This window comes from Quercus lobata, chromosome 7, assembly GCF_001633185.2.
Source record: "Quercus lobata isolate SW786 chromosome 7, ValleyOak3.0 Primary Assembly, whole genome shotgun sequence".
Classification (NCBI taxonomy): Eukaryota; Viridiplantae; Streptophyta; class Magnoliopsida; order Fagales; family Fagaceae; genus Quercus; species Quercus lobata.
This window is the reverse complement of record NC_044910.1, coordinates 5,185,569-5,246,516: the sequence shown is the minus strand read 5'-3', so window position 1 is coordinate 5,246,516 and position 60,948 is coordinate 5,185,569. Positions and strand designations below refer to the sequence as shown.

Genomic DNA, 60,948 nt, shown 5'->3' with positions numbered 1-60,948 from the left:
TATCGGATAAATTTGATATATCAAGGATTTAAAAAATTAAAATTTACCTATCTGAGATTGATTTTTTTAAAAATGGTTAAAAACTTTTGTATTTAAAGTTTAATTATGTTTGAAAAAGTAAACACATAAAGCAACATATCAAACTTATTATCATTTGAATATATTATAATCCTAAATCAAAAAAGAAATTAATTAAATTTCAAGTGAGTAATGTATAAATACCAGTTTTTAAACCACAAATTAATATATTCTCAAAAAAAAAAAAAAACCCACAAATTAATAAATTGGATTTTGAATCAAACCTTAGATGGATAGAGTATAGGAAACTTTTTACCTCCAAACCGATTTGGAGACCAACTCATTGCGTGTGGATTGATAAAACTATCCATGTATACTTTTAGTTACATAATCTATTTAATGAATCTTGTAAATTTTTTAAATAATACACGTAAATGATTTTATGACTCATTATATAATAAGTTAAAAGAGATTCCTTTAAATTGGTTTGGAGATTTTTTATATTATAAAGTATAATAATCCTATCTATAATTACTTGATTTTTCTATAAAAACGCAAATTCTTTGGTGCTGCAACATGAATGACAACTCAGAAACTGATTCTCATCCCTTATTATTACTATTTTTTAAAATATCCTAAACATTTGGTATTTAAATAAAGAAGTTAAAAATTGATTAAAATGTTCTATTCTTAAAGAATAATTGTAAAATTAGAAGTGTATTACCTGTTTTCCTTTTAAACTGAAGACATATCGATTCATCATCTAGATTTAGAACACATTGAATATATTATTAGATTAAAATATTATGATGAATTATTTTCTAATGATTTAATCCTATAAGAGTATTAGATGACAACTTCTTGAAAAACCTCTTTATTATCGTACTTTGTTTTTAATAGGTAAATAATAGGGAGAGCGAAGGAGAATTGGAACTACATACATACATACAAGACACCATAAATAATGACATTAATGTTGGGCAATCGCATGAAAACCATATTTAGAATAATGCTAAAAATACAAACTATTTTACTAAAATTTTTAATAGGTAAATAATAGGGAGAGAGAAGGAGAATTGGAACTACATACATACATACAAGACACCATAAATAATGTCATTAACGTTGGGCAATCGCATGAAAACCATATTTAGAATAATGCTAAAAATACAAATTATTTTACTAAAATTTTTACAAACTGCTTATATGATGAGTGATTACTGGTAAATGAAAAAGTAATATTAATAGTGAGTTTAAATGAAAACCAATAAAAAGTTGGTCACATAAACATTTTGTAAAAATGTTGTAAAATAATTTGTAACATTACTCCCATATTTAATATCATACTACATTTCACAATTATAAATATTGTAGAATAATACTATAGAAACAAATTATTTTACAACAATTTTATAAACTGTTGTTGTGGCCAATTTTTATTGTTTCTCATCTGAACCTACTATTAATATCACTTTTTCATTTATCAATAACCACTCACCACATTAGCAGTTTGTACAAATTTTTGTAAAAAGTTTGTATCTTTAGCATTTTCCAATATTTTATAGACAAATATTTTCTCCAATTTGGTTATATAAAGATTCATAAAACCATCTATATGTATTAAATCACGTGACTCTTTAAATTATTTAAACAAATTACATGATTCATTGAATTATTCAAACAAATCATGTTGCTCATTAAATATGTTATGCAACTAAAAGTACACATGAATGGTTGTTAGAGTTGCAACATTGTGAGCTGGACAGATGGGGGAATTTTCCTCTAAACCAATTTAGATATAAACTCTATTTATATTTTATTTGGAAATGTTAAAAGTACTACAACTTTTACTACATAAACCTTACAAACTAATACAATAATGAATGTGATTGGTAGGTTTCAAGTTTCAACTACCTCGTAAATGAATGTTTTGAATTATTTTTTAATGATTAGTGTAAGGACTCAATTTGTAACAATCCCAAATTGGTGTATTAGGTTCGAACGTTTGAGGCCCAAACAATAAATTTGTAGAGAGTGGGCTAAAAAGCTAGGCCTTGATCACCAGACAGTTGTTAGTTATGGTGTTCATGATGGTTGCATAGAGGTGAACTGAGTTTGTCCAATAAGACTTTCTCTCTAGCACGGCCTGAGCGGCTTCGGTCATTGGACCTCGTTCGAGGAGCTTAATGTTCTTATTATTCATTTTCTCTTTGGTTACAATGGTTCAAGAGTCAATACCTAATGCACTCTTTTAGGCGCATGAATTCTTACGTTATATAGCCCCTCTCAGTTGATCCTGACCTTCCATCTGTTGATCAGGCAGGTAACTACTCGAGTGCTTGTCCCATCAGCCGCCTTCCCCCACTTTCTGTTAGTTGCAATAACCGAAGCCACACTGTACCCCCGTGCGAGTTCTATTGCACTCGTCTTTTCTTTCAGGAGCGCTTTGGGGGCTGCCTTTGATGGTGTGTCGTTCTTCCCTTCTAAGCCTTGGGATGCCGAGGACAAAATCGTCCTCGGCTGCATCCCTAGGCCATTTGGACTTTCGCTGCATGTCCTCGGCGTGGGCCTTGGGCCCTAATGTATAATGGGCTGGGGTCACAAATTCTCTGGCCCCACAATTAGTGACACATTAATTTGTAAGTTTTATGTAATCAAATTATTCTTAGTATTACTCATTTTATTACATCAAATAATTTATGCTCATATAAAAAAATTTCTATTATACAAAATCGATTAATAGGTTTCTAAAAATGCATGAGTGTAATAACCTCCAAACCAATTTGGACATTATTCTATATTTTTCACAATTTGCTCACTAGAAAAGTTGTGTTTGGTGAACAATTTTAACACGAATTCCAGTTGAATAGGATATTATCACCACTTTTATTAACCGCTAATTATAATTTGTCATCTTAGTAATTTATAAAATATGTTACGTCCATAAATATATTACTATTTATCATTATATACCATAATTTTTTAGTTTTATTTAAAGAAAAATCTAAAGAAGAAGATAGAATATTTGGACCGAAGATTATTTGAATAAATTTTTTCCCTTTGGCACCCAAACTTTACCTACTTCATCAACGGATTATAGATCTCCTGTTCGATTACTTTCCATTGTAATTTGTAATAGATTCTATCCTTTATTTTTCTCCCAAAAAAAAAAAAAAAAAAAAACCTCTATCCATTATGAGATTTGCACCCTAATTATTGGAAAATTTCATTAGTCCAAGAGGCCTTCCCAAGTAAATTAATAAATATGGTGAGACAATAATTTTCACATTTAATATCAATACATTATAATTGTTTTAATCTTAACAAACATTGTTTGGTGCTTGTTAACATTTGCCATAAAAACGATGCTAGTAATGATTTCATCTATAAATAGTAGTTATCAATTTATAAGATAGAATATACACGGTACATAAACACATGTTTCGTTTTGTTCAATATTTTAAAATTGTGGTAAAAAGGGTTTTGTGAGATTTTGTTTGGAAAATGGATTACGACAAAACAAAAACGAGAAAAGAAATTATAAATAAACGTATGAGTAAATATGTAATGAATTTGAAACACAAATTCGAGACTAAAAAATGGTTACATATGTTAATTTATTTCTTTAATTATAATTAGATTATTAGCATATTATGTTATCTTAAAAATAATTTTATAAGATTGTATAAAATACACACATATATATTCACTCAACTCAACTTGAAGGATATTGTTTTATTGTTCAATAAACATGAGTTTTTATTTATTATTTATTTTTAAATATGAATGTATATTCATACATATAATATACTTTACTATAATAACTATGGTAAAAATGATATTGTTTGGTTAAAAAATTCTTCATTTTTAGATTGGGTTTGGACCAAAACTTAACAACTTAGTAGATTACCCAAAAAAATAAAATGAAAACATGGTTAAAGAGTAAATAGACATTTGTTTTTTCTTTGGTAAATCTACCAAGTTGTGAGTAATTAGGCACATAAAGAGATCCTTGCGTGAGGTGAAAAACAGGTACACGCACTTATGGCGGCGTGGTGTTTCACCAATCAGTGGAAGTCCTTATCAAAAAAACAAAGCAAAGGATGGACCAGACCAGTATGGTAATTCTCTTTTCTTTTTCTTTTTTTAATAAAATTTTCATGAACAGTATAGTAATTCAAACTTCAAAGTTTCAAACCAAAAGCAATGAATATTGGAAACAATATAAATATAAATACCTACACCACACTTTTAAAACTAGGGGCTTTACTTCCAAGCAACACTCATAACGTATCTAATAAAAACCTCGGACCAGTTCTCGTATCTTTTATATAGATCATCACTTTTTATCCAACACCACCACCCCCAAAAAAAAAAAAAAAAAAAAAAAAACTCTTTGATTGATTAACCCTATCAGACCCTTCTGACAAATCTGCCAATCAAACTAAACACTCTTCTATTTTTTAGAGATTTTTGCAGATTTTGTTTGTTGCTCAAAAACCCATTTTCTGACACTGTTTTTTTCTTGGGGTTCTTTTGGTTTTTTGTTGTCTTTGGGGTTTCACTGTTTTTTTTTTTTCTTTTGAAAGTAATGGGTAGTTGGAGAAGACAATCAGGTGGAATTCATCAGAAGGAACCTCAGGGGACAAGATCAAACAACAGGAAACCACCTCTGGGTATGTTTCTTTTTCTGGGTTCTTATTTGTTTTGTTCCAAGATTCTAGTTTTACATGGGAAATTACTAAAATCAGGTTGTGATTTTTCTGTGTAAATAGTTTTTCTTTAATGGGTTCTTGTTTCAAGAAAGTGGGGTTTTCTTGGAATTTGATATAGCCGTCTCTGTATGCGTGTGGATTTGTTGTTATTATCCCTTTGGTCCTTATTCTAAGTTGTAAGGTTAGTTATAATCTGTGATCTTCTTAAATGTTTGTTGTTTATGGGTTCTAGGTAATGACAAAATGGGTTTGTTTAACAGTTTTGACGCGGTTTCTGTTTGATCTTAAGGTATTTGAACAAAGAGCAAATCTGTCTTGTAGGCAGGGTTTGTGTTTGTTTCTTGATTTCGGAGATTGGAGGGGTTGTTACATCCTAAAAGTGTTGTGATGTAGCAACCTAAATTTGGAATGTTATTTAGGTTTTTGGCTATGAGGCTGTATTTATTTATGTTTGATGGTTTTTATTTACAATGATCTGAGGCCATTTAAGATGGTACAACTTTGTTTAAGAGGAAGAGAGTAAATCTTCTGGAAATTTTCAATCAAACTGCTCAAGACTTAGGGGCGTTAGCTGAGATCATCTCCCCCCCCCCCCCCCCCAAAAAAAAAAAATTTCTAACCTTTTTTTTATAGTTTTTTCCAAGTAGATTTTGTTAGGAGGGGGATGGATGCTAGAGGGTGTAGTCTTGCTTGTCTTGTTCGGTTCATGTTTCTGGTGTTGGTTACTCGTGATGATTTGGGAAGAAAATTCACGTTCTGTAGTTTCATGTGGGGCTTCCTCTGTATTGTGAACTTTACTGGTTGAATTTACTGGAGAGTTGTAGGTTTGGGTGCTTGCTGATGTTTGTGACTTTCTGATGAATCATGAGTTAAGGTGAGTCTAAGAGATCTTAAGATTTGTATGCGTTACTTGGTACCTTGTTTGAGTTCTGGTTGTTTAACTCAATGTGGGTAACACAAGATAAACAAATGTGGAAAGATTGATGTTTTTGTTGGATGTGGTTCTTGAAAATGCGAGTTAATGATGTGAGAAGTTCTTCAGAAATGGAAAATGATGCTGATGAAGGATGGAATCCATGATGGAGTTATCCTATCTATTGTCATTTTCTGCTTGTTTCTTTTGTAGATTTGTTATATACCTGTATTCTGCATTTAGTTAAACTTATAAGATGCATTACCATGGTCCAAGGGGCTGAGCCCACCTGCAATGAATAATAGTGATGGCACTAGAAGGTTCCAATGATTGTAGGGGATCTTATCCCCATTTGTTGTGTCACTTTCTATTCCTGTCAACTCTGCTATTACCTTCTTCTAAGAGATAGATTTTAAGTATGATAGTGGATCCTTGCATGTGTAATTCAATTTACGTTTTTACTCATTTGGTTTCAGATAGTTGGCAGTCGTCCGTGCCTTCCTGGGAAAAGGAATTCTGCTTATTAATTGGTTCAGTTCCATGGCGAAAGCTCTTGGAAACCAAGAAATGTATGTATCTTTATGACAATGTTGTTCAATGGAATGACTCTGCTGGTGAGGAGGCATTTTGCAATGCAAAAAAACGATATTGGGCAGGGATTAATGGCCTTCCCTGCAACATATCATTGCCTGATCCCGATATCTATATTGACAAAGTAGATTGGAACTCCAGCATAGATCCAGAGTTGCTGTTGGACTTGGAACAGGAGCAAGAGACTCCTGATGAGGTAAATAAAGATGAGAAGGTTGTGATTCTTGGTGATTCGCTCTTGAATAAATCATTCTCTTGCACTGGATGGGGAGAAGATGAAGAGGAATTACAAAAAGCTGCTGACTTGTCCCGGCATCCTGGAAATGAGGGTTGGGACTGCAAAGTGGATAATGACAATAATCCTTGGGAAAATAGTAATGGTCAGAATAATGGAGCCATGAAAGATTATGGATGGGGAAGTCATCCAAATGATTCACAGGCTTGGAATAAGTGGAAAAATAGTTGTTATGAGTGGGAGAATAATTATAATGGGGCGGAGAATGTGGATGATAGAAGTGGTGGTAACTGGGGAGCATATGATGACAATAGCAGGAAGAAACAAGGCTCTCCTAGGTACATGTCAAGGTATAAAACCTCAAGGTTTGCAGGCAATGACTATCAAAGGGGTAGTAATGAATGGAGAAATGGCAGGGGAAGGAAGAAGACAAATTTTTCATATGTGGTAGATAATAAACCTGCCTCGAGGCAGTGGAACTCTTGCGGTTATGCCATTGTGGATTCAGGAGAGCAGCGATTCCAGTGAGTTGGGAGAAATCAGTTTTGTGAACGCTTTTGAGTATATAATATGTTGTCTACTTGAGTGAGTTCTATTCTTTTATTCTGCGGAAGGGATAAGTGTTAATAGTGTAATTGAAGCAGAGTCCTCCATGTTCAGTTTATGCTGCATTTTTTGCAGAATGCTTGGGATGATTCATTGCAGATTCTGAACATGGCTCAAGGCAATGGGATAGTAGGGTGCATTGTTACTATGTTTATTTTATATACTTTACTGTCATAAAATGCTTTGTTCTGTCTATGACAATCTAAATGTCAATTTCGGGGATGCTATTGCTAGGTTGAGAAAAATTTTAGTTTTGAATGTAAAGTTCATCAAGATTTTCATCCGAATTATGAAATTAAATGTTCATATAGAAAAATTTTCCCGTTTGTTTTTGTTTCCTTATTTGGTCTGGGAAGGAAAGTTAATATCTTCCACCTAAAAACCAGTAATGGGATTGGATCCAGTCTGTTCTGTTCCTTGATTTTTTTATTTGCTTAATTTTGTCACCAAACTTTTTTTTTTACTTACTAGTTACGACAAGTCGGAAAGGAGAAATTAAGTAGTGTCATATAGTAATAAGGCTCTAATGTCACGTATCACCTTTAAACTACAGTTGAGATGGATCCAATTGATCGGTACTATGATTTGAGCTACAAATGGTCTGGTTTGGTTAGGAATATTCAATGTTGATGAAGGCTATGTGAACAGGGAAAAACTCCAGCTTGAAATGCTCGCTAAACAAATCAAGGATCTCAAGATAAAATAAGGTCTTCTTGTTGCCTTGTTAGGTTTGTCCTCTCTTAGCCAAATCATCAAGAACAGTGCCCTTTCGGTACAATTTATTTTTTCCACTTTTGAAAATTACTAGTTGATTTAAATGAAAAATAAAAATAAAAATAAAGCAAGAAGTTGTATTTAAAAAAGGACATGGCTTGTGTCCATAGTATTAGTGCACTAAACATAGTGGGATATAGACACGTACTCGCATCCTAACGTGTCCGGTGCAATTGATGCACTTTCAAGTCTTTTAAAAAAATAAGTAATTTCCAAACAAGATTTTAAAAGTTGTACTTTGAAAAAATACGATTTTAGATATCTTAGGATGACATTATAATTTTTTTAGAGTAACACTACAAACACAATAATTTTTTACTACAATTGAATTGATATGTTTTTATTGTTTCTTCACAATTTGCCATCTTAATAGTTGTAAACTATTTTGTGAAAATCAATGTGACTTAGAAGCTTATTGATTTTATTAAGGCATACATTAATCATTCGTTTTAAAAAACTTTTTATGAGAAATTGAAAAAATTGTCAAAAAAATTAGTCATTTTTTCATTTTCTCATAAAAATTTTCCTAAAATAATTTACTAACGTATGTTATAAGAAAATATTTTATAAAAAATTGTAAAAAATAGTTTACAAAAAATGCTAGTAAAACCTTTTTTTTTTTTAATTTATTTAAATGACATCCAATTTGTATGATTGCACAATACACTTGTTCTATTTGAGTTAGTTTGATGGATCTTCCTAATTCTTGATGAGAAAATACATCATGTATTGGATGCATGTTTTCTTCCTTTCACATATAAGTGGACCCCAAATGCGTGTAGTCCAGTTCCATGTGAATGGGAAGAAACATGCATGGTGTACTACCTCATTCCTGACCGAATGCTGATCGCTTGATTTGATGGAATTTTGTACCTCTTAGTCATTGGAAAATGGATCGTTGACCGGTTAAGGTAATCTTTGAAAGTTTATTCCCTGCGATTTGTTTGCAGCTGGCCTAGTGTTGAAGAAAAATATCCATATCAAACCCAATAATAGTGGCTCTACACTGCTCATAATATGATTTCTTATACTACTATGTTTGATCCTCTTTATTCCATTATTGCAATTATTAAAAAGTTATAAAAACATGCAATAACTTGATAAAACATGCAATAACTTGATAGAACATTTTGATTTTTTTTTTTTTTACATTTAACTCAATCTCAAGTGTGGAAAACCTAAGCTAGGCTGCTACATACAAACTATTCCTTCGAGAACTAGCATTAATTTGTTCAAAAAAAAAAATGAGTATGCTTTAACACAAAAAAAAGAAGAAGTTATTTTATCTATTTTAATATAATATTTGACAATACACTTCACATCATATATTTTACTTTTACACACATCACCATTAAAAATCATTTTTTTATAATTAAAAAAAAAAAAAAAAACTCAGCCACAAAGTAGAACACTTGACCTTTAAAAAAAAAAAAAAAAAAATCTCAACCACAAAATGAGATACCTAACATGTGAGAGGAGGGAGAAAATGAAAAGAAAAATAATGACATGTGGTAATGTACACTTCTACTAATGCTAAAAAAATTCTAACATATAAAATATATACTCACTTTCTACTATTTGATGTGCTAATATGCTAAAATTTAACGTATTTAATGCTAGTGCTCTAATTGGTGCCTAAATTTCTGCTACATCCTAAAAAAAGAAAAGAAAAAAGATCTAAGTGTTGTGTCCTAGATGAGTACCTCCTATTGCTTGTAAATTTCTAATTTACCATTCCACTTTTGGTCTTCACCCATGTGTTTCTAGTTTTGTTATGGAAAAATAACACTATTCTCACAAAGTTTTTGACCCATTTGTGTTCACTGTTCAACTTACTATAATACCACTTCTAAATTAAGTAATTAACTACTTGGTTAAAGGGTTAATACTTAGTCTGAAATTTGGTCTTACCTAATGCTTTTGAACTAATCCAAAACAAGAAAAAGTTGAAGTCACATTAATCTGAATATTATAGTCCATAAAAATACATTGTTGTCCACAAAAGTGAGAGCAATGTTTTTTTTTTTTTTTTTGGAGAAACGAGAGCAATGTTAAATTGATAGAGATGCACATGACATGACAAGGAATTTAGGCAACCAGAGTTGCTTTAAAAAGTAGAAAGATCATATCACTTTGGTATAAACTATAAAGTATGATTCTAAATGGAAAGAGAAAAAAAGGGTTTTGCTTTATATTATTCATTCATTCATTGATAATAAGAAATATTCAGAAAATTACTTGTGCCGTCCATTGAGAATGTAGAGCATTGATCAAAAGTTACTCTTAATTCTTAAACTACACGTTGTGGATTCTTTTATAAAACTTAACCAAAAAAAAAAAAAAAAAAACACTTTTCGTTCTATACTATTCCAACTCTCTGCTTTTTTTGATTGGGCTGGGCTGGGCCTGGCCTAATCCTGGGCCCATTTGGATTAGTTGTATGAAAAAGTGCATTCTTTAAAATGTAAGTTTTGAAAACATTATTTTGAAAATCATAATTAAACATTTGGGAAAACTTGTAAAAATTGTTGTATGAAAACAGTCTTCAAGTTCTTCTACCAACTTTCTTCTCAAAAAAATAAAATTTCTGCTATTAAAATTATTATTTTGGACGTAAATTATCAAAGATGACTTAAAAAAATAAAAAAAATGACTTGACTGTGAAAATGTTAAGGTTATACGGTCATTTTAAACTTAGTCCATGCTAATGCTAATAATAATAATAATAATATAAGGGAGAAATTAACGGGTACATTTGGTTTATGAAATATTTTAAGAGACTTTTCATGAGAGTGATATTAAAATTTTTCTAAAATGAATCATTAAGTAGACATTCGTTAATTTGACCTAATAAAAAAAATTATAATAATAGCTTGCTTAGGATCTATTTAGATACCGCTTATTGCTGAAAACTGAAAACACTGTAGTAAAATAATTTTTAAATGTATAAATAGTATCGTGAACCCAATTTTAAAGAATTTTGCTGAAATCCGTACTTGTGGGTCCCGTGCACTATTCACGAGCATAAATGCAAACGAGCGTAAATGCAAACGAGTTTGTATCCAAACAGTGAGTATTCACATTTGAGTTTGTATAAAAATACCTATTTTAATACAAAAAAAGAGTTACTTTATTTATTTTACAATATAATTTTACAATTCACCCAAACCAACATCCCAGTTCTTATTTTTCACCTCAAATCCAACACTATTCAATTCAATTTCTTTTTTGTTCATTTCACTCTCTTCTCTCTCTTCCTCTTAGTTTGTTTCTCTGTTCATCAACCACAAGATAAAACCAGCTACCACCGTCAAATCCCACAACCAAAAAAAAAAAAAAAACCGGTGACATATATTGTGGCTGTAAACACAAGGGTAACTTCGACATTTCGCTCTCTCATAAAGGGTTTTCCGTCATTTCAAAAAACAAAAAACAGGTACCAGTGGATAACTTAAACACAGTTCATTCAGATAGCCTCTTCTTCTTCCCTACTTCATGAGATAACACTTAAAACCTTAGCTGATGCTTTAACAATGGCTTGCTCGCTCAACTCCTCTTTTCAAACCAGGTCAGTACCCAATACCCAAATCTTCCCTATTTCTATCTTATACTATTTTATTTATTTATTTATATGCACAGCTTCTTACATACTTGTGTTGCTTTAATGCGTTTCCGTTTTTGTGAGGTGTGGAGGTATATAACATTTGTTTGTAGTTGCAGGTGCACTTAAAATTCCATTTTAGGCTTCTGGGTATCTTTAATTTTATAAGAAATTTGAGAAATTTTGAATTTTGAACCTTTTGTTATTTGTCATTACATGGGGTTTCAGTTAAGCTACCTTAGGATAATGGCATTAATTTTTCCAAAATGGCATCGAATTTTTATGTTGATATGATGATAACTTGTTTTTATTTAGAGTCAGTTTGATGGGTCTTCTTTGATTGAAAGAAAGCCGAGTGCTTGATTTGATGGAGTTTTGTATGTCATTGTGTCTTTGGAAAATGGCTCCTCCTTAAGAAAGCTATCCTTTTCATACGCAATAATAATAGCTCTAGTCTGTTGATAGTATGATTGTTTACACATTATGGTGGATTTTTTTTTTTTTTGTCATAGACAATTGTACCTATTTTCCACTAAAAGTATGTATTCTTTAACTTTGGGATATTATATTTTTTCATGTGTTATTTCCCAACTAGAATTTGTTTAGATTTTGGAAGTTATTGATTTTCCCTTTTCTTTCTGTAAAATATGACATGCTTTTGTACCAGAAGTCAGTTTCTTTGTACAATAGCTTAAGATTTTGAGGGTTTAGAATTCTAGAAGTAGGTTGTTAACTTCTAAGGTAGCTTGTAGTATAGACTTGTATGAATAGGTTCAGTGGTTTAATAATAAGAGAATATGTTTTTTTTTTTTTTTTTTTTTTTTTTTTTTTTTTTTTTTTTTTTTTTTTTTTTTTTTTTGATGGTATTTTAAAATTTTCCTGTCAACATTGTTTTAGACACAAGCATAGTTTTTTTTTTTTTTTTTTTGATAAGTGGAAACAAGCATAGTTGATTGATTTATTGGTATAATTACTGGTTGTGATACTCCTGGAGAAAATATTGGAAAGGGGAAATTTCACTATGAGCCTTACGTTTTTTTGTTGTTTTGTTTTCAAAACTTATTGAGAAACTCAACTCAACTTCGCCAATAGCAATCTTTAGGCTTAGCAGAGTGCAGATATTGGTTTTCCTTGGTCTACGTATTCATTTCCTTCCTGCATTTTATCAACAATCAACCAGAGGATTATGCGTCATGTATAAGCTGGACAGTGTATTTTGGGAATCTTTATTATATCTGGACAAAAAGTTGATAATGATTTCTGTAATACTAGACTTACTTCACTTGATGGTAACTTATTACTCAAGCATGGAATATTTGAAATTTTGAGCCAATTCCTTTACTATCATGTTTCAGCAATTTGAGGACTGTATTTTTGGGCAAGAAAAATGAAGTATGTGTTTCTAGTGTTCCTGTAAATCGTGTTGGTTTCCTGAGGAAAACTGTGGTGTGTAAAGAATCAAGAATAGGAAAGCAACCAATTCAAGTGCCAAGCAATGTGACAATCACTTTGGAAGGTCAATTTTTAAAAGTAAAGGGTCCTTTAGGGGAACTTTCACAGTCCTATCCACGAGAAGTGAATGTTGAAAGGGAGGAGCCTGATACTCTCAAGGTCAAAAAAGCAATGGAAACTAGAAGGGCCAACCAAATGCATGGGCTTTTCAGGTAAATTCTTCTATCCTCTTGGAATTAACACTTTCCCTTTTCTTTTGATATTTTATAATATGATTATGTTTATCCCTTGAATCCTAATACTAATAGGCTTTTATATTTTTAATTTTCTTGGCTTTATTCTTAAATTCTTCATGGCTCTTTTCTAAATTTGTGTATTTGTGTAGAGAGGGAAGGTGGGGAGAGACTTTGCATTAGAAAAGTATTTGATCAAGGTTATTGCCCCACTATTTAATTTGAGAATCTAGAGATCATCATTCAATATCTGATGCTCTCTCTCTCTCTCATTGGTTGCAGTTTGTATTTTTGAGTTGTTTTTGGCACTTAACTTTGTTAGTCTTATTGTGTAGGAACTTGGCCTTCTATTGTTAATTGTTATGGAAAGTGTCCCATCATATATATTTTATCTCAAGGTTTAAAATTTAATTAGTTAAAAAAAAAAAACTTTTGATTTGAAATTTAAAGAATTTGACTATAAGGTAAGAAGTACACACTGTTTGAGGATCAAGTAGTGGTTTCTGGACCCACGTATAATTGCCAATAAAAAAAGAGAGTAAGAAGGATTCACGTAGGCATGCACACTAGCAGACTTTTGCATATATGCATGCAGCTACGCTCTAGCACTTGTGTATCTCTCCACTTAGAGAGCAAACTTAATTGTACCAATTATGATGTGGCTTGATGTTTATTCCATGAACCTAGTATGATTCATTTATTTTATGAACTACTTGCCTATCAGCACTAGGAATGCATATGAAATTTGATGAATTTATAAGGCAAAAATTAATGTCATAAAACTGATTTATATGTTTGAATTGGTGAAATTACCATTCATAGGATAGAAGCCAACTCACTATGGGCAAGAGGGATTGGAGTTGTGGCTTTATAGTTTATATGATCGTGTAGATATTAGGAGAATGAAAATTCTGGTTTTTTCTTTGGCTTGAATAAATGCTTGTGTATTTGTATATCCCCATTTTAGTTATTTATATATTACATGGACAGTCTTCTTTGTTGAGCAAAATTATGCATGAGTAGTCATTGATGTGTCTCACATGTACTGCTAAAGAAATCCAATAGACATGTTAATAGAGGAAGAGAAAAACATAGTGGGAATGAATGTTAGTTTCATAAATGTTTCTCTTGAATGAGCAAACTATTCATGGGCATTGCATAGAAACATCCAGTATGACTCATGATGATCGTTGTATAACATCACAAACAAGGTTTCAGACTCAGCAAATCCATGAAATCTAAAGTAGGGGGCATAAGCATCCATGAATTGCACACTTCGATGCATACCCACTCATGATGCTTGCCTATCCATGAGAAAATTAATTTAACAGACCATTCATACTAACCATTGCTATCAATGTAAATTGGTTTAAGTATTCATCACCCCTCTGCCCCTTCCTCTTTTTTTCTTTTTCCTTCGAATCTTTGTACACAAAACTGGGGTTGGCATTACTCCTGCAGTTTCCTTGTAGTATTCTTAATTAATCTTTTGATTCTTATACAACAATTTGGTTAGGACACTTACCGACAATATGGTGGTGGGAGTATCGAAAGGTTTCGAGAAGAAACTTCAACTGATTGGCGTTGGGTATCGTGCAATGTTAGAAGGAAAAGACTTGGTACTAAATCTTGGGTTCTCTCATCCAGTTAGGATGGCAATCCCAGATGGCATAAAAGTGAAAGTGGAAGACAACACCAGAATTACTGTCAGTGGATATGACAAAAGTGCTATTGGTCAATTTGCTGCTTCTGTTAGGAGATGGAGACCCCCAGAACCATATAAAGGTAAGGGTGTAAAATATGCTGATGAAATTATTAGACGAAAGGAAGGGAAAGCAGGAAAGAAGAAGTAATGAGAGGTTTTTGTTTACTTCTTTGTTTTTTGTTGTCTCATTGTTATTTTCAAATGTGCATTAGATTAACTGGATGTACTCACAGTTAAAGAAATTGATTACAATTTTCAAGTAGCTCACTTTTTTCTCCCCATTTTCTATTTGTTGTCTTGACAATTGAGTTTCCTTAGCATTGCAAAAAAGAATGGTCACTTCTGTGGGGTGTCAAAGAATTGTGTTGCTCTCATGCCGTTGATATTTATGGTCATAAAGGTGAGTGAAAGTTGTCATTTTCATGTTATGGAAAGCGTATGCAATACATCTGTTTAATAAAAAACAAAGGTGAATTCAAGACTAGTTTCAAAGACCCACCGGAAAGAGTGGAGATGAGAAGGTTCCATCAAAGACTAGTTCCATAGACACAAGGACTGATCAGTTTAGATTTAATGATTTATTGAGCATATCAGTGACGTTTCCTACATCAAACTGGATTGGCAAAGGCAATTTTTGAGCAATCTTCAGTGTTCTCTTCTCAAGTTCATCATCTAAAGCAGGTATCCCGTTCCTTGCATAATCATCATCAACAAAGATGGCAATCTCTTTTGATCCATAAAAGTTAACTAAAAATCAGCCATAGCAGCCATTTGGTAAGGAATCATTTTGTGTGATTGGAGAAAGAATGGGAATTGGAGGGCAGAAAGAGTTGGATCAGTGGCATTAAGTGAGACAAGCGGCACTTGGAGACCATTTTCAATCTCAGAAATTATATGAGCTATAGCAGAGGACTTCCTCAAATACTTGAAAATCTGCCCAAGAAAAAGTTGCAATCAAGACAAATTAGGTTGCAACTTGCAAGAACTCTATATCTGAATTTAGAATTTAAAATATCAACTTTCAATGGAAGAAAACACACAAAATATTACTACTGTAAAGTCTGTAATTTGTAATAGACAAAGTTAAGGCCTCAAAAGCGTGGGATGATGCATGATCAACAAGAATGCTACTAAGAAACGGAGAAGGGCTAATATCAGAAAAGACAACAGGAAAGAAATAAAAGAGCTCGGGAAGGGCTTATATCGAGGGAAATTGCATTATCAGATAAATGCAGAATCGAAATGTAAAATTATGCATATCAAAATTGGATATTTAGCTTTAAAAAAAGAAAATAAATTATAATTGAAGAGAATTCTAAAATTCAATATAAGTAATGAAAATAAAGCAGTAATAAAATTTTTTTTTGGAAGTCCAAATTCACAGTTTTAAAATTATGACGAATAAAATGAAAGAGAAAACTTCTGTTTGCAAAACGCTTCCACGAATGGAGAGAAAATCCCCATGGACCATAAGGAGAGAATGTTATTCAAGTAAGCTCTACATTACATATTAGTACGGAAGAACTAAATTATATTTCAAAGAAAATACAAAATGAACAATTCCAATCTTACCACCAACAGATCCCAAGAAGGCAAACAATTTGTATCCTCTGTGATTCAAAATGGACAATTTATATTCCAAGGCCACCTTTGCGGCTCTACCAAAGACCGACTTGAAACTAGAACTTTGGCAGTTCGCTCATGACTCAACCAGTAAGGAAAACCCAAATCAAAATTATTAGCCTATGAACCACCGAGTGTTTCAGTCAACTTAAAACAATACACTGATACACAGCCACCACACCAATTCTTTACTATAAAGACTCAAACTTGGCTCAAACTAAGGTTGCACAAGGTTCAAAATCTGGGCAAATATGGGTCAAAATTACAATTTGATAAGCAACCAAATAACTTTTAATGGAGAAGAGACTAGTAGGACTAATAAGTACAAGCAGGGGCGGGCCTACCCATGGACCGGGCAAAAATATTATTATATGTGTGTATTAATTTTAGTAATTTTGTTCTATAAAATTATATTTTATTTTCCTTTAACAATATCATTGATTTTTTTAAGAATAATGTTATATTCACAAACTTTTTTATAACATTTTTACAAACATTTTTGATAGCAAATTCTTATTGGTTCACATATGAGTACACCATTTACATCATTTTTTTACTTACCAGTAATCACTTATTACATAAATAATTTATAAAAAAAACTTGCAGTTCTAGTATTTTCCTCATTTTAGTGACCATAAAAAAATTTATAGATCTAAAATCTAAAATAAAATATACAAGCCAAAAAAAAAAAACCAAAAGAAGAAGCTCAACAACAAAAATTATCAATAAAACTAAAAACAAAATTAAGCTCAATTACCTAATTTTATCCAAAATAAATAGCCTTGCCCTTAAAAAAAATTCTAAACAAAAATAATCTTGTCCTTACCTACAAAAAAAGAAAAAGAAAAAAGTCTCAACAACTAAGTAACAGAATTAGAGGTTAAAATCATTGCACACAGCTAACAATAAAACCACTTCTCTAATTCAAAGTTCTGGCTTTGTCCATGATTACAAGAATGGGGACATAGACATGAAAGGGTGACCAACAAAGTAAGAGCACCTGACCAATTAAGATGTCCTAGAAATCCATCAAGCAAAGTAGGAAAAGCAAGTGAAAGGGAGGAATTATAGGAAACCAGTGAAATTGGAGGACTTGGAAAGAATGTTTCTACAATGAGTTCTTCTTTCCGATCATCCAATTCCGAAGAATTTCCATAACCCACTCTCCCTTTCACTCTTGCTCCATTATTCTGATCCTCTCCTCTCATCTCTTTGATTCCACAAAAGAAGCAACTTTAGTACTTATCCACAAACTACATGAAAGAAGGAGATGAACAACAAATTTTTTGCAGAATGGGTGATTGGGGGGACTGAGGCGTGTTGGCACTAGAAATAGTGCTAGAGGGTTGGTAAAAGCAAAACTCGCCTTGCATGATTGCATGACAAAACGTAAAAAAGATAATCAGCACTCCATACAACCAGGGCTGACAGGGCTTTTTTTCTTATTCTTTTTAATACTTTCTCATTTTTATTTTAATAATACATAGAAATTCCTAATAGTAAAATTTGTTTCGCTCATTAAATAGAATTAAAAAAAATACATATGTGTAAACATACAATATGGTACGCACATCTAACCAGATGATATGCTAATGTTAAGAACCAAGTTAAATCATTGTACATGGAATTTGCAAGTATAAGATATTTTTAAAATAATTATTTTTTTCATCAAACTTATTACCTTTGAAACTCTATGGACTCGATAAACCCTCACAAGTCACAACAAGAACAAGCAAGATGTCTACCCGCCATTACTCAAAATATAATGAATAGAAGGAAAAAAAAAAAGATTATACAAGGATTTACCATAATTCAAAATAAAGAATATTATTGTAAAAATATTGTGCAAATTTGTTGTATTACTAGACTTTTTTCTATTAAAATTATAAAAATAAAATAAAGGCCCAATATAATTTTTAAACTTTATATTTTAAAAGTAATAAAGTAGACTAAAAAAAAAAAAACAAAGCACTCATCTATGTTAATATCTAATATCTAATAATATCTAAATAGTAAAATTATGTCACATTCTCAGCATAATGTTGGTAGGTTATTAATAAAATTAAAATTTACTTATTTTATTAAAGTATTGTATTTTTTTATTGTTCCTAAAAAAATATTACATATTTTTTCCATTATAAGTGTGGATTTATTTATATTTATTTCTTCCTTAGGTTATTTAAGACATATAGAAGATGAATTGTTTGTAAAAATTATTAAAACAAATTTTAACCACATATTATATTATTTACAAAATATCTCACCTTGAAGGTAAAATGCATTTTTTTAATAAAAAAAATTACAAAATTACAAAATTAAAAAATATTTTCAAATAGAAAATGTAAATTACAAAATTCACCCCTAAAATTTATGGTATTTATGGTTAGTTGTTTTCTTCCATTAGTAAAAACAGCCTTCCATTAGTGGACTCACGGCCCAAATCACATACCCAAACAGCCGAACCTGTTTGAGCTCCCTTCTTCTCCTTCTTCTTCTTCTTCTTCTTCATCTTCAGTTTGAGTTTCAACAGGAAAACAAATACATCGTGCGACTAGTTTTTGATTGTAAGTTCATAACACTACAACTGTTTACTGTGCCCATCTGTTTTGTGAAAGCACAATCTTACGAGAGATAGAGGGGAAATCTTTCGCCACGGTCTGACCGTCTGAATCGCCACCGGTAACGTGTTTTTCCTTTTATATATACATATTTTGTGTGTAAAGTCTTGTTCGTTTTTGTGTGTGTGTGTGTGTGTGTGAGATTGCTCCCTGAATTTTCCAATTTATGCGTTTTACTAGTGCACACCACCTGTTTGTTGAATTGCCTGACTGAAAATGCATTAACTTTCAGTTCTGTTTGTTCAAAACCCTCTTCTGTTCCACAAACCCATTTTTGTTTCTGGTACTAAATATGCCTAATTCGGCTTGTTTCTTTTGTTAAGTTAGGTTCTTTGTAATGGTTTCTTTTGTTAAAATTACAAAAGTTGTTTTATTTTTAATTTTTTTCTCCCAACTTGTTAATTTCACTTACCCACAAAACATTTTTGAATGCTTAGCTTGATTAGATGTTTGGCTGTGTCTGGGTTTGGTTTTGTTTAAGCCAATAAGTAAATCTTTTGCTGTGCTTTGTAATTGTACATGGCAAATAACTGTAAAGCAGAGTTTGGAATCACTGTATAAGCTCTTTCTATTTAACATAAATGCTTTGGTCTGATTTTGATTTTGACTTGGTTAGGCTATCATGGAGGTGGATGAGGAAAACCCGGCATCAACTTCTCCTACAGAGGCATCTGATTTGGGTCCTGATAGTCAAACATTGGTTTCCAGTGTTCATGCTACTCCACTTCAGCCAATCCAACCTTTAGTTCCACCCGTTGTTGTGCCTCCTACTGCTCCTATTGTTCCTCCTATTGCTCCAATTCCTTCAATTCTTCCTCCCCCGGTTATTCGCCCATTGGCACCTCTCCCAGTCCGCCCTCCTGTTTTAAGGCCTCCCATTTTGCAAAATGGTGAGGTGAGAGAGAGTGACTCGGATTCAGACAATGAAGATACAGGTCCAACCCGTACTGCTCCAGGTACAACTGGGGAATATGAGATATCTGAGGAGAGCAGACTGGTGAGAGAGCGGCAGGAAAAAGCAATACAGGAGCTCATGATGAAGCGTCGTGCTAAGGCTCTTGCTGTGCCTACTAATGACATGGCTGTCCGGACTCGTCTTCGCAAGCTTGGTGAACCTATGACTCTTTTTGGAGAAAGAGAGATGGAAAGACGTGAGAGGCTGCGGATGATTATGGCAAAACTGGATGCTGAAGGGCAGTTGGAGAAACTGATGAAAGCTCATGAGGAGGAAGAGGCTGCAGCTGCTGCTGCAAAAGCAGATGTTGAGGAAGAAATTATTCAATATCCCTTTTATACAGAAGGGACGAAGACTCTTAAGGATGCCAGAGTTGATATTGCAAGGTACTCTCTTGTGCAGGCAGCTTTGCGTATTAGACGTGAGCAGAGGAAAAGGGATGATCCAGATGAAGATATGGATGCAGAGTTGGATTGGGCTCTGGGGCAGGCAGCGAATTTGGTGCTTGATTGCAGTGAGATTGGGGATGACCGGCCACTCTCTGGTTGTTCTTTCTCACGAGATGGAGAAAAGCTGGCTACCTGGTATTGCTCTCTCTCTCTCTCTGTATTTGCACCCACATGCATGCCTAGACATACGTGTTACTTTATTCATATGAGTTAATAGCCATTATGTCTTACCATTTACCGTGAACAAGTTCAATTTAAAGGACCTTGCTTGGGGGAACAGGGGAAGTGTATGGGTTTGAACTGTGGGGGCAGTATATTTAATATGTAACCATTTCTAATCATCTGAAAAAATTCGATAAGTTTTTTCTTATCAAAAAAATTTAAAGGATCTAAGCTCCCTCCTTCCATTCATTTTCCAACTAAAATTATATTTTACCATCTAGAGTACAACCTTTTTATTAGCATTCAAGTGCGGATTTAATGTTTATACTTTATTGCCCACCCACTATTTAACTGATTGTGATGGGTTTCCTACAATGATTTGAAAGAGTACATGATGTCAAGTCCTCTGAATTGGCTGTTGCACCCCTCCCTTTTCCTAGGGTAAAGGAATAAACACTTATAGAGGAATTCTAGGTAAATATTGAGTTTGCCCTGCTTCCCAACTTAAACTTCTAGGTGTATGATTGGTAATGAGGCTCTGATCTAAGGCTTTGCTCTTATTATGGTATTGAAAGACTTATATGCTGCTAAATTGCAATGGTAAATGAAACTGACCAGATTCCTTATATTGTCTGCTTCTATCAGTTCTTTAAGTGGCGTTACTAAGTTGTGGAAAATGCCTAATGTTGAAAAGGAATCTACACTGAAGGGACACACAGAGCGTGCTACTGATGTCGCATTTTCTCCTGTGCATGACCATCTAGCTACTGCCTCTGCTGACCGTACTGCAAGGTTGTGGGACACTAGAGGATCTTTGTTGAGGACATTTGAGGGCCATCTGGACCGCCTCGCACGCATTTCCTTCCATCCTTCAGGGAAGTACTTGGGCACTACTAGCTTTGACAAGACTTGGAGATTATGGGATGTAGAAAATGGGGAGGAGTTGCTTCTTCAGGAAGGTCACAGTAGGAGTGTCTATGGGCTAGACTTCCACCGTGATGGATCACTAGCTGCATCTTGTGGACTGGATGCACTTGCTCGTGTTTGGGACCTTCGAACTGGTAGAAGTATTCTTGCCTTGGAGGGCCATGTCAAGCCAGTGAGACTCAAAACTCATCTGCTTTTCTTTTTCCTTTTTTGGTGTTGGGGGAATAAAGTCATGTTTATATATTATATATATGTACATGTGCATGTGTGCTTTTTGGTTGTATGTTTAACTGATACATTTATGTTCTTCCAATCTCTTTTTTTAGGTTTTGGGAATCAGCTTCTCTCCCAATGGATATCATTTAGCCACCGGGGGTGAAGACAATACCTGTCGAGTCTGGGATCTAAGAAAGAGAAAAACTTTGTATACGATACCAGCACATTCTAACCTCATTTCAGCAGTAAAGTTTGAGCCTCAGGAAGGATATTTCTTGGTAACTGCTTCCTATGACATGACAGCTAAGGTGTGGGTCCTTTCTGAGCACCATGATTCCTACATAATAATTTGAAGTTTAACCTTCTGTTTTTATTTCCTTTTCTGATTCCTATGTTGTTTACATATCATTCTTCTTGGGTGTATTTTCAGATTTGGTCTGCCCGAGATTTTAAGCCTGTGAAGACACTTGCTGGACATGAAGCAAAAGTCACGTCCTTAGATGTTGCAGGAGGTAAGTACCTGACTGTAGATATGTTGAGCATATGGCAAGATTCTGATTTATTTCCTGGTTTCTTCATTTAAGCTTCTTAATAAATTGATGCATGGAGGAAGTGGAGATACACTACTCCAATTATCTTATATCTTCTAGGATTTAGTAACTTCATTTTTAACGTAAATACATTTTACCCTTACATATTTATATACATATGTTCTGTTGTTACCTCTTTTATTCCCTTATAGGATCCAAAATTCTAATAATCATATTATATAATTTAAAAAACTAGAGCTTCCACTTTCGAGCTTAAAGAGCATCAACATTGGTGGTGCCAAATATTTAGATTCTACAAACTGTAGGTTCTAAATAAATTAATACCATTTCAGCTTAATTTATTAGTCATTTCCCAGGTTTACCTGTTGCAATTAGGTAGGACATTTGCACTTGCCTGGGTATTAGATCTCTTAGGTGATGATACCCATCTATTAAAGGAAAAAAAATGCTCAAAGAGAGAGGTTTCAGTTGATATTTGGTTTTACTTTGTAGTAGATTTTTTGCAGTTCACAGTAATTGATGGTTTCATTACTTCTTTCAGTCTCAATAAAAAATATTTAGATAGCCATCCTCTAAATCATATGGAACTTGTTTGTTAAAAAGAGGATAATAATAAGCAGCTAAATTTTATTAAATTAAGTCGCTGCTGTCTCAAACTTAATTGTTTTTTAAACTTTATGTGAAATCTTGATACTGTGATATCGACTATTGAGTCCTCTACAAGTACAGTTTCTTGCTCGACCTTGAATACATTGTTACACAGTTGCATAAATAATTCTGCTTTCTGAGGTGGGATGTGCCTGCGATTTTACTGTAGTTATCATATTCATTTCTTTCCCCTAGTAAAAGAGTATTTGACTTTGTTTCATGCTCATAACGTGTTAGTGAGTGTATGTACACGTATAGTTGAGCTTATCTATATGTGAATGCCTATTTATCTGAGTAGTTCATTGGAATGGTAAAATTACACTAATCATATGAGCTGGTAGCAGTACTAAACTCATGGTTTTGTTACAGCACAGCATCAAGCTTTATTATCGTAGATAAGATTCTAAAGATGCCTTCCCACTCCCCAATTTTTTTTTAAAAAGATGCGTTCCCACCCCGACATTTTTTTAGTTCTCTTCCCTTCCCACCAAGGGGGTGGGGACCATGCCCCTCTTGCTCTCCTGTGACCTATCGCCTTCTCTTTCTCTTCTTTCTCTCTTATCATTTTCTTTCCTCTCACTATGAGTGATGTTTGGGAGAAACATTGCCTTTGATTCTGAAAATTTATTTATAACTTTCCTGTCACATCAGCCTTTCTAATTTTCTGTCCCTGCACCCCTGGGAGATGCAGTTGTGGTTTTCTTCTCCTCTTTCCTTATTCTTTTTGGTTAATGTTTTGAATTATATTCTTAAATGTGCTCCTTTTTTCCCCTTAATTTTAATGACATTGCTTGCAAAATGCAAATATCAGACACCCCTTCCAGATTACCAACCATTAGGTCTTGCATGGTTTTTTTTTTTACATTGACATGCAATCTACAGGCTGACATAAATTGGTGTCAAAAATCTAGATCAATAACGAGTAAATGAGTTCGAAGCTCCTTGAAACAGTGATGTGGTTTCTATTATCGCTAGCTCATCAATCCTTTTGTCTTGTGGCTTCTGATGCTTAGATGCTCTATGTTGTAAAATGTCATGGTATCATTTACTGCTTTAAATAAATGCTCTAGGGACATGCAACACCATTAGGGAATAGGAAAAAGAAGATAGGGGTAGAAAATAATTTAGAAATTGCTGTTTGGATGCTTTTGTTGAATTTTGATTTAGTCAGCAACTTTGAGATAAACTTTAGGTTTATTCCAGTGTTACTTCTTTGCTATATTGAATACTGTATTCTATGGTGCATTGAGAGGGAAAGAAATCAGTGGATATTTGAGGGGAAGGAGATTTTTATACCAAATCTCAAATTTTTTTTTCTTGAAAACTCTCTTTGAATGGGCGACACAATCTTTTACTATCTCAACCTTTTGTCTAATGGAGTTTTTAGACTCATTGTACTTGTATCTCTAATCTTATAGCTTCCTTTTCTTTCTCTTGTTTCTTTCTCTTTTTTTAAATCTCTGTATACTTCCTGTATATGCTTTTCCAAATTTAATAGATTTCAATTACTTATTAAAAAAAAAAACTGTTGTTGGTATATAGCTAACATGGTATGGAAGCCACCTTTGGAGTCTGGGGATGTTTAATTGGTAGATCCAATTTTTTAATGGTATGTGGAACTACATGTAGCAATCATGACTGGGTTCTATCATCTATGGCCTTGTCAAAAATATAAAATGACACAATTTATAATCTAAACTGCTAGAACCCTAATTTTATTAGGAATCAATAAATGTAATCAAGTTAAAATGTGAATTATCTGCAATCCCTTGATGGTTCCTCAAAAGGTTTGTGTTTGTGTGCACGTGTGTGCATGCACACAAAAATGTACAAACTGCATGCCCCCAAAAATGTACAAACTGCATGCACATGCACCAGTCAAACATGCTGCATGCATCAGCTCTGAAACTTTTGAATTGTCCTACCTTAGAAGTTGTATCATATGTGGCAACTTTTTGCTTGATGGTTTATTTTCTGCTTCTGACTTCTAAATGTTTCTTTCTATGACAGATGGGCGTTATATAGCAACTGTATCACACGATCGGAAAATTAAGCTTTGGTCCAGCAGTAGCAAGGAGAAGGCTATGGATGTGGACTAGGTTGCTAAATGCTGGAGATGATAAAATATTGGTGGATCCTATTTCCTGGATTTTTTGGTCTAGAAACCCTTTAGGGATGTGTGGATAACAAAGCACAGGTTGCTTCAAGTTCAAAATGTCTAATGTGGAGTTGCACTTCTAACTATGGGAGATATGGTTTATGGGTAAATGGAAGCTTTCATTATATATTGCATTTTCCTGACTTAGGTTTCATCGACCGTGTTATTTTTCTATTTCAAACTCTGAGCAGACTTAGATAATTTGTTGTAAGAGATTTTGAGAGGAACCATACTAACTGAAATGCTTGGTGTACCTAATCTTTACAGTGATAGTTGTGAAATCATCCAGCAAGAAAACAGGAGTGAGTCTACGCAGTGTTGAAAAACTGTGTTGTGTTTTCCTTTGTGAGTCTGCGCAGTGATAATTGTTGATTACTTGAACTTTCAGTCTATTGTTAATACCGATCATTACAGAAACTACAGCAAACTGTTTTTATGTCAGGGAGAAGAATAGCAGAGAAGATGCCACTGGCACAAGAATTAGTCAAGAACTACCAGACTCTCAGTATCTGATAGATGCAGTCTGATTTGATCAGCACTAGATTATTCAGGAATAAGAATAACCTAGAGAGTACAAGGAGCAAAAAATTTCAACTTGACTTGAACCCAATTCTGGAACACTTATTCTAGGCCTTGTCAACAGGCCTTCTTTTTTTTTTTTTTTTTTTTGAATTTTGAAAGATAGTTACAATATGCTACTAATTGCACAGCTCGAATTCTTTTTCCTTAGACTTTCAAACACTTTGTGCATAGGGAGATGTCAATTTAGCTACAAGTCCCTTGGTAACAGATCTATAGTTTCCTTGGTTTTTTTTTTCTTCTTGTTTTGTCTTTTTGTTTTTTATGTTTTGAACCAGAGATGCCTTGTTGGAGTTGTCACTCTGTTACATATAGATCAAAGTAGTCAGTCTTCGGCTTCAAAGTGGTATTTGATAAATTCAGTTACCATTTCAATCTCTGGGAAGCCATAACATGAGAATAGACTCAAACTTCTCTCCATCACAAGCTGTTCAATTAGCTTTGCTTTAACTTCCAAACATTATTAGTCACTGGCAATGGCGAAGCCTGGATTTGGCTCCAAAGTAGACAAAGTTCAAAACACTTACAATAGCTAACACATTAAATTCAACAATTATAAATTTATACAAACATAGAAGCAGTGAATTAAATTTTATTCTTTATACATCCAACAAAGAGTTTTAGCTCAATTGGCATCTCCTCTTATAAGTGTTAGGTTCAGCATGAGGTTGTCAGCTCCTATTGGAGGTGCATGTGTAACTTATCAATCAAAAAACTATTAACAATTGTTTATAAATAATACAGGAGAAAAAAAGGTTATAGCTATTGCAATGACGAGAGAGTCTATTCTAGTTTACAGAAAGAGTGTCTACGGGCTAGCCTTCCAGCATGATGGATTACTGGTAGTAAGTTGTGGACCGGATGCACTTAGAGAGAAATAATTGACTTTATCCATATGCTGATATGCATACCATTTGAGTTTAACTTTTTGAATTAGATGTGTATATTATGTGAGTTTAGATCATAATTTTCACCAAGTACTTATAATTCTTGCATACCCATTATATTTGGATTTCAGTCTATATGACTAAGCGTGCATTTGGAAATTGTTGAAAAAAGTTTTGCTTTTTTTTTTTTTTCAAACACTAATACAATTACACCTTTTCATTCTATAGCATTTGTTATTTATATCTTTCTAAATTGCAAGTCAATGGAAATTACAAAAACCTAAACCACATGCTTTTAACAGTTTAGCTCACATTTTCTTTTTAAGGGTAAAATTTTAAATTTCAAAAACAATTATGAAATGACAAAATATCCTCCGCACAACTTTTATCAATTTAAAAAATAATTTTACATTAAATTACACCATAAACAAAACTATCCAATTCATTCTTATTATCCAGTAAAGACATTCAGACTTTTTTTCAAATAACAAATTACATTTACCCTTGTTAATTATGGCGTAATTGTAATTTCCTCCTAAATTAGAATATTAAACAAAATAACATCTTTAATTGTTGTCACAGAGCACTTTGCACCTAGCCGTTAGGAATTTTGTCAACCTATTAATAGAAAATTAAACTTTTTATTATACATTTCCGAAAAATTTGACTCTATCATGTCATTAGATACCCCTTTTTCGTCAGTATTGTCTGACGGGTTGAGGAGAACATTAGACGATAGCTTTTGAAAAATATCTATATTGTTTAGAAGTGAGGTATTCAAGTGATAAGCTCCTGGTAATGTGCTTTTTTGTGTCTAATGTTGGTAGTTTGAATCCATCTCCTCCTCTTCCCTATTTGCCCATAAAAAGAAATGCTTGAAATTTACATTAATCCAAATTAAAAGCCAATGTTCCACTATTAGTGTTTCACTTTATACTTTATCAATTATAATATCATTTAAAAGAGGAAAAAAAAAATTTACAGTATGCCATGTGTTTGGGTTTTTTATTTTTTATTTCATTTTAATCTAGTACTCAATGAGATGGGCTCTGTCAAGAGTATTATAGTTCAACTAATACTTTTTGTGTTTCAAATGGAAGCATTTAGGATTCAAATGCTCACTCTCACATTGTAGGAGAAAGTATCTAGTGAGCCAGGTGCATACATCCTTTGTGAGATTGGCATGTGGGCCCACAAATAGTGGGGCCCACATCTCAGTCTCACAAAAGGCATAAAGGCCCGGCTCATATAAGATATTCTCTACACTGTAAGTATCGTGTTGGAAATTTAGACAATTGACAGTTAGATTTTATTGTATGTGCTAGGTGGTCTTTGTTGTGAGCACTTGCCAATTTCAGCTTTGTATTGTGTAAATTTTAGTGGTAAAACTTCAGCCCTTAGTGCCACCAAAGTGGTCCAATGATATTCCACTTGATTCAGTAAATATGTTAAAATCAAGTTAATCAACCGCATGCAAAAGACTATAAATAAGAGCATTGTTGTAAAGAAATAATAAATAACCTTTCAAGACAATACTCATTGTACTTTCGGCAATAAAAAAAGGAAGTAGATGACTACTTAAATAAAAAAATCCAATAACTCTTTAGTTTTATTTCTTGCAACTACTACCCCCCTTTTTATTTTATAACATATCGAATTTAAAAAAAAAAGCCAATTTTTGTAGATGGGCTGGGGTTTAATTCGAGAATTGATATCCTTAAACTTAAAAGCCCAATAACATGCCCAAAACCCAGTATAAGGGCTGATATGGCCTAGGTCGAGGCCCAAACCTAGACCGACTAAGTCGAGCTTTTTTTTGTGGTACAAAAAGGGAGCTAGGGTCTCACGCCCACACCATTTGGATTGCCATTGACGATTTTTTCGATCAAATCAAAAACAACTCCCAGTGCAATCTTTTGCTAAACCCAGGTACTCTTCGTTTCTTTACTATTTAATTTTTTTTTTAAAACAATTTTTATTTTTAATTTTATATGATTTTCTTGTTAAAATTTTAGGGTTTTGTTGTTGTTGTTGTTGATCGAAGCTAATATTTGTTTTTTGTTTTTAGCTTATGTTGATGATGATTATGTTTGCCATAGCTGGGTTTTCTGATTTTTTTTTTTTCCCCTAAAGTTGTAATTTTGGGGGAAAAAATATCTAGGGTTTTGTTATTGTGATTATTGTTGTTTTTCTATGTGATTAGGGTTTGTTCTGTTATTATCTTATCAGAAATTTTCATGCTTCATGTGGGTTTTGGGATTTATTGGGTTTTTGATTTTAATATGTTATTATGCCTCTCAAATTTTCAGGTTTATTTTATATATATATATATATATAGAGAAAAGAATATTTAATTTTTTTTTAAAATTTTAAAAAGTAAAGTTTTGGTGAACAAATTTTTGGTTGAGTTTGAATTATCTTGTCAGTGGTGGGTTCTGAGGTTGGTTGGTTGTTGGGGTTGGTTTGTTTTTTTTCCCTTATTATGTGGAATTATATTTTCCTTGAACCTTAAAATTGTGGCCCTATCTATGTGTTGTTTTGCTAAAAAAGCTGGAGTCTACGATTTCTTACATTTTTTACATTTTTATTTTGTATTTTTCCCCTTCTGAAGCCATTTTATTATGTGGGTTTTGACTAAATTATAAGTTTTTACTGCTAAATTCAAATGATTCATGAACTCCTACCTTTCACTGAACTATTGAGTTTGTACTTCTGTGCAAAGGTTGAATTCATGAACCTGTTTCATTTACTAGGGAGTTTGGACTGATAAGTAGTTTTGCTCTGGTGCAGTAACAGAGTCAGTAGCCAACTAGCCATGCCGAAGAATAAGGGAAAGGGAGGAAAGAACAGAAAGAGGGGTAAGAATGAAGCAGACGATGAAAAGCGTGAGCTTGTGTTCAAGGAAGATGGGCAGGAGTATGCCCAAGTGCTTCGCATGTTGGGAAATGGCCGGTGTGAAGCGATGTGCATTGATGGCTCCAAGCGCCTTTGCCATATCAGAGGGAAGATGCACAAGAAGGTCTGGATTGCGGCCGGTGATATCATACTCGTCGGTCTTCGTGACTATCAGGATGACAAGGCTGATGTGATCCTCAAGTATATGCCAGATGAAGCTAGGCTCCTCAAGGCATATGGAGAGCTTCCTGAGAACACTCGTCTCAATGAAGGCATCATAGATGACGAGGAGGAAGGTGGAGGTGATGATTATATTGAGTTTGAGGATGAAGATATTGATAAGATATAGGGTTTGGAATTGTGTGTAGATTTTATCTTTAATTTTGAAGAGTAATGGTTAAGCGATACTTATTAGTCGAAATTTCCAATCGCACTTTAATGAATTTGGATTTTCAGGTGGGGACTTGGTTGTATTCCATGTAACACCTTCTCTTACTAGTTAGTGTCTGTTATGTTTGCCCTTTGTTCTTTCTATGGATGTTGGTTGTCCTGACCCCCCACCCACCAAACCGTTGATGATGCTTGTATAACGTAAACTCGCTCTTGGTTATTTCCTCAATGGAGTATGATCTTTGAAGTTTCTTTAGATTCTTCTGTTCTAAATTTTGCATTGGCAGAGATGTGCAATTCTTTAGAATTTATTTTTGCTCTACACCGGTGGGTCATTTGATGATTGAGGGTCAACTATATGGATTCTCGCTTGAATGTTTGAAGTTGGGGTTTTGCACATTTGATCTACATTATGAATTGTATTATCTTCTATCGTAAATTTACCTCTTCGGGAGGATAGACTGATATTCAGTTCTATTGTCCTTAGTGTTGGTAAAAATATGGGATCATCTGGGATCCTTAAGCCTCTTTTTGTTGGTAGGCTTAAATCCATCCTTCTCTTTTGGTGCAGTTAGTTATTGTCAAATTGAACAGGGAACTCATTTGAGCCACAGCCTTCTTTTTCCATCTCCTACTGGACCAAAAAACCTTTTGCCCTAATATGAATCTATGATTTCTTTCAATTGCCTCAAGCTGCTTGTTTATGGTTCTCAACTGGAGAGTTTCTGGAAGGTGGGGTGCCATCCACCACTCTAGCGGTCTAGCCCTTGTCGGGTTCTCTGCCATAGGCTTTGGTTTGTTCTCTCTTTGAACAGATCTGAGGCTACTACTGATAGGATAAAGTAGATTTATAATTTATGTCAGAAAAATATTTCAGATGTTGCTGTAGCGATAAGCTTAGCGCTCCCTTGCACATAGTTGTTGCTTCTAGTTTGTTCTGAAACCTCATTTTTTGTGTTGCTACTCATTGTGCTATCACCCAGTCTTCCTGTAAATTTCACGTGGTAATATATATGAATACTGTACTTAAGCTTTGGCTCAATTGGTCTGGGATAGAGTTGAACAGGTAAGCTTTTGAATGTGACCTAGCAAAAAGTAGAAACATTGAATTGATCATAAATAGTGTTTGAAGTTTTGAGTGTTCCAAACTGTAAATCATAATCGAGTGAATCGTCAATTATGCTCCAACTTTCCATACATGCTTCAGATAACGGGTAAATTCGTGCAAAGATCTGTTTTGCAAGAACACATTCAGTGTTAAAAGTACACCAATAGCTATGCTCCAAGATTTGGAGCTAGTTATGATTGAATAGCAATAGCACTGCACATACTATAATCTTCAAGTCTGAAGTCATTTTTGTTCATTTGATTTATTCTTCAACAAGTTAACTTTTAAGCTATTTCTATTCCGACTGGTTTCCATCCTTTTGATTAAAGTTGTACCACTTATATTTAGTATACATTTAAGCTCTAAGAGCATAACATAACTCAAGGGGTTTAGTTTCACTTCCCTTCAATTGGTTTTGAGCACTGTAGGAGAGATAATACTAAGATATGTTTTAAAATGGCTACGTGTCAATCTCGTGTCTCGTTTTGTGCTCCTATCCACAAGAGGAAAGCCTCACCCGAACTCAAACTCTAAAGCTAAAAATCGAACAAAATCAATTCTAACTATTGTGCTTCAACTCTTAGAGCCACATGTATACTAAATAATTACTAAATATAAGGATTACAACTTTAATCATAGAATGGAAACTATCATTACTTTAGATACATGTTTGATGAATGAATGCCACTTCCATCCTTTGATTAAAGTTGTCCTAGTTTATACTACGTGTTAGTATAATATATTACATGCTTAAATATTATCACACTATACTCTATCTTAAAAAAATATTGTCAGAAAATATACTTAAAAGTGAGGAAAAAAATGTGTTTAAAGCACTTTGAGTATTTCATATAAAATATTTCAAGTATTTTATAAATAAAAAAAATTAAATTAATAAAAATCATTTTGAAAAAAAAAATCTGTGTAAAATATTTTATAAAAAATATATTAAATGCTTTTTTAAAAATAAAAAAAAGCACATTCTTATATGTAAAAAAATCATGTTTAAAATATAAGTATTTTATATATATTAAAAAAAAAAGTTCAAATTTTCTATGTAAACTGTAAAGTACTTCAAGTGTTTCATTGAAAATATAGTATTCCAAAGATATTTGAAAAAGACCAAAAAAATAAAAAATAAATAAAGCTGTGTCATATTTTATTATTATAAATAATCTGTTTAGGATCGGATCTGACTTGACACAGATCCAAACGGGTTGATACTGACCCGGGTTTTACCCAACGCGGCGGGTACCTTTTGAAAACAAACAGAAAAGTTTTCTTTCTCTTCCATTAGGGAGGGACTTATATAATTTGGGGGTTAGGGTTTCTGAAATTTTCGATTCAATTGCAAAAAAAAAAAATTGGAGCTTTTCTCAGATTCGTTGGAGATTCACTTAGATCTGCTTCCATAAGGTACTTGAAATCCACATTATTTTGACACTCATTAGATCTCTCATCAGATTTTAAGCTTTTGAAATTCCTGTGCTTTCAATTTCATATACTCGCATTTGAGAGCTAAATCAATTCAATGATATATATCTTTGATTTCTTTCTTTAATGTTTTTGAATTTCGACAATGGTCACACAAGTGATTTTGGTGCAGATCTGATGCAAGTAATTCAACAAAAACCAATGAATTTAGTATTTAAAAAGAAGAGTAAAATCTGAATTCTGTATTAGAAATAAAAAAAATATAAAGAGACCCATTTCACACATTCAATGGTGCTCCTCACTTAAGCACTAATCTTCATTTTTTTTTTTTTTTGGGGTAACTTCTAATGGATGGCATTTATCTTAAGTTGAAGTAATAATGAAAATTTCATGAATGTTATTAATACTTAATATCATTTGGAGTTGGAGTACTAAGCCCTTGCTCCTGATCATGTGCGTAAATTGCATAGCCCGTTAGGGGTTAATGCCATTGGATTACCTGACAACTGGTTTTGGCAGGTGGGGGCAGTTGCCAGTAAATATTACTAGCTAGAGGCAAGTCCAAAGGGCTCTTATTTAGAAAGGTTCCCTACATTATCAAAAATCAAAAAGAAAAAGAGTTGGAGTAGTAAATCTTTGGGTAAGTTATTGGAATAATACGAGATGGGCATAAATTTCCTGTGTATGGATTGTGTTGTTTATAAGCTGACCCTATAGAAGGGACTATTTGTGTGTTCGGATTAGCTTTATGCTTATTTTCTGAAAGTGGGCAAAAGTACAGTTTTACCTAGAAAAAAAAAAGGCTTTAAAAAGTTTGACATAAGCAAATAAACTACAAAGCTAATCCAAATGGATACTTTAGTTTTTAGCGCAATTTGGTTTTGTTATGCTTTGTATCATGCTAATTTGATTGTGGTCTCATTGAATGAAGCATCGGCAGGCTTAAAAATAGCATTATTTTCTGAAGCAAAGTTTACAACCAGCATAATTTTGTAGGAACTTTCACACTTGATAGCCTCTATGATCTCTGTGTTCACCGGGACAATTTAATTTTCTGTCTTTTCTTCATAGTAAGTCCATATTTTTTTATATCTAATGCAGGTCTAATGCAAGTTTGAAATTCAGGAAGAAAAATCAAATGGTGGTTTTGTCAGTGAAACCCTTGTTTATTATCCTGGTGGTGTTTCTCTCTCTCGTCCTTGCCATAGTTTTGCTTTTGCCTCCTTCTCCATTTTCCCAGACCGTGCTTTCTTCCAATTTAACACTGTAAGTGTCAAGTTTGGGGATGTTATTTTGTTTTTGGTTTTTTTCTGCTGTGTTTGGTTTCATGGAAAGTGAGGGAAAAAGGAGGAAAAGAAGATTTTCAATGCAGATATATAAATTTTTGTTGTAAACGTTTTTTATTATGCTTGGGTTGTTTAGGAAATAATTACTCCACAACTTTGTGTCTAAGTTTCAGTTTTTTTTATTTTCATTTTTATTTTTTTATATATAATTAATGTTTAATAAGTAACTTTATGCTAAGTCAGTTAATTGAATGGACATAATTCTTCCCTTGTTTCTCGGTAACAGATTATTGTCAATTCCTTTTCCTTTTTTTTTTTTTTTTTGGGTTCATCTCCTGAGAAAATATGGGGAAAGAAAAGAAATTGGAGTACTAGGATCTTAACATTTCCTTATTAGGTGAGGGAGGTTGTCAATGTTTAGAAATTGATAAGCATGGGTAGGGCATAAGATAAAATAAAAAAATTTAAATCTTTCCACAGTTTTTTTTTTTTTTTTCATCTGATATATGAATTTATGGATGCAGAGGGACATCGGACATATGGAGTGTCCGGAGGATGGTGGAGTGGAGGCCTTGCAAGTGGTGGCTACAAGGACACCTAAGTGGTAAGTGGAGCTTCAATTTTGAATTTCTCTGTCTTTGACAAAAATTTGTGGATCTATCGGATATATATAGGTTTTGGCAGATAGCCTACAAATGAATTTTTTGGGATATAATAATTGTTTGCCAAATATGGAGCATAGTCATTTAAAATTGAAGAGGAAGGAGAGCAGTTTACATGGAGAACTTAATAAGGGTTCTTGGGCCTTCTATAATTGTTTTGTCATGTATATCTTTGAGTTTGGAAAGTCACTGAGGAATGATTTGCAAAATCAAGAATTTTGAACTCTGTAATTATGTTTGGGATGGAAAGAGAATTATGGTTGGTATAGGGTTTCCATTTGGTTTGTGATATTCTGAGTCAATCTTAATTGACGTTCATTGCAGACAATTGCATTGGTTTTTGTTTAAAATGCTGCAGCTTTGCCACTTGAGAATAATGGATACATCCGAGTTGATTGCTATGGTGGGCTCAATCAGATGCGAAGAGATGTGAGTGCTTAAGAGAATTTCGTATTTGCAACTTTGAGATCTAATTTGAAAATTCTCAATTTTATTTCTTTGATAAAAGAAGGTTTATTATTTATAATGACTGCAGTTATGTGATGGTGTTGGTATTGCCCATTTGTTAAATGCAACCTTGGTTTTGCCAAAGTTTGAAGTGGCTGCATATTGGAATGAATCAAGGTAATTTATGGTTATATTTATCAAGGTTGATGGGATAGCTATGAAATCTGATAGAATTGTTATTTATGTTTCAAGAATTTGTTTGCTGTGAAATTGACTGTGTATGAATAAAATGTATTGTTTTATATAATCATATCATAGATAATTTATAGTTTGCCTTTTGTTTTGTTTTGTACAGTTGATAGAATGAATTTAGGGTAAATTATACTTTTGGTTCTTGAAATATGGCTTAAGTTGGATTTTGGTCACTCAAAATTTTAAAACGTAATAGGACAGTGAAGTAAGAGATGGTCAACTGATTCCCCATTGCATTTACTCATATAACACCAATCTAAAAGCCACTCATTCTTTTTCCATAAGTTGGAGTTTTTTGGGTGAGGATGAAATCTGTTGTTGAGTTGTTAGCTTGTTGGCCAAGTTGTTTTTTGTCGTCATCGGAATGGTCATTTGTGGATGGAATGGTCATTTGTGGATGGCTGCCCCGCATTGTTTGATTTGGTGTATATGGAGAGAGTAGAACAATCAGAGTTTTGAGGACGCAGAGAGAGCTATGCCTGGTCTGAAATTATTTTTCTTTAGAACTTTGTTGGATTTGGATGTCAGCTTTGCATAGTCAGCCTATATGTTATGTTTTTGACTTGATAGATTCTTGTGATTGGTGTGATTGATTGTTTGGCCCCCAGCTGTATACTCCCTGTATACTCGGGTGACTCTATTCTTTGATATCAATAAGAATTGCATTCCTTATATATATATATATATATATATATAAAACAATTGAAACGTAATAATTTAATATCTGCATCTAACTTTTGTCTATTTTTTACTTTAATGTGTCTCCGAGAGTCTGAATCTTGTCACAACCACCAGCCATAGCCACCTTAGAATGCCTCCAAACTAAAACACCGTTGCACACCCCATACCATTGGTGACTCAGACCCCACCCCTCTTGGCCTTTGCCTCCACCCACCCACAACAGAACACACCATCAGCACGTCCACAAGCTGAGACCCAAAACCACCTAGGCCCATTTTTCACCCAATCCACTCCTTTACACCTCCTTTCATTCACAAGGATTACTTTCCTCTCAAAATTTCTCCAACTTTGAGCTACCAAGACTATCACAAACAAGAACAGGGTAACTTAACAAATATAACAAACTATCTAATACCCACATGACCTTTTGAGCTCCAATTCCAAATTTCCCACTCTTAGATTGGTAATATTTGAAGCACATCCACCAAATCAACAGCCCTTGAAATTGGCGGTTTCCAACTCTTGTATCTTGCTAATTTGATTGTGGTCTCATTTTTTATGAGGCATGACAAATCTAAGTGGGTGTTGTTATTTTGGGGTGTTGATGAAGATGATGATGATGAAAGTGGCATAGTGAGAGAAGTGGTGGTGGTAAGGGGTGGCAACTTGGGCTTGCCAACTACGAATTTGGGTTTGGTGATTGGGATATTTGGTTTGTGTGAAGGAACTTTGAAGGGAGGTGAAGGAAAGCAAGTGAATGGTGCCACATCAGATAAATGAAAGCCATCTCAGTATACTGTTAGCCACGTATGCAAAAAATGGATGGGAAATAAATGAAAGAGACTAAATTGTTACCTTTTGAATATCTGAGAGATAAAATCAAGCTTTTTAAATTTAAGGAACTAAAATCAAAATTACCTCAATTTTCAGGGACCAAAAGTAATAATTTACCCAGTATTATATTGTGCATCCCTTTTTTTGGGTACCTAAATAATTTTACTTCTACTTTGACCTTCATAATCACATCAATTGGGCTTCAATTTTAATTTTTAATTAACTCTCAAAGGCTAACAAGATGGTTTGATAAGTTTTTTTCTCATCTATATTCTGATCGTGCTCTCATTTCAGCAGTTTAGTCTGATGAACTGTATAGAATAAGCCTTCTTTTATCTTTGATTTGATCTTATAAAATGCTTCTATTTGTATGATATTATGTGTCAATGGCCAAAAGGTTTCCTCAAGCAACAAGAATAATGTTGTTCTTCTTCTTTCATTTTTTATAATCCTTTAAAATTTATCTTCTTTTTACTAAGGCAGTATCCTTTCATAACCGTTTGGTTTCACCTCAGTGGTTTTGCAGATGTATTTGATGTTGAATACTTTATTCAACAGATGAATGGGTTTATTAAGGTTGTTAAAGAGTTGCCACCAGAAATTGCATCAAAAGAACCTTTTCGAGTAGACTGTAGCAAACGCAAAGGCCAATTTGATTACATTGAAACTGTTCTTCCATCCTTGCTGGAACATCATTATATTTCAATTACACCAGCAATGAGCCAAAGAAGAGATAGGTATTACCTTGTAGTTCTATATTTCCTGCTTAGTGATGGCACTGGAACCGTATTGTTGTGACTTGTGACTGAGAAATTGATCCCACTCAGAGAAGGTTGATTAATGAGATGTATAATGGCCATTAGTTTTTTTGATATAGAGTTGAAATGTCAAATGCAACATGTGGTCTGGTTTCAACATGTTAATATGAGGCGCTGGCCGCATATCTTAAGATTGGGTCTTGTGGATATACCTGTTTCTTATTTTAGGAAACTTTCATTTAGTGCTGAGAAAGATAAGGTGCTTTGAGGGCCAGAAGCTCAGATGAGTTGAAGTATGTGTTTTTGAAGTTTATATGAGTGGATGTTGTGCCGAATGTCCTCTTCAATTGAGGGGCTCCTAGATTTTATGGACTCCCTGGGCTTATAGCTGTTCTATGTTTTAACCTATGTTGTTTGTTTGATTTTTTTCCCCCATATACACCCTTGTACTTGATTTGCGTTATTAATTATTCACTTAAAAAAAAAAAAGATAAATTGAAAGTTGACTGAACATCTTTTTTATTCTCATATGAGTTTTGATGTCTAACAAGATTGGTTTAACTTCCATATTTATGTGCTTTAAAAAAATAATAATAGTAATTAAAAAAAAAATCCACCATATCTTTGATATTAATGGTATATTGCTGACTACTTTCTTTTTCTTGTAGGTATGCTCTGTATGCAAAAGCTTCCCTTTGTCAAGCTTGTTACAGTGCGTTGCGCCTCACTAGATCCTTGGAGAACAAGGCTTCTGAGCTCTTAGAAGCCATACCCAAACCCTTTCTTTCACTTCACCTTCGATTTGAACCTGACATGGTAGCATACAGCCAATGCGAATACTCAGGTCTTTCTCCATATTCTGTCAAAGCCATTGAAGCAGCACGAGGAGATAGAAAACCATGGACTGGAGAGTTAGCCCACGTCTGGAGAAAACGGGGAAAATGTCCTCTTACCCCTAATGAGACGGCCTTCATACTTCAATCACTTTCCATTCCAACAGACACAAATATATATTTGGCAGCTGGGGATGGTCTGATGGAAATTGAAGGCTTAACATCTGTCTACACCAATGTAGTTACCAAGTCTAGCCTCCTAAGTGATGAGGATTTCACAAGAATGCACGGGAACACAAAAGCTGCATTGGATTATTATGTGTCTATTAATAGTGATTCTTATGTGGCTACATATTTTGGAAATATGGATAAGATGGTTGCAGCAATGCGAGCTTTTAAGGGCTTGTATAAAACCCTTTTCTTAAGCAGAAGAGCTTTTGCAGAGTTCACTTCCCAAGGTTTTAGTGGGAAAGATCTGATGCAAGCCCTGTGGAAGGCTCATCTAGATGATTATGTCATGGGGAGAGGTTCTGCTTTGCCTGACTGCTTTTGTGAGTTCAAATTGTGATTTCAGTTTCATCTTTCTTGCCATATATTGTATTTCTTCATTTTTTGTATGTGATATGACTCTAGAAGCAGATTTTTTGTTAGGTGTTTCTATAATTTAGGGCTTGTAGAATAAAAAGTTTTCCCCTAATATCTTGTTTTTACAAGTTCTAACGTTATTGACTGACTTTAATTATGTATCTCTTGGCCAAAGTTTGGGCATTGCACCTAACCATTCTGTTTTCACTTCTACTAAATAAGTTTCCTTTTGCCACATTCGTAAATTCTTAATCCATCTCTTTACATTACCTATGCATGAATGTGTTTTATTTAAAAACTGCTTTTCAGAATAATCTATGATTAAGATTTCAATTGTGTATTCATTGGTTTTGATGGTTATCATACCCGCAGACCACACTAGAATTATTGAGATTGATTAGATGAATGTTACATTATAAGAATGTTTCTACAAGCAGGCAAAAAGGATTCATTCATCGATCAGTACTAGTATAATTGGTATGCTTGAAGCCTTGAGCATCTTGACTGCAGCTGTCATATGCTTTAGGTTACAAGATTTCCTAAGATCACATTCTCCTTCTTTGAGTGAAATTGCAGATAAAAAGGGACAGTGTAAGTCCATTTTAATGCTTTGGTTCACCTTTGAGCAAGCTTTGATCTGGGGTATACAGGAAAATTTCCACATGTATTCCCGGGAGACAGAATTTTCCTCTATTGCAAGCAGCATTTCTTCTATTGGTTATCACTTGAAATCTTGTATAACTGACTGGTTGATGGACCTTCAAATGTTAGTTTTAGTTTTTGTAATGCCATTCTTCATAAAATGACAAAGACCGCGACCAAAAAGCAGTATAGCATCATGGAGTTGATCCAACACAATTCTCTTCTGAAGTTCCTTGCAACTTGAAATTGAAGTATCATGATGGTATGGTTGAGTAAGTCTTGCTTGCTCAGTTGGTTGAGTGCTCGTCAGTGGGAGAAGGTTCACTAATCTAACATCAACTACATAAGCTCAAGTTTTGAATCCCATTTTGGCATAAGATTCAATATTTATTGAAATTATACTGTTCTATCAATGAAAAGGGTGGAATTTGTCAAAGAAAACTGTCAAGATAAACCAACTGTTTATTATTATTATCATTATTTCTTTTTAAAACTCAACAATTAAAAAGAAAAGAAAAAAAAGAAAAGAAAAAAAGAGCACCAACCAACCAGGCCCTTGGGGTTGATGTTGTTGTGTCTAGGAGAATGCTCACAGAGATACCTGCTAAAAATATGAAAATCTGTAGGTGTACTGTTCAGTCCACTACCAAAAGTAGAGAATAAGGTTAATATACTGCTCTCTTTTTCAGGGAGAAGTATGTGCTATGTTTTTATGGATGATAATTGAGAAAATTTCTTAGTAACTAGTGAAAACGTTTTTATAAAAGGTTTCTCTCCTGTAACCCTTTGTTCATATGATGACATTTTGAGCTAACCTGACGAAGAAAATTAAAAATATAATAGATTTTGGCTATTATCAAGAGAGGATGCTATAGGTTGAAACTCTCTCAAAAAAAAAAAAAAATTGACATCTCCATTGTTTTGCACATTGTTTTGGATCCATGTGTTTGCATAGTCTTGACTTGAAGCAGTGCTTTGAAGCTCTTCATGAGGGACACCAAGCATGAGCTCAATATTGGTGCCTCTAAAGGCTTGGAGAGAACCATACTTTTGGCCATAGAGTCGCATCCTTCTGATGTTATTGTTTGTACATATTTATAACTTCTCTTGGGACAGTAAGTTGTTGCCAAACATTCATAGCAAACACCTATCTTGGCAGCTGATTAAAATAGAACATGTCAAATTTTATGTCATGACCATATTTCCATCATATGCTCACAAAGTACATAATAAATTTACAGTCAATAAATACTTGATTCATGTAGTGTTGAAATTTAAGTTTATTTATTATAACATATTAAATTATTAATTCAAAATCAAATAAAGTACATTCTTCATTACATAATATAGCATGTCATTGAGTAAGTTAAAAAATAATCTTAATGAAGAAAAAAAGTAAGGAAAAAGTTTAGCTTTAAAATTGATTGTAACTTAAGGCTACAAACTCACTCAATAAAATAAATATTACAATATATTTTGAAAATCTAACCGTTGAATTGTATGTTCTTTACACTCACAATACACATGTTAAATTTTGTGTCAATCGGATATTATTTACTATATGATCTATAAGCCTATATTTTGTTCATAATTTTAATTTACAAAAACTTACAATTAAAAAAAAATTTTGATGACAAAGTTATTGATCTTTTAATTTTCTTGAAATTTTGCAAGTATGGAAGATATAAAAAAAAGATGTAATCCAATTGTGGATTTGTCAAAATTCACCTCCAATAAAAAGATATTGAGTAAGGTTGTAGCCTAAGGATACAACTAATTTTGTAGCTAAACTTTACAATTCATATGTGAGTAAAGTAAACAAAGGAAACACATTGTTAATGGAAAATAATAATAAAATGTCATATGTGAGTAAAGTAATAAAAAAGAAATAGGTTTAGTAATAAAAATAATGACTCGTTTATTTACTGAATGCAATTTATTGAAATGTATCGAAATGGATAGAATGAGCCAGAATTTAGGATGGGATTGAATAGAGTGATGATTCATATTAGTTAACTAACTGGAATGAAATTAATAACATTAGTTTAGAGAAATACAATTCTAATAAAAGTTATCATTGTGAAGCTAGTTAGTTTTTACTTTGTCATATATACACTTATGGTTAAATATACATGTCCAGTTAGACTCTAACCTTATGTTTGGATTGAGGGAGATGAGGGGAGAGTAGAGGAGAGGAAAATGGAAGATGACTAGAATATAATAAATTTTAGTATATTCCAGACACTTTCCTCGCTCCCTTCATCTTTCTCTGCTTCAAACATAGTGTAAAAATATCATACTACTCTATAGCTTTTTATGAGATCATTTTTACCAAATTTATAATGCGGACTCAATTATACCAAATTTATGATTGGAGAGACATTTAATATATATTACCCACATATCTGTAATTATCATGCTAAACAAATATCAAGATGATTAAAAATTATTTTCTCTATAAGTTTTTAAAATATCCAAAATCATGGTTTTATTATGCTTTATAAACAAACTAAAAACATGACTAGAATTGGATATTGAATAATTTTTTACTAAAGGTAACATTTAGCATACAATACACAAGTATAAAGAGTACATGTTACCAATTTTTTGGTTTTCTAAGATTATCTTTCATGTCATACATGTTAATTGTTCCAATAATGCTGCATACACAAATAATTTCACAATTTTTTTTTACAAAATTTGAGATGACAGGTTATGATTAGTATAATTTCATATAGAAACATAATTAGCATTACTTTATTATATATAATCGTTACCTATCACCTAAGTTATTGTGAAATTTCTACACTTATCGAAATTGTTCAAGCAATACATGAAATATGTATGGTTTATGAGAATTTATAAATTGATCTTATAGAGGTTTTACTTTGTAAAACGGTCCAGGGACAACTTTTGCCACAACTCTTGAGTGGTTGATTGTAGTGGTGGAGAAAAGGTGGTGGATTTATTACCACTTATAGTTGACCACACATTAAGTTGTGGCAAATAGTGTGTTTCCGGAAGAATTATTTACTTCAACTAGTTTTGATTTGGGAGCCTAATGTATAACGTGCAAAGGAGTGAGAGAGAGGGAGAGAGAAAGAGGGACCTATTATGTCTAGGCTAGCCATCAGCATCACAAACATTAGCATTAAGGACATCATTGAAGGGCTGTTCCCAGTTGAATAAGACTTAGCCATTGACAAAAAAGTAGAAGAGAAGTGTAGACTAAGAGCTTGGATTGAAACCAATTATGCTTCCAACACTATTTTTATAGAGAGAGATGCTTTTGCTTGAGATTGAGGCTTTTGAGTGACTATAGCTAGTTAAGCACTCCATGGAAATGGATTGTTTAATAGTTATATGCCACCACAATTTAACCCGTCAAGCACTCCATGGAAATTAAGTAACACAAAATTTTCTACGGTAACCAAGTGCATCACTTAAAGCTCGTCTAACTAGTTGTTATTTTGGACTTTGTCTTTCCTCTAAAAAATGTTAGGCTTCTTTACCTTGCGATTTGAGAATGTTTACATATTGAAATGACCTATCTCATCATAACTAGTTGCCTTTCTACGAGGTCATTATGGGTAACAGAAGCTCTAATATTAGGCTGCGTTTGTTTCGGCTGTAAAGGAAATCGGAAAAATATTTTACACCTTTGAGGGTGTTTGGGTATGCATGAAAATTTGGTCAAACTGAAACAGTTGACCATAAAATAGAGTCCCTAACTCTGTAAAACTAACTCCATAGTAATTTTACCTTCAATGAATTTCTTGCCTCACTCAGAACTCAACAACCCGAAGAGAGAGAGAGAGAGAGAGAGAGAGAGAGAGAGAGAGAGAGAGAGAGAGCACCAGAGGAATCGAACTGCCGTGCAAGCTTTGGTCGCCATGCAAGCTCCGTCCATCATCCGCCATCCGCCGTGCAAGCTCCGTCCACCATCTGCCCTCCGTTGTGCAAGCTGCATCCACCGTCCCTCTTCTCTTCCTCCCTCGTTCTCTCTCTCTTTCCCTCTGACCAACCAAGGCCGAATCTTCAACTGCATGTCACCGATCTACAACCCACCACCCACCCCCGCCGTCGCTACCATCGATCTTGTTGCCCAAAGCCCCAAGCACGATACCGTTTCTCATGATCTTGCCACCGCTGTTACCCATCTCTTTCTCTCAAGCCATCTCTCTCCACCTCTCTCACAATTGGTGTTCTGTCTGAGGAAGAGGGCCAATTTTTTTTTGTTCTGATCTCCACTCCACCCCCAAACCCACCTGATCTAGCCACCGCCATCCTCCATCCACTCCAATCTCTCTCTTTCCCAATCTATCTCTCTTTCCCTCAATCTCTCACTCTTTCTTCCTCCTCTCATCGAGTAAATCATGTATATGTTGTGAATAAATGTTTTTATTTTTATTTTTATTTTTGATTGTGTTAAGCGTATATTTTGAAATTTTCTGTTATAAAATTTGTTTGGAAGCTGAGAAAATGGCTGAGAACATTTGAAAAATTTGTAGGAAAATAGCATTTTCGGAATGTTACCAAACACCAAAAATCGTGTTCCGGACTATTTTCCATTGCAGAACCAAACACCCAGATTTCATTTTCCTTACGGGAATTCATTTTCCTCTGCATTCATTTTATACTCGGAATTTGATTTACATAGAGCCAAACACAGCCTTAGTTCTTGTGTGATAGGATTTTAAATTTACAGTAGTTACTCTATGGTGATTGTTCATTCTCATCAAGTCAAGAAGCCAACAAGTTTCTTTTTAGCATAGGTAGAATTCCTAATCCCTTAAACAATAATAAGAGATTTTACTAATTGAGCTAATTGTTGGAATTCACATATCACTAACATTTTGATTTCGAGATGTTCAATTTGCATACCCTATGATAATAACTAACGTACACAAATAGTTCATCTTATGTTATGAAAAATACTTATAACTCTAGCCCCAACCAAAATAAAAAATAAAAAAACACTCGTCAATCCAACAAGCTCTGAAGTAATATTTTGTAGATATTCAATACATCAATGAAACATGCCTAAACATTACATTAGAGATAAATGATTCTTAATAATATTACATCAGAGATATTGCACTCTTTTATTTGTTGTCTGCAAGGTGATTACTTCTTATTTCTTGCGAGTTAGCAAAAACTCTTACTTATTATAATAATAATTGTTATGCACCATATTAAGTTGCTCTTATTCCTTGATGCACATAATAAAGCCCTCTTCTTAATTGAAATTGAGTTGGAACTTAGGCTGTTTGTTTGGAGAAAAGAGCCCCTAGTGTTTCTCTAAATCTGAATTCTCTTGTTGTTCTCATCAAACATGGCAAACACGTAAGTTTCAATAGGCCTTCCGGGTTTCTTTGGTGTCCCTCCCTTCACATGTTGAACCAATTTGGTAATGTAAGTTCTTTCATTATCAAGGGATGTTGTTGTTCCACTAGCTGAAGGCCAACCACTCTCTGATATAACAATCACCAATGATCCCCCTTTGGCCTTTTCTAAAGCCGAGTAAACAGTCAAGAATGGCATTGAAAAGGTTGCGATAACTTAGTGGGGGATCATTCACAACAGGTGAAGGAGCTGTGAAAAGAGCATAGTCAAGACGAATGTCTTTGGTGTTACCAGTGTAACTAAAATATGGGTACAAGTTAACTAGTAATGGGGACCCATTTTTCACTAAGAAGCTAATGACTGGATCAAGAATTCGCCTATAATCGGCTCTGAATGAGCCTTTAGATGGAGGGAAAGAATCTGATGAAAGGACTCCAGTGTCAATGGCAGTGGAAACTTTGATTTTGTTCCCTAGTCTAGCCCCAGAAATTGCGTTTTGAATGTTTTGCATGGCGGGGACAAGGAATTGTGCAAATGAACCTGGAATTACTTCGTTTCCAATTGCAATGTATTTGAATATGATATTTCCAAATTTTTTCACATTGTTTTGGACCCAAGCAATTGCATTGTTTTGGTTTGAAGCAATCTGTTGAAGCTTCTCATTTGGAAGGCCTAGCATGAGCTCAATATTGGAGCCTCCAAGGGCTCAAAAAGCATCTTGGTTTGGATCATAGAGCCTCATTCTTTGGATGTTGTTTTGTATATAGAGAGCTACAACTTCTGTCGGTCGTGGTAGGTTGTTACCATGCATTCCATAACAAACACCAACTTAGGCACCTGCATTAGATTAGACAATAAGTTAATGGTTTTACATGCATATATATGCTTATGCAATTTATCTCATTCGGGGACTTAGGGCAGGAATGTTATAAATATATTGAAAGTGGAAGATTCATTGGGTTTGTAGGCTGACATAATATAATAATATATTAAAAGTGAAAGATTCATTGGATAATAATAATGGTGTTAGAGATATTACATGTAAGACTTACAAACTGACGCGTTACCAATTATAAAAAATAATAATTCAAATATTCTTTCATTAAGTTGTTAAAATCCACCAATCACATTAATATGTAAATTAATTATAATAAAATATGGACTAGCTTAGCATTTTCTGCAAGATTTACTATATATTAATTAAGTAATAATGGAAATTTTCATTTGTTCAGCTAATTGTTGCCACTTGCCACTACTATGAATTGGCTATTTTTTCATCTAACTTCCCAGTTGAAACCACAAGGAATAACTAGAATTCAACGAAAAGAAAGGAGAAAAATATTTTTGAAATTCTTATTCACGAAATTCTGACCTGAATTTTTGTTTATATATTATATGCCTATTTAAAGGCTTAAGAAAACTTACTTTTCAAGTAATACGATAATATTAAAAAACTAACAAATGATAAACATTAAACCCCATATGTTGTCCTATATCACTATGTAAAATGTCCTAGTTCTACACATGATTTTATTGGACTCCCCTCTCCCTTCTTTCTCATCCCGTTATTTTGAGAGACTGAGAGAGAGGGAGAGCCAAAAAACCAAACAAAACAAATGAAGAAAGGTCCCCCCCACCCCAACCACAACACACACACACACACACACAGAGCTAAATACAACTAATGGGGTAGTTCTTAATTTAAATGCTTAGAATGCTAGTTGTGGCTCATTTAAGAGAAGTAATTTGGTGACTTCCTTTTATTAGGTGCCCACTCTAAAGACAACTATAGAGTGGCTCTTAATTAAATGCTATTACTACATCCTAGGCTACTTTTGGTGAGCATGCAACGTGACCGTGCTTCAATTCCAAAAATGGCATGACGACCAAGACAGATTTGTGGAGATTGGACTAAGTTTGGTTCAATCAAACTTAGCTCAAAGAAAAATCTATTGCCTAGAGGGCAACATTAATTGATTTAGGAGCCCTTTAACATTGGTGGTTTCTACTTTCTACTCATATAGTTCCAGGGATGGTACTATTTGGTGTCTTAGTAAGTGTACTGTTCCGTACATCCTTTCACAACAACATGGAACCCACATGTACATGTGGGTGCAAGAGGCCAGGCAGTACACTGTGGGTGTGTGACAATATCATAGCTCCTAACCTTGGGTTAATTAAGACACAAAAGCATTTGATTTGGGCTGTAAAAGACTTTAAAATCATGTATCAATATGTGAGAGAGAGAGAGAGAGAGAGACCTGTTGTGCCTAGGGTAGCCATTAGCAGCCCAAGCACCAGCATTATTGTGGAAATCATGGAAGGGCTTTTACCAGCATAACCAGATTTAGCCATTGAGAAAACTATATATGGAAGGAATAGGAAACAAAAAGCTAAGATAGCCAACTATGCCTTATACCATTGTTTAGCTGCCCTTTATAGAGTGAGAGATATAGATGTACTATATATATATATATATATATATATATTTTTGAGTGACTATATCCACATTCTACATTTTTGCTGGTCAAGCACTCTACGTGAACCAAGTTGTAGACGAACCAACTTGCATCATTCAAGGCACATCTAACTGCTCAATATTTGTGGAAATTTCTCCCCATGCCTTTGAATCGTCTTCAATTTTTCAATGTCCCACCTTGTTTGGTTTTATTTGAAACAACCAATCTTATTGGTTGCCTTCCTACAGAAATTTACATGTTTATGTGAAGGATGCATAGGGCTTTCCAATTTGATGATATTTGAAATTGATTCATTAAATTTTATGGTTCAGATTAAATATTATAAATCTAAAGGTATATCTATTATGGTGTGAAAATTGTACATTGTTAAATTCAAGAAATAAAATCTTAACGGTAAAATATACTTTCTCTATTTACATGAAAGTATATCAAATAAATAGAGGTGATCTTGTTCTTACGTTTTACATCAATGCAACATTTAATGGACGGATTGTGTCTTTCATTTCTACAATTAATCATTTTCCAATTTTATTTGTATCACATGCAAAGTCTGGATCACTTGTAGTGCTATTAGATGTAAAAGAACATTGTTTCTACATAAACTTATTGTTATCAAGGGAGTACTTCTCTCATAGAAGTGAATAATTGACCATTTGTCAATTGGCACACCTCCGACATTCCTAATAGCAACATTTAGGATCTAGGTTCCCACCCCTTCCCCAACTTAATTTAACAAAAGAATAGTAATGCCTTGTTAGTAAGTGGGAAAGCAAAGAGAGAGGAAGAACGAATAAGAACCTTGTCAAGATAATTGTTTAAATGAGTAGAAAATAAGTGGGAAAGCAAAGAGAGTGGATACTAATTTCCCCCAGGTCCACTATAGGCCAACTAAAGACATATGGGCCAAAAACCAAATAGTAATTAGATTTAATTAATATGCATTATGAAATAATTTCATTGACCTTCCTTGAGGTTGTTATTATTATTATTATTATTGTAAGGTCACAATTTGGTTCCTAAGTCCAAAAGGTAAAAGGATTTAGGCCTAAAGAGTCCAATACAATGAATTTATAGAGAGTGAGTTAGAAAACTAGGTTTTAATGAGTTAGGTAACAATTATAAAGGATCCAGATGACAAGAAAGTAAAGATAGATTGGTTTTATCTAAAGAAAATCGTCCTTGGCACAATTTGAGGAGATCAATTCTTGTATATATCTCTCGAATTTGATTACAGGCACAGTTCTTGTTGCTATAGTGTTTTTCTCTCAATTCTTCGATCCCTTTCTCTTTGGGTCTTCTTTTTATTCTATACTATTTTCCTTTCTTTCATCTCCACCTTCCAAGTGTAGATTAGATCGTTGGTGTTGATCTTTGTCCCATCAACACCTTCCTGAAGTCTTTGGGAGTAGCTGTAAAGCTAAAAATTACTGTTCAGATATTACTTCCTCATTAATGCGGCTAGAGAGTTAGTTACAAAGCATTCAATGAGGTGGCAGCAGTTTTCTCTTAGATATTTTATGGCTTCTCTCTGTCCTGTGCTTTCATGATGTGTATCCTTATCAATAGAATCTCCTGGAACGTCACCCCAGATGGTAGACCACATCTTCGGAACTCTGCTTGGCTAAGCCGAGGAGGCATTCCTCCTCGGACCACCTTTCTGGACTTTTATGACCAAACCTCACCTCTTCATTCCCTAACACGGGCTCCCATGACAGCATTAACCCGTCCTTAGACTATTAACTGTCCTTGGATTGGGCCCCCGACCCAACATATATATATATATATATACTACTGGGTCTATCACGCCTACAATTATTATTATTATTATACTCACATTTACTCTAATTTTGAATAAGACACTCACTTCCCTTAAATTACAAACTATTTACATTGACCTCCCTAGATAATTGATTTTTTTTTTTTTTTTTTAAATCTCAAATTTCCTATTAGAAGGGGTATGCAAGTGGAGGGTAAAATATAAAATATAAGATTTTTAAACTCTTTTTCAGTTATTGAGTGAAAGTTAGTACAAATGGTTGACATTTTTAGAGGAGATGAATATTTTATTCTAAACTAGAAGAGAGGTAAATGTTAGAACGGAAAACTTAAAAGGAAATCTTTGCAATTTTTCTTATATAATATTCGAATTTTGAGTATCCAAATTAAATCAATGATTGAGCATTTCATACATTACCATCAAACAGATATATATTCTCTATACTGTGTTATCTCAAGTTCTAACTCTCGTTTTTCTTCCCTTTAAAAAAAAAAAAAAAAAAACTCCCATTTTTCTTGCATCAACTAATATTAAAAAAAAGAAAGTGAGAAATATATACATATTATTTTCATATTATGGTAATATAGTCAAATTATTTTTCCTTTCATTTTTCTTCTCTATCAAACAAATAAATGTCATATTCATTCGACATTCTTTCACTTTTGCATTCTTCCTATCCAATATTTAAGATAAAATAACAATCTCTTTTTTCTTCTTCAGTTTTATATCCTTCCTACTTTTGTGCAGTCCCCCCATCAAATTATAGGAGAAAACTTGAAAGTAACAGAGCTATATATGATTAATCTTTGATTTTGGCAGGTTTAAACACAAGAAGAATCAGAGAAAAGCATTATTCCATATCCTACAGTTTGATACTTCAAGTTTCTGTCAGTTAGCTAGACGATGAAACGAGTCTTTCTACAAAAGATAATTAAACAATCTCTGTCCCACAAGGTCTTTTGGCTTTGATTCATAGCGTACATGTCATGTAATTACTGATGGGGATTTTAGGTTGTAATATTTGCTTTCACAAAGATAAAGCTAAAATGTGTCACTAATGTAACAATCTCTGTCCCACAAGGTCTTGGCTTGGATTCGAAGCGTACATGTCATATAACTACTGAAGGGGATTTTAGGTTGTAATATTTGCTTTCACAAAGATAAAGCTAAAATATGTCACTAATGTCATAATATAATAATATATTAAAAGTGAAAGATTCATTGGATAATAATAGTCATGTTAGAGATATTACACGAAACTGACGCGTTACCAATTATAAAAAATAATAATTCAAATATTCTTTCATTAAGTTGCTAAAATCCACCAATCACATTAATGTGAAATTTATTGTAATAAAAATATGGACTAGCTTAGCATTTTCAGCAAGATATACTATATGATTAAGTAATCCTAGAAATTTTCATTTGTTCAGCTAATTGTTGCCACTTGCCACAACCATGAAATTCTGACCTGAATTTTTGTTTACATATTATACGCCTATTTAAAGGCTTAAGAAAACTTATTTTTCAAGTAATATGATTATATTTTGACTAGCAGACCCTTGAAAACACCTAGAATCAAGAAAATAAAATCTTCAGTACTAAGAGATAATTATATAAAAATTAAAAAACTAACAAATGATAAACATTAAACCCCATATGTTGTCCTATATCACTTGGTAAAAAGTCCTAGTTCTACACATGATTTTACTGGACTCCCCTCTCCCTTCTTTCTCATCCCATTATTTTGAGAGAGAGAGAGAGAGAGCCAAAACCAAACAAAACAAATGTAGAAAGGTCCCCTCCACCCAACCCCCCCCCCCCCCCCAATACACACACACATAGAGCTAAACACAACTAATGGGGTAGTTCTTAATTTAAATGCTTAGAGGGCTAGTTGTGGCTCATTTAAGAGAAGTAATTCGATGGCTTCCTTTTATTAGGTGCCCACTCTAAAGACAACTATAGAGTGGCGCTTAATTAAATGCTATTATAACATTCCAGGCTACTTTTGGTGAGCATGCAACGTGAATGTGCTTCAATTCCAAAAATGGCATGACAACCAAGACAGATTTGTGGAGATTGGACTAAGGTTGGTTCAATCAAACTTAGCTCAAAGGAAAATCTATTGCCTAGAGAGGGCAACTTTAATTGATTTAGGAGCCATTTAACATTGGTAGTTTCTACTTTCTATTCCTATAGTTCCAGGGATAGTACTATTTGGTGTCTTAGTAAGTGTACTGTTCCATACATCTGCTCACAACAACATGGAACCTGCATGTACATGTGGGTGCAAGAGGCCAGGCAGTACACTGTAGTGTGTGACAATACCACAGCTCCTCAAGCTTGGGTTAATTAAGACTTTTAAATCATGTATCAATGAGAGAGAGAGAGAGAGAGAGAGAGAGAGAGAGAGAGAGAGAGAGAGAGAGAGAGAGAGAGAGAGAGAGAGAGAGAGACTTGTTGTGCCTAGGGTAGCCATTAGCAGCCCAAGCACCAACATTATTGTGGAAATCATGGAAGGACTTTTACCATCATGACCGGATTTAGCCATTGAGAAAACTATATATGGAAGGAATAGGAAACAAAAAGCTAAGATAGTCAACTATGCCTTATACCATGTTCAGCTGCCCTTTTATAGAGTGAGAGACAGATGGATGCTTGTACTATATATTTTTTTGAGTGATATCCACATTCTACATTTTTGTTGGTTAAGCACTCTACGTGAACCAAGTTGTACACAAACCAACTTGCATCATTCAAGGCACATCTAACTGCTCATTAATTTGTGGAAATATCTCCCCATGCCTTTGAATTGTCTTCAATTTTTAAATGTCCCACAGTGTTTGGTTTTATTTGAGACAACTAGTCTTATTGGTTTTGCCTTCCTACGGAAATTTACATGTTTATGTGAAGGACGCATTGGGCTTTCCAATTGGATGGTATTTGAAATTGATTCATTTAATTTATGGTTCAAATTAAATATTATAAATCTAAAAGTATATCTAGTCTTATCGTATGAAAATTGTACACCGTTAAATAGAGATGATCTTGTTCCTATGTTTTTACATCCATGCAACATTTAATGGATGGACTGTGTCTTTCATTTCTACAATCAACCATTTTCCAATTTTATTTGTATCATGTGCAAAGTTTGGATCACTTGTAGGGCTATTAGATGTAAAAGAACGTTGCTTCTACAAGGACTCCTTGTTATCATGGGAGTACTCCCTTGGAAGTGAATAATTTTTCTTATCAAAGACCATTCGGCAATTGGCACACCTCTGACATTCTCAATAGCAACATTTAGGATCTAGGGTTTCCGCCCCTCAATTTAACAAAAGGATATATAGTAACACATTTTTAGCAAATTTTATATATTTTGTATTACGCTTTATTTGGTAGGAAAGAAAAGAGAGGGAGAGAATGAATAAGAACTGCATCAAGATTAAAAGTTTTTCTATTGTTTAAATGAGTAGAAAATAAGTGGGAAGGCAAAGAGAGTGGATGCTAATTTCCACCTGGTCCACTATAGTCATATGGGCCGAAACCCAAATGGTAATTAGATTTAATATTTAAGGGAAAATCACACTTTACCATCCTAAACTATACCTCATATTACACTTTGCACCCTAAACTTTTTGGATGCACATTTTGCACCCTAAACTATGACATCTGTTACACTTTGCACCTCGGAATTAAATTTTCTGTTATATTGGATGGAAAGCTCAACCTCATGAGTTTGCATGTGACTCTTGCTTAAGTGAAACATGGTCCAAAGACCTTAATGCCCTTCTTCCAACCCAACATCAAGCCACTTTCTCTCTCTAAACTCTTCCACTGTTTTTGGCCACACACAGTCACAGCCACCAATTTACGGGCATGAGATCCGCAATCAGAACTGTCAGTTTTTAGACCCCTTAAACAATTGATTAAACCTAGGTAATTAGCCAAGTTGTTACTTAGTTCAATTAAACAAGTCTAGGTTATCACAATATAAAAGATCAATTCATGCAAAGCAACGGAAAATAAATAACACAATGATATGATCACCTAGGAAAACCAAACCGGTAAAAAACCTGGGGAGGATTTAACCTAGCTATCCTCAAGGTAAAAAGCAAATCCACTAGAAAGAATTGAAGTTCATACAATAAGACTTACAAGCCCCCACGCTTGACTTCTTATTGTTACAAACCAGTAGAACTTACTGACACGACCATGTGCAAGCTCCGAATCCACGAACTCCTTCTTTCTTTGGCCTTTGCAAAACACAAACACCCCCGTTTGTGACTTTGAGATCCCACTCAAAGGTTTAGCAACACAAACTCTCCTGTTTGTGACTCCAAGACCACCCTTGAAGGTTTAGATCATCAACACCTTTGATAACAAGAGAAGGTAGCAACTTCTACAATACCGGATCTTGAGATTCTTCAAGAAATAGCACCGGTAGAAGACATAAGAGAGCTTTTTAGGAATAAAACCCTAAATACAAAAGAGGCACTCTCTTTTCTCTCTGAAAAGCCACATAAAAACGTGCTTAGGGTTTCCTTTATATAATGGGAGAAGTAGATTAGAAACCCTAATCCTAAATGGGCTTGAACTGCTGTTTGGGCTTAATTAAAATTCTGCAGATACGACTTTCGATCGATCGAGCCTGTCTTTCGATCGATCGATCGAACCAAACAGATTATGAAATCTTCTTTCTGCAGCTTGTATGTTCTTGAATCTTGACTTGAATCACATTGAGCATTGTCTAATAAAAATTATAGACTCTAAGATCTATATCTAGACAAGTTTATCTTCACGATTTGCCAATTGTTCTAAACATTTAGAACCTAATAAGAACCCACACATTGTTGGCTGTCTCACAACCAAAAACCAGATCAAAAACAAAAATTCATAGGGATACAAAATCATAAACACAAATTCCGACCAACCCACACAAGATCCACAAACACAAATCTCATTCAATCTATAACCAAGATCTGCTGTGAAAGTGAGAGAGAAAGAGAGAGAGAGGAGCTAAATCATACACAACCAAAATCTAAACCAAATCTGAATCGGGACCCAAGAAAAACCCAAATTGGAGAGAGAGAGAGAGAGAGAGAGAGAGAGAGAGAGAGAGAGAGAGAGAGAGAGAGAGAGAGAGAGAGAATCATACACAACCAAAACCCAACCCAGATTTGAATCGAGACCTAAACAAACCTAAATCAAATATGAATTGCAACCAAAACAAAACCTAAATCGGAGCGAGCCACCATCACCCACTACCATCTGCGACCCAGCCACCGTACCACCCTCAAAGTCCACTGATCTGTGCATGCAAGAGACACAAAACACCAAGTCACGTGTGAGAGAGAGGGACTGCCTGAGACCGTGATCTATGTAAAAGACATGAGGAGGTTCTTTTGAGTTTTGACTTGGAAGAGGGTATTTAGGTATTTTGACTTGCTGTTACTTAAATAATAGTCATGTGCTAGTCACGTGATTGAGCTTTCCATCCAATATAATAGAAAATTTAAGTACGGGGTGCAAAGTGTAACAAATGTCATAGTTTAGGACGCAAAATATGTATCCGAAAAGTTTAGGATGCAAAGTGTAATCTAGGGTATAATTTAGGGTGGTAAAGTGTAATTTCCCCTAGATTTAATTAATATGTATTATGGAAAATTTTCACTGACCTTCCCTAAGGGTTTTGTTATTTTTATTTTTATCTTTTATATATTACACTCACCTCTCCTCTAATTTTTAATTAGACACTTGCCTCCCATAAATTACAAACTAGTCAATTTGAAATTTGGATTCCTTGTAATCACTTATAAACCCATAATTCATCTAATAAACATCTAATGTGGGATTCGACACACATGCACAATACAAACTCAAATAAACAAATCCAATCAAATTCATTTTTTTTTTTAAAAACGTTCTTATGACAAATCATGTGAAAACATTTTCTACCATGGAAGAGAAGCACCTTGATTTCTTTGTGGCTATTTTAAAGTTTTCCATTATGGATTTGAGTTGATAGACTATGCAGGATGCCATAGAATTTTCCAAACAGATTAAGAAACAAAGGCCTTGGTCTTAATATATAAAACTATGAATTTGATAGAATCCCCTTTTTTTTTTTTTTTTTTTTTTTGACGTTAAGGCGATAGAACTTTAATTCACATATAATTTTGAACATATAAAATAAATGCGGTATTGTACCAAATTAATATGCAAACATACAAAAGAGATTATCATATTTTGATAAGAACAAAATTTTATTAAGACTATTTTCACATCTGGGATGTATACATAAACTTGATTCCCTAGGGACTACAAGTAATTAAGTCTTATTTATAGCTATAATACACATAAAAGCTATCCTTATTCCGAAGTGAACTAGCTAGTGCTATTCTTAACTAAACTTAATTTGGAATTTAGGCTGTTTGTTAGGATAAAAGAGCCCAAGTTTTTCTCATAATCAGGAGTCTTCAGATTCTCATTAAACATGGAAAACATGTAAGTTTCTATAGGCCCATTGGGTCTCTTTGGAGTCCCTCCCTTGACATGCCTAATCAAATTCGAATTGTAAGTGCTTGCATATTCAAAACTTGTTGCTGGTCCCCCTTCAGAAGGCCAACCAGTCTCAGACACAATGATTTTCAAAGACCCCCCCATTTAGCCTTCTCTAATGCTGAGTAAAAGGCATAAAAAATGTTTCAGTATCCATGTTTGCCACCTTGCACTTCAACTAAGGGAGTAGTAAAGAGAGCATACTCAAGACGAATGTTTTGAATATTGCCAATGTAGCTAAAGTATGGATACATGTTAATGAGTAATAGGTACTTATGCTTCACTAAGAAGCCTATGATGGGATCAAGAAGTGATCGGTACTTAGACATGAAGGAGCCTATTGATGGAAGGTAGGACTCTGCAAGGGCAGCTTGATAAATGGGAGTGGAGACTTTAATATTCTTATATCTAAGTTCAGTATTATAAATTGCAGTTTGAATGTTTTCCATGGTCGAGAAATGAAATTGTGCATATGGACTGTTAGGCTCTATTTTGTTGCCAATTGCAATGTATCTGAAATTGACATCTCCATAGTTTTGCACATTGTTTTGGATCCATACGTTTGCATAGTCTTGGCTTGAAGCAGTGCTTTGAAGCTCTTCATTAGGGACACCAAGCATGAGCTCAATATTGGTGCCTCCAAGGGCTTGAAAAGCACCGTAGTTTTGGTCATAGAGTTGATCCTTCCGATGTTATATTGTTTGTACATATTTATAACTTCTCTTGGGGACTGTAAGTTGTTGCCAAGCATTACGTAGCAAACACCTATCTCGGCAGTTGATTAAAATAGAACATGTCAAATTTTGTGTCTTGATCATATTTCCATCATATGCTCAAAAAGTACATAATAAATCTATAGTCAATAACTACCTGATTCATATAGTGTTGAAATTTAAGTTTATTTATTATAACATATCAAATTATTAATTCAAAATCAAATCTTTTGTTGGATTGTCGGCGACGATAGCAAGCCTCAATACTATAACAAAGACGTTTGCAAAAATTGCAAAATAGTTTGTTGGATTGTTGGTGACGATTATTGTAACAAGAAGAAGATATGTCCTTATTCTTCATTTAGAAGCAATATATGCAAAAATGGACTGTAAAAATGAAATCGACACAAAAAACTGGATAAGGAGCACTTTGACTGCAAAAAGTCAACTATGGCATTAAAGTCAACGGTCAACCATGCAAAAAGTCAACCATGCAAAGTCAACTAGAGCATGTCAATAGAAGTCAACGAAGATGACGTCAACAAGATGACATAAGCAGCTGACGTAAGTAGGTGACTGGATGTTGACGTAAGCTAGGGCTGACATGGCATTGATAACATCACGGGTGATGTTAGCTTGGAGTAGAAGAAGGCGCGTGAGGCGCGCGCTTTCATGCAGATTGCTTGGGCAACGTGTGAGGGTGTGTGAAGGCTCCGATGGCTGCAAGACTTCCACAATTGAGTAGATTGGGGCAAGATGATCACAATGGTATCTGTAAAAGCATAATCGGGCAAGATTCACGGCAGTGACAATAATGGCAGTGGTCCTTGTGGTGTGAGACTCCTCAACGATGGCGATTATAGGTCCAGAACTAGAGACGATGACTGAGAGACGTCGGAGATTCAACGGCAAATGGCTGCGGCGACGGCTGTGATGGCAAAAGCAACTATAAGTTTGGAGTAACACCAATGAGAGACAAGACTAATAAGAAAAAGTCAGAGTAATGACTCTAATACCATATTAGAAATACTAAATGAATTGTATTGCATTTCACAAGTAATAAAATATACATGATTTCCTTTATATAGGAGGTAAATTGTGCAGTACAGTACAAGTATGTGTGCTATATAAGTAAAATAAGGTGGGCCTATGACCTATAGCCTTTTACAAGTCTCTTTTTTTTTTTTTGATTGGAAGCCTTTTACAAGTTAACACGCATATATACACTTATGGTTAAATTTTCATGTATAGTTAGACTTTAACCTTATGTTTGGATTGTGGGAGATGAGGGGAGAGTAGAAGAGAGGAAAATGGAAGATGACTAGAATACAATAAATTTTAGTATATTCGCCACTTTCCTCTCTCCCTTCATCTTTCTCCGTTTCAAACATAGTGTAAAAGTATCATACTACCCTATAGCTTTTTATGAGACATTTTTACCAAATTTATAATGCAGACTCAATTATACCAAATTTATAATTTGAGAGACATTTAATATATATTACCCTCGTATCTGTCATTATCATGCTAAACAAATATCAAGATGATTAAAAATTATTTTCTCTATAAGTTTATAAAATATTCAAAATCATTGTTTTATTATGCTTTATAAACAAACTAAAAACATGACTAGAATTGGATATTAGATTTTTTTTTTTTACTAAGGTAACATCTAGCATATAATACCCAAGACTAGAGAGTCCATGTTACCAGTTTTTTGGTTTTCTAAGATTACCTCTCATGTCATACATGTTAAATGTTCCAATAATGCTGCATACACAAATAATTTCACAATTTTTTTTTTTACAACTTTTGAGGTGATAGGTTATGAATAGTATAATTTCATATAGAAATATAATTGGCATTACTTTATTGTATATTAATCATTACCTGTAACTTAAGCTATTGTGAAATTTTTTGTGATCTCCACTTATTGAAATTGTTCAAGCAATACATAGAATATGCATGGTTTATGAGAATTTATAAAGTGATCTTATAGAGGTTTTACTTTGTAAAAAGGTCTAGGGACAACTTTTGCCACAACTCTTGAGTGGTTGACTGTAGTGGTGGAGAAAAGGTGGTTGATTTATTACCACTCATAGTCGACCACACAACAAGTTGTGGCAAATGGTGTGCTTCCAGAAGAATTATTTTCTTTGACTAGTTTTGATTTGGGAGCCTAATGTATAACGTGCAAAAGGAGTGAGAGAGAGGGAGAGAGAAAGAGGGACCTATTATGTCTAGACTAGCCATCCGCATCACAAACATTAGCATTAAGGACATCGCTGAAGGGATGTTCCCAGTTGAATAAAACTTATCCATTGACAAAAACATAGAAGAGAAACGTAGACTAAGAGCTTGGATTGAAAGCAATTATGCTTCCAACACTATTTATATAGAGAGAGATGCTTGTGCCTGAGATTGAGATTTCTGAATGACTATAGCTAGTCAAGCACTTCATGGAAATGGATTGTTTAATAGTTATATGCCACCACAATTTAACCCGTCAAGCACTCCTTGGAAATTAAGTAACACAAAATTATCTATGGCAACCAAGTGCATCACTTAAAACTTATCTAACTGTTTGTTATTTTGGACTTCGTCTTTCCCCAAGAAAATGTTAGGCTTCTCTACCTTGCGATTTGAGAATGTTTACATATTGAAATGACATATCTCATCATAACTGGTTGCCTTTCTACGAGGTCATTATGGGTAACAGAAGCTCTAATATTAGTTCTTGTGTGATAGGATTTTAAATTTAAAACATTTACTCTCTGGTGATTGTTCATTCTCATCAAGTCAAGAAGCCAACAAATTTCTTTTTAGCATAGGTAGAATTCTAGATCCCTTATACAATAATAAAAAGTTTTACTAATTGAGTTAATTGTTGGAATTCACGTACCACTAACATTTTGATTTTGAGATTTTCAATTTGCATATGCTATGATAATAACTAACATAAGCAAATCGTTCATCTTATGTTATGAAAAATAATTATAACTTTAGCCTCAACCAAGAAAAAAAAAAACACTAGGCAATCCAACAAGCTCTGAAATAATATTTTGTAGATATTCAATACATCAATGAAACAAAATTATTCTTAATAATATTACATCAGAGATATTGCACTCTTTTATTTATTGTCTATGAGGTGATTACTTCTTATTTATTGTGAGTTAGCAAAAACTCTTATTATAATAATAATTGTTATGCACCATAATAAGTTGCTCTTATTTCTCGATGCACTTAATAAAGCCCTTTTCTTAACTGAAATTAACTGGGAACTTAGGCTGTTTGTTTGGAGAAAAGAGCCCCCAGTGTTTCTCATATTCTGGAGTCTTGTTGTTCTCATCAAACATGGCAAACAAATAAGTTTCAATAGGCCTTCCGGGCTTCTTTGGTGTCCCTCCCTTCACATGTTGAACCAAATTGGTAATGTAAGTTCTTTCATTATCAAGTGTTGTTGCTGTCCCACCAGCTGAAGGCCAACCACTCTCTGATATAACAATCACCAACGATCCCCCACCTGCTTTCTCTAAAGCCGAGTAAACAGTGTCAAGAATGGCATCGAAAAGGTTGCGATAACTTAGTGGGGGATCATTCACAACAGGTGAAGGAGCTGTGAAAAGAGCATAGTCAAGACGAATGTCTTTGGTGTTACCAGTGTAACTAAAATATGGGTACAAGTTAACTAGTAATGGGGACCCATTTTTCACTAAGAAGCGAATGACTGGATCAAGAATTGGCCTATAATCGGCTTTGAATGAGCCTTTAGATGGAGGGAAAGAATCTGATGAAAGGACTCCATTGTCAATGGCAGTGGAAACTTTGATTTGGTTTAGTCCAGCCCCAGAAATTGCATTTTGAATGTTTTGCATGGCGGGGACAAGGAACTGTGCAAATGAATCCGAAGGCTTTACTTCGTTTCCAACTGCAATGTATTTGAATCTAACATTTCCAAAGTTTTTCACATTGTTTTGGACCCAAGCATTTGCATTGTTTTGGCTTGAAGCAATCTCTTGAAGCTTGTCATTTGGAAGGCCTAGCATGAGCTCAATATTGGAGCCTCCAAGGGCTCGGAGAGCATTTGGGTTTGGATCATAGAGCCTCATTCTTTGGATCTTGTTTTGTCTATAGAGAGCTACAACTTCTGTTGGTGGTGGTAGGTTGTTACCAAGCATTCCATAACAAACACCAACTTGGGCACCTGCATTAGATTAGATAATAAGTCAATGGTTTCACATGCATAAATATGCTTATGCAATTTATCTCAATCAAGGACTCAGTGCAGGAATGTTATAAATATATTGAAAGTGGAAGATTCATTGGGTTTGTAAGTTGACATAATATAATAATATATTAAAAGTGAAAGATTCATTGGATAATAATAGTGAGGTTAGAGATATTACATATAAGACTTACAAACTAACATGTTACCAATTATTAAAAAAAAAAAAAACAAATATTCTTTCATTAAGATGCTAAAATCTACCAATCACATTAATATGTAAAGTTATTGTAATAAAATATGGACTAGCTTAGCATTTTCTGCAAGATATACTATAGGACTAAGTAATCATGGAAATTTTCATTTGTTCAGCTAATTGTTGCCACTTGCCACAACCATGAATTGGCTATTTTGTCT

At 33.9% G+C, this 60,948-nt stretch overlaps 6 protein-coding genes and 2 pseudogenes across 12 annotated transcripts in view; 5 read left to right on the top strand and 3 right to left on the bottom strand.

The window, feature by feature from the left end:
* Positions 1 to 4,061: 4,061 nt before the first annotated feature.
* LOC115954000 lies at positions 4,062 to 7,404 on the top strand. The gene is made up of 3 exons (XM_031071851.1): positions 4,062 to 4,139; positions 4,608 to 4,694; positions 6,123 to 7,404. The coding sequence occupies exons 2-3, from the start codon at positions 4,610 to 4,612 to the stop codon at positions 6,998 to 7,000; spliced, it is 963 nt and encodes a 320-aa protein (XP_030927711.1). The 5' UTR covers positions 4,062 to 4,139; positions 4,608 to 4,609; the 3' UTR covers positions 7,001 to 7,404.
* A 3,890-nt stretch (positions 7,405 to 11,294) lies between these two features.
* On the top strand, positions 11,295 to 15,124 carry LOC115953440 (50S ribosomal protein L6, chloroplastic). Its single transcript, XM_031071081.1, has 3 exons — positions 11,295 to 11,420; positions 12,809 to 13,117; positions 14,655 to 15,124. The coding sequence occupies exons 1-3, from the start codon at positions 11,386 to 11,388 to the stop codon at positions 14,989 to 14,991; spliced, it is 681 nt and encodes a 226-aa protein (XP_030926941.1). The 5' UTR covers positions 11,295 to 11,385; the 3' UTR covers positions 14,992 to 15,124.
* A 3,745-nt stretch (positions 15,125 to 18,869) lies between these two features.
* Positions 18,870 to 25,537, top strand: LOC115953186 (U4/U6 small nuclear ribonucleoprotein PRP4-like protein). Of its 2 annotated transcripts, XR_004083659.1 has the most exons (7): positions 18,870 to 19,145; positions 19,701 to 20,623; positions 21,296 to 21,749; positions 21,904 to 22,101; positions 22,224 to 22,305; positions 25,003 to 25,255; positions 25,418 to 25,537. XR_004083659.1 is itself a non-coding variant. In XM_031070718.1 (6 exons), exons 2-6 carry the CDS (start codon positions 19,707 to 19,709, stop codon positions 25,089 to 25,091), a joined length of 1,740 nt encoding a protein of 579 aa, XP_030926578.1. In that variant the 5' UTR covers positions 18,870 to 19,145; positions 19,701 to 19,706; the 3' UTR covers positions 25,092 to 25,537. The 2 variants fall into 2 exon arrangements, 1 of the variants encoding a protein (XP_030926578.1); XM_031070718.1 differs by having other exon boundaries at positions 25,003 to 25,537.
* A 2,873-nt stretch (positions 25,538 to 28,410) lies between these two features.
* LOC115954299 (eukaryotic translation initiation factor 1A-like) lies at positions 28,411 to 30,157 on the top strand. Its single transcript, XM_031072216.1, has 2 exons — positions 28,411 to 28,545; positions 29,407 to 30,157. Exon 2 carries the CDS (start codon positions 29,432 to 29,434, stop codon positions 29,858 to 29,860), a length of 429 nt encoding a protein of 142 aa, XP_030928076.1. The 5' UTR covers positions 28,411 to 28,545; positions 29,407 to 29,431; the 3' UTR covers positions 29,861 to 30,157.
* A 2,107-nt stretch (positions 30,158 to 32,264) lies between these two features.
* On the top strand, positions 32,265 to 38,977 carry LOC115953992 (O-fucosyltransferase 13). Of its 6 annotated transcripts, none has more exons than XM_031071838.1 (8): positions 32,265 to 32,425; positions 32,963 to 33,083; positions 33,569 to 33,709; positions 34,254 to 34,333; positions 34,750 to 34,820; positions 34,927 to 35,015; positions 37,121 to 37,342; positions 38,032 to 38,977. In XM_031071838.1, exons 3-8 carry the CDS (start codon positions 33,582 to 33,584, stop codon positions 38,762 to 38,764), a joined length of 1,323 nt encoding a protein of 440 aa, XP_030927698.1. In that variant the 5' UTR covers positions 32,265 to 32,425; positions 32,963 to 33,083; positions 33,569 to 33,581; the 3' UTR covers positions 38,765 to 38,977. The 6 variants fall into 6 exon arrangements, with proteins under 6 accessions (XP_030927698.1, XP_030927699.1, XP_030927696.1 ...); XM_031071836.1 differs by having other exon boundaries at positions 32,266 to 32,425; positions 33,545 to 33,709; XM_031071841.1 differs by having other exon boundaries at positions 32,270 to 32,425; positions 33,545 to 33,709; positions 34,716 to 34,820.
* Positions 38,978 to 44,662: 5,685 nt separating this feature from the next.
* On the bottom strand, positions 44,663 to 47,127 carry LOC115954024 (annotated as a pseudogene).
* Positions 47,128 to 55,432: 8,305 nt separating this feature from the next.
* LOC115951430 lies at positions 55,433 to 58,054 on the bottom strand (annotated as a pseudogene).
* A 1,343-nt stretch (positions 58,055 to 59,397) lies between these two features.
* Positions 59,398 to 60,948, bottom strand: part of LOC115952564 (glucan endo-1,3-beta-glucosidase, basic isoform-like) — a 2,778-nt gene continuing 1,227 nt past the window's right edge. Inside the window, exon 2 of the mRNA XM_031069736.1 lies at positions 59,398 to 60,510. Within this exon, the coding sequence (XP_030925596.1) occupies positions 59,567 to 60,510 (944 nt within the window). The 3' untranslated portion in view covers positions 59,398 to 59,566. The remainder of the gene's footprint in view (positions 60,511 to 60,948) is intronic.

Excerpts from the sequence above, each read along its gene's own strand:
- LOC115954000 (XM_031071851.1), top strand. The coding sequence starts at position 4,610 with ATGGGTAGTTGGAGAAGACAATCAGGTGGAATTCATCAGAAGGAACCT. Across the intron at positions 4,695-6,122 it reads CAACAGGAAACCACCTCTGG|ATAGTTGGCAGTCGTCCGTG; the intron begins GTATGTTTCTTT and ends ATTTGGTTTCAG.
- LOC115953440 (XM_031071081.1), top strand. The coding sequence starts at position 11,386 with ATGGCTTGCTCGCTCAACTCCTCTTTTCAAACCAG. Across the intron at positions 11,421-12,808 it reads AACTCCTCTTTTCAAACCAG|CAATTTGAGGACTGTATTTT; the intron begins GTCAGTACCCAA and ends ATCATGTTTCAG. Across the intron at positions 13,118-14,654 it reads CAAATGCATGGGCTTTTCAG|GACACTTACCGACAATATGG; the intron begins GTAAATTCTTCT and ends CAATTTGGTTAG.
- LOC115953186 (XM_031070718.1), top strand. The coding sequence starts at position 19,707 with ATGGAGGTGGATGAGGAAAACCCGGCATCAACTTCTCCTACAGAGGCA. Across the intron at positions 21,750-21,903 it reads TGGAGGGCCATGTCAAGCCA|GTTTTGGGAATCAGCTTCTC; the intron begins GTGAGACTCAAA and ends CTCTTTTTTTAG. Across the intron at positions 22,102-22,223 it reads CCTATGACATGACAGCTAAG|ATTTGGTCTGCCCGAGATTT; the intron begins GTGTGGGTCCTT and ends GTGTATTTTCAG.
- LOC115954299 (XM_031072216.1), top strand. The coding sequence starts at position 29,432 with ATGCCGAAGAATAAGGGAAAGGGAGGAAAGAACAGAAAGAGGGGTAAG.
- LOC115953992 (XM_031071839.1), top strand. The coding sequence starts at position 33,582 with ATGGTGGTTTTGTCAGTGAAACCCTTGTTTATTATCCTGGTGGTGTTT. Across the intron at positions 34,334-34,749 it reads GCTACAAGGACACCTAAGTG|CTTTGCCACTTGAGAATAAT; the intron begins GTAAGTGGAGCT and ends AAAATGCTGCAG. Across the intron at positions 35,016-37,120 it reads GCATATTGGAATGAATCAAG|TGGTTTTGCAGATGTATTTG; the intron begins GTAATTTATGGT and ends GTTTCACCTCAG.